General features: G+C 40.7%; 2 protein-coding genes and 1 non-coding gene across 4 annotated transcripts; 1 reads left to right on the top strand and 2 right to left on the bottom strand.

Annotated features, from left to right (window-relative positions):
- Nucleotides 1–20,572: 20,572 nt before the first annotated feature.
- Nucleotides 20,573–20,680, bottom strand: LOC148370262 (U6 spliceosomal RNA). Its single transcript, XR_015850180.1, has one exon. It is a non-coding gene; the product is annotated as a U6 spliceosomal RNA (small nuclear RNA).
- A 10,963-nt stretch (nt 20,681–31,643) lies between these two features.
- Nucleotides 31,644–43,904, bottom strand: spata2 (spermatogenesis associated 2). Of its 2 annotated transcripts, XM_088332726.1 has the most exons (4): nt 43,788–43,904; nt 41,782–42,499; nt 37,943–39,279; nt 31,644–37,832 (listed from the first exon to the last, which is right to left on the bottom strand). In XM_088332726.1, the coding sequence occupies exons 2-3, from the start codon at nt 42,115–42,117 to the stop codon at nt 37,948–37,950; spliced, it is 1,668 nt and encodes a 555-aa protein (XP_088188852.1). In that variant the 5' UTR covers nt 42,118–42,499; nt 43,788–43,904; the 3' UTR covers nt 31,644–37,832; nt 37,943–37,947. The 2 variants fall into 2 exon arrangements, with proteins under 2 accessions (XP_088188852.1, XP_088188851.1); XM_088332725.1 differs by having other exon boundaries at nt 31,644–39,279.
- Nucleotides 43,905–50,679: 6,775 nt separating this feature from the next.
- On the top strand, nt 50,680–59,274 carry rnf114 (ring finger protein 114). The gene is made up of 6 exons (XM_088332724.1): nt 50,680–50,896; nt 52,198–52,348; nt 56,670–56,776; nt 57,694–57,808; nt 57,886–57,993; nt 58,075–59,274. The coding sequence occupies exons 1-6, from the start codon at nt 50,760–50,762 to the stop codon at nt 58,138–58,140; spliced, it is 684 nt and encodes a 227-aa protein (XP_088188850.1). The 5' UTR covers nt 50,680–50,759; the 3' UTR covers nt 58,141–59,274.
- The last annotated feature ends 12,815 nt before the right edge of the window (nt 59,275–72,089 follow it).

The following is a 72,089-nucleotide window of genomic DNA, read 5'->3' as shown; positions in this document are numbered from 1 at the left end:
CCTTCAAAGCAGCAGACATTTTTCTGTATCCTTCCCCAGATTTGTGCCTCAAGACAATCCTGTCTCGCAGGTCTACAGACAGTTATTTTGACTTCATGCTCGGTGTTTGTGCTCTGACATGCACACTCAACTATGGGACCTTATATAGACAGGCGTGTGCATGTCCAATCAACTGAATTTACGGCAGGTGGACTCCAAGTAAGCTGTAGAAAGATCTCAAGGGTGGTCAGTGGAAAAAAGATGCACCTGAGCTCAATTTTGAGCTTCATGGCAAAGGCTGTGAATACTTATGTAAATCTGATTTCTTAGTTCTCTATTTTTAATATATTCAAAAAATGTTAAAAAAAAACAAACTTTTTCACATTGTCATAATGGAGTATTTTGTGTAGAATTTTGAGATAAGACATTAAATTAATACAATTTGGAATGAGTCTGGAACATAACAAAATGTGGAAAAAGTGAAGCGCTGTGAATACTTTCCGGATGCACTGTATATAAGTAGGTTTAAGGCTTGCATAAGTAACCTGTATTGTTTTGTAATAAAAATAAAAATTTCATAGAATAATATGCTCTAATAAAGTTCAGTTCAGGAGTGTGGGGAGCCTGAGACTTTAGTTTTGGAGAGAGTTCAGTGAGTTTACAATTGACGGGTGTTACTCTCCAAAGAGATCGTGAGTGTTTTTTAGTATTTTTTTCATGAGTGAGCAATCCATTACCCACACAAAACGGCACGGTACATTGGTGGCAGCGGTGAAGGAAAGATGTTAACGCACGAATTAGGAAGAGGCGGTTTTTCTCACTTCTGGGTGACCTCTCACAGCGCCACACGCCGGTAGCGGCGGAAAAAAGCACTACAGTAATGTCTCATCTCATTAGCCGTACCGCTTATCCTCATTAGGGTCGCGGGGGGGCTGGAGCCCATCCCAGCCATCACCGGGCAGTGGGCAGGGGACACCCTGAACTGGTTGCCAGCCAATCGCAGGGCACACAGGGACAGACAACTCATTTGCTCATTTACACCTAGGGACAATTTGGACCGGCCAATTCACCTGAAATGCATGTTTTGGAATGTGGGAGGAAACCGGAGTGCCCGGAGGAAACCCACGCAAGCACGGGGAGAACATACAAACTCCGCACAGGAAGTCTGGAGCTGTATTTGAACCCACGACAGGTTCCTATGACATGAACTGTGCCGCACAAGCGCTAACCACTGCGCCGCCGTGCTGCCTACAGTAATGTCCTTTATTCAAAAAAAGGTGCACACAATACAGAATCTAACAGCAATGTCCAGATATTTTTCGCTATCCCGAAAAAAATGTTCATATCTACCATTTTACGTAAGTCGATTGGGCGTAAGAAGGGGAGCGTCTTTACAGTATATTTAATAACTCCGTTTATTAAGCGTTTTTTTTCATTTGAAAAACATTGTTATTCACTTCCGCCATCCCCTGGCCTAAATCCACATTGCAGCTTCAGTCCACTATGTCCCCTCAAAAACGTGCATATCTTAAAAGAAAGAAAAAAAAAAAAGAAAAATAATAATAATAATAAAATATATACATAAGGGCAGCACGGCGGCGCAGTGGTTGGCCCGTGTGCGGCACAGTTCTGAGGTCGTGGGAACCTCCTGCGTGGGTTCAAATCCAGCTACCGGCCTTACTGAGCGGAGTTTGTATGTTCTCCCGTGCTTGCGTGGGTTTCCTCCGGGCACTCCGGTTTCCTCCCACATTCCAAAAACATGCATTTCAGGTGAAATGGCCGGTCCAAATTGTCCCTAGGTGTGACTGAGCAAACGAGTTGTCTGTCCCTGTGTGCCCTGCGATTGGCTGGTGTCCCGTGCCCAGTGCCGGTGATTGCTGGTATGGGCTCCAGCACCCCCGCGACCCTACTGAGGATAAGCGGTTCAGCTAATGAGATGAGAGATATACCTGAACCATGTCCCCCTGTGGCTAGGGTATTTTTGCTGACTCTTTCTGGGAAATCGGACACAGAGCCAACTGATGTGTTGGGAGTCATTAGGTGACCAAACCCCCTAATGCCGAGCGCCAAGCAGGGAGGAAATGAATACCAATATTGTAAGTCTTAGGTATGAGGCTTGAACCAGCGACATCCCAGTCTCAGGGCGGGCGCCCTATCCAAGGCCACCAAGCTGGAAAAAAGTTAGAACATAGGAAAAGAAAATTGCTCCACTGGCAGTTAATCTTTGCCCGTTGTAATCATCATTTTTCTAGAAAAACAAGATAAAATACGTTTTTAAGATTTAACCTTATTTTAAGAAATAACTAAATTTCAAATACAACCACAAAATTAATTACTTGCAATTAAAAACCTCGATTACCTCCAGAGCCACGTTGACCACAAAAGAAAATCCATCCATGTCATGATGACCGATGTGACTCAGCTGTGCCTGCTCCTTTGGCGCCAACCCTCACGGGTTCTGATTGGCTCCCTGTCACTATTTGAACCCGGTCCTGTCAATCCCCCGTTCTCAGTCCGTTTGCGAACCTCAGTGTATACTAGGCAAGCCTTTTTCGACCCTGACTCCCACCTGTCCCATTTTTGCTCCCGTCTGTCTTTTGATCCTGACCACGTCTGCTCTCCTGTCCCGGCTAACGACCTGTTTTTCCGTCCTAGAGACCACCGTCGCTCGCTACGGAGGATCCACTTCCGTGTCCGGATGACAATCTGTGTACGAGAGCGACTTGCTTCCCATGCCTAGCGAATACCGGATCGTGGGCGCAGCCCTTCCTCTTTCCTTTAATGAAACTTGTGAAAAATGTAATGCAATTGGGTCCTGTTTCTGCTCTGGTCCTGTCAATCCATCCATCCATAATCTGCAATGCTCATCCTCAGTAGGGTCGCGGGGTGCTGGAGCCCATCCCAGTCATCTTCGGGCAGTGGACACCCTGAACCGGTTGCCAGCCAGTCACAGGGCATACAGAGACATACAAATCACTCGCTCATTCACACTTAGGGACAATTTGAATCGGTCAATTAACCTGAACTGAATTGCATGTTTTATCAATGTGGGAGGAAATCGGAGTGCCTGGAGGAAACCCTTGCAAGCACGGGGAGAACATGCAAACTCCACACATGACCTCAGAACTGTGCCGCACACACGCTGACCACTGCTCCACCGTGCTGCCCCAAAAGAAAATCTATCCTCTCAATTAAAGTTTTAAAAACAACAACATAAAACTGGTGGCAGGATTTAATATTTAAACATTTTCAACAGAAGATGTGCCTAGACAGGTTTTTTTTTTTTCTAATGTGCGCCTCGGCTCATTAAGGATTGAGAAACATTGGTCCACTGTGCAGTCAGGGCCATAAAGCAGACTTAAATTCTTGCATCTCCGAATACACTGAAAGCCAACAAAGAGAAACATTCGGATGAAAGAAGGTTATTGATTTAATAACACATCAAGCAAGTGGTCAGAAGGTCAGAATTAAGAACGTTTTCAGAGACGCAGGTGACAAAAACCAATCATCCATTCACGACGGTTTTTGTCAAGACACTGGCTGAAGGTCGCAAAGGAGCGTGCATGGCAAGCTACGTTGACAGCTACTGTATCGTATTTCTAAAGGTACTGCAGAGTCTTTGGGGACTTGCTTGTTTTGAAATTGCTTGGGTGAGCGATTTAGCTTCGTGTAGTGGAGAATGGCAAATCTGGAGGAACGTGGGTGCCGTAGTAAGTAACGAAATACATGTAATGTACCGTTTACCAAATTGTTCAAATTAGTTTTCTGACTCTATTAACCAAACACAACCTACATTCACCCAACAATTTATGTGCACTCGTTTCTTGAGGGGAAAAATGAACAGAAAAGCTGACATTTTCACACTGGGGCAGATTTAAATTCCCTAACAAAAGAACTAAGTGAACTCCATCGAAGACGGCCGAAGAAGCGACGTTGAGGTCTGTCGGAAGTCTTCTTCTGAAGTCCTTTAGCTTTCTCCTCTTGGCCCACATCTCCCCGCAAGATGGCGTCTCGGCTCCTCCTATTGGCGTGCCAAAGAATTGTTTTCCCCCTCGTTCTCACAACACCGCGCCTTGATGTCTGGAACATTCTGTGTCAGCACACTCACGCGTCCTGTTATCAACAGAACTAGACAAAATATTATGCATTTGGAACAGCCTGCCCTGTCATTGAACCAAGGCACACTCAGTGAAAATCTTCATTGCATTATGAGTCAATCGTATGAAATCCTTCATAGTCAAATGTATAAAATCTTTCAGTATTAGGCAATTAGCATACAAAAGATGTACTGTATTTTCACGACTATAGGGCACACCGTGTTGAAAAGTGCATTCTCTTTAGTCTTTAGTTTCTATTTTTGTATTTAAAACATAACAGGATACACCGCACACTGGGGTGCGGGTGCCGCTGTTCTGCTAAGAAGAACCAGTACATGAAATGACGACACCCTCCCCCTCCTCCTCCTCCTCGCGCATACACAGTGCAAATGCTCCATGCTTTACTGTTACATTATATTCCCCCTAAAGTTGAATACGAAGACTTTTTTTTAGTAACGTAGAGGGACATTTCATGCAGGGGGGAGGGCGGAATTTTTCCGCACAACACAGACAAGCATACAAGTGTGCACTTTTACAAATGCAGCGATAGCACAACAGTTTGCTTGGGCTTTTTTCCAAGTATTGTTTACAATGTAAAGCAAACAAATAACCTGCCTGAGTTCATTTTTCCGCTTTCTCCAATGGGGTACCTTTTTATTAATCAGTCTTCAATTCTCTCGCGGCTCCTCAGTTTCCATCTTTGTCCACATAGCGTAGAAATCAACTCATCATAGCGGACAAAAACACGGATTGAATTTAATGGAGGGAAAGTGAGAATTTGGATTTAATTAATAATTGGAGGGACAACCCTGCTCAGCCTTCGATGGAAAAATAACTTTGAAATTGCTAGATTCACTACAGTGTTAGCATTGAGTACTTCCACTAACAATGCATTGTATGTAACGTACTTTTCTAGGACAAGAATGAGGAAAAATGCAAAAAATCTTATTTTAGCAAAATATTTCATCCACACACAAAAATGTAAACAAGTCAAGTCATGTTTATATCTATCACCCTTGATCAAAAAGGGTCTCAAAGGGCTGCACAGACCAGAGATTATTGCAAACCACAGTCACCTGACCTAAAACCTACATGAGGGCAAATAATGCTCTTCCCCCTGAAATTGGATCTGCAACCGAAGTGGAAATGTTTACATCAAAGCTTAAAACACATCTATTCTATAACATATGATTAACCTACATTTTATGTTGACCATATCTGTGTATTATTTGCCCTCATGTAGGTTTTAGATCAGGTGACTCTGGTTTCCAGAACTTTGTCAGTGAATTTGTTTTTCATATTGAATCGTTGATGAACACTCCCAATGTCCATGGGATTTATAAAATACTTAATAATCTCCTCATTGTAGCGATTTAAGCATGTCTTTATTTTCATTTTATTCATTGTTTTAATCTGTATTCCTACAGCACCTTATGTTCTCTTGAGAATGTTTAGTTTCCCATGACAATTTTGTTTGTATTTGCAATTTTCAGTTAAATTTGTTAAAAAACATGACGGGTGAAAAAAATGTGCATGTAATGTCACGCGTCCTCTTCCGCGCAAGCCGGATATGATTGCGTTAAGACAAGAGACGCTTAAAAGTCACAGGAGATCGCATTTAGTCATAGGTCAAATTTAGTTTTAAATGTGAAAGAACTCACAAAAATATTACCCAGAAATCAGAATTGCGCATTGAGCTTTGCAGTGTAAACAGAAGCCTACTCGTGTCCTCAGCTATGCCTGCCCCCTTGATTGACACACAGAGCGCACTGTAAAATAGGGCGCGCCACACAATTTTAAAACAAATTCCATACTTTTATGTGTGTATCGGGCATTCCGCAGCGAAGTTGCTCGCTAGTGATGCATTCAAGAACATTAAGTAAATTTGATTTATCTTCTCTTTGTAGCTTGCAGATAATTGTTGTTTCAAACCCACTACAGTAATCCCTCAGTTATCGCGGTTAATGGGGACCAAAACCACCCGCAAAAAGTGAAAATCCGCGAAGTAGCAACGTCCCTTCAAAAATGCTTAAAATATATATATATATTTTATTTTTTTTTAAAATTATATTATTTCATTATTATTCTTTTTAGACCCGCGAAGTTCTGAACCCGTGAACGTGGAACCACGAAGTAGCGAGGTCCCACAGTAGTTGTTCACTGTATTTAATATGTTGTGAGAAGTATTTACTTATACTAGTAAATCTTAATACTTTCAAGCATTCCCAGGTCAAACAAGTAAAGAACACATACAAAATCATGCATGGACTTGCTCCCTCATATCTTTTCAGATTTAATTTCCCTCTATGTTCCGGTCTGGCGCCTTCACTTTGAAAATGCTGGTCTACTAGTTATCCCAAGAGCCAAGAAGAGATCCACAGGTTCGAGAGCGTTTTCCATTCGGGCCCTGGTGCTGTGGAATGCTCTTCCCCCTGAGATTTGATCTGCAACCTCGGTGGAAATGTTTAAATCTAAGCTTAAAAGACACTACTATTCTATAGCATATGAATAACTTATCTTTTATGTTGACAATATCTTTGTATTATTTGCCTTCATGTAAGTTTTAGATCAGGTGATGGTGTCATAATAGTCCGTGGTTTGCAAAAATCGGTGGTCTGTGTAGCCCTTTGAGACTCTTTGAGATTAAGCGCTATACAAATAAACTTGACTTGACTTGACTTAACACTTGGTGTGTTTAAAACCATAATAGGTTCTTAGTGTCCTCTTAATGCAAACTAAAAAACTGCATATCTTGCCTGCCATGTATGAACGTTTTTTTTTTACATTGTTGAAATTTGAGCACTAAGTTAACGTTGCTCTTCAATTCTTTTTTTAAGGTTACATTGTTCATTAATGTCAAACAAAATGTATTTATTTTATTCATATTGTTTACTTGGTCTTTTATTAGCATATTTGGTATCTGAGTCATTCGAATGTAATCCAGTTGTATTACTTTCATATTAAAGTTTTCTGATAACGTTATTGATTACATTTTTCAACAGGTAAATAGGAACCGAATCGGGTTACATTTTTAAAGTAACCCTCCCAACCCTGGAGGGTAGAATTTCATTTTTTTCAATCAGGAAAGGGAGAATCAAGTCCCCCCTGAAAAAAATCAACCAAAAACATGGGAAATGGACTGTGACAGATAATGTTTAATGACAACAATCAGATAAATTTAAAAGAATCTGAATTTGTAATTATTCCCCGGACTTGCCACAGCTAAAAAAAATCAAGTAAATGGAAAGTAGGGACAAATAACAGCTTCAATATTAAGCATTTGAACGATACAGTAATTTGTCATCGCAGTAAATGGGGACCGTAACCCCTTTGGTGAAGTAGCTTCGCCCCTTCATAAAAAAACTCAAGCATCAAACGAGATGACGTCCTTACCGACTGAGAGTATGCATACGACTAACAAAATAACCATAGGTCTACATATAGATCTACATACAAATAAATTAAAAAAAAAAACTGAATACAGAATTCCAGTTGAATGAATAGCCTTTATTGTCATTATACACACCTATGAGTTGAAGCTCCGAGTCATCTGTTTCATGGGTAATAGATCTGGCGTGAGATACAAGCTCGGCAGGGGTACTTTTTGAGTTGTTACAGAGCCGCAGTCGGCTGGACCTGCAACACGGCTATTGACTTTTCTCCCGATGACGCCCGATAACGTCACTTACCGGACCCCTCAACAATCCACATTGCATCAGCTGGTGATCACCATTTCTTTGTGCTCTTCTGGCCTCCCTCAGAGTCTGATTCAATTGATTTAATTTTCTTTTCAACGTAAAGAGTCGCAATAATGCCAGCTGTTGCCATGCTTTGCTGTTTGTTTAGGTAGACACATCGACTCGCCCACCCATCCCAGCTGTTTGGCTGACATCATATAAGCCTATCACTGCACACAGACAGTCACGTCCATTCAACACACAAAGCCCTCCCTAACCTGCACCCGTGTTAGCATTTGATGTGTGCTGTCTGCTGCAGAACACGATGCACAATGAATTGATATCGTACACAATAAAGGCAATTCATCTCAAAATCTAAAAGGTAGTAATCTAGGGTTAACCATAGCACAAAGTAATGAGTGATTACTGTATGTTTGCCATCGGGCTTTCTCAACAATCGCTTCGTTAGCAACAGATCACCTTAAAACTATAAACCACAGAAAAAAATTTAAATACATTGTTGGTTAACTTAAATGGACATTGTGTAATACTTTGTGAGTTGTAGTGGTAAAATAATAGTAATAATTCATTAAATAAAACATATTGATTTAATAATAATGAGCAAAAATACATAAACTTTCATTTAACTATGCAACTTTTTAAATGGTCATATGTCAAGAAATTTGCATTTACTGTTTTTTACGAATCCCGAGCCTCAACCTTGTGGAAGCGTACATAATTGTCAACCATCATGCTGCTACGCGTACCTAAAAACCCCAGGAAAGGCTGGGCCAAAAAAATTACCGGTAGATAATAATGGTAGTTTTCTCACTTTGAGTTTCCGTAGTTTGTGTTCTTTATAGTTCATTTTCAGTTGCACCAAACAATAAAGCGACATCTAGTGTTGAATAAAACAAACTGCCCCTTTAAAGGGAGGTTTCGATTGAACTTACAAAACCTGTACAATTGAATTAAAAGTTATTTTTTTGTTATTATTTTTTTGTATTAACTTGTGGTACGTAGTTTGAGGTGTTCTTAAAAAGTTGGAATTTCAATATTTTCTCTATTAAGTATGTGTTAACATTGTCCAACGAAGTCTAAACAACTTTAAAACATTTTTCCCATTGCGCCTCTCTGATTTTATCTTACTTTTACCAACGCTGTTCCGGGACTCGCAACACATTGGGTAGGAAGGAGGTTTGAGAATGACTTTATACGTGCCATCAGTTTTTTTTGTTAGTGTAGCCTGAAAATGGTAGAGGTAAGTAAAGACCTGTTTCAAATACAGTCCAAATGTCAACCCGAAACCTCAAAAAGCTGAAAAAATAAGAGTTTATTCAAGTGCGACAAAGATATTCACATACTCATGAATGATCCTAGTGAGATCATGACTTTAAGCCAGGATTCGGGACAGCACCTTTAAGGTTTTTAAACTACTTTTTAAGACAGGGTCTCAAACTCAATTGATTTCAAGGCCGCTAGAGCTAGGGTTTTGTTGAACTTGGGTAAAATTGCTTTATCTATTCTCAAATATCTTTTCGAACATTTGCTACAGAGAATACGATCTAAAAATTAAAAAAAAATGAAAATAATTAATATCAAAATAAATCAATCAGTAATAAGTGAATCCATATTTAGCGTGGGCTCCACACTCAAAAAATAGACAGTGTGTATGATTTGACCACTAGATGTTGCTGTTGAGTGTATTTCAAAAGTGGAGAAACGTTTGATGAACGAAAATACGTAAAAATAAAAATATATTTTTTAACAGATATTTGACAAAAATCGACAAAAAGACAGCCACCAGCCTCCTTTAAAGGGACAGTGTGTAATATTTGATCACTAAAGGTTGCTGTGTCGTGTGGTGCAACCGAATAGAAAAATACAGAGACTCTAAAGTTAAAGTACCATTGCTCTTCTCAATCTTTCGTGGAGAAAGGAAAACAGGGGGAACAGAAAAAGGGAAAAAAGAAAAGTAAAGAAAAAGATATAAAGTAAAAAGAAAGAAGAAAAAAGAAAAAGAGCGATGGAAAAGAACAAAAAATAAGAGAAAAAGAGAGCAAAAATAATAAGTGAACAATAACTCAATGAAAACAGAAAAAGAAAAGAAAAAAATGACAATAAAAAAATCATAAAATGAAAGAAAAACAAATGAATATTAAATGAAAAAGGGGAAAAAGCAAGAAAAAAAGTAAGAAAAGAAAATAAATCCGGGTAATTGGAGGTAGCTTAAGCAGCAACATGGACGACACTAATGTCAGCTCCCTCTCAGTGAGCCTCATGTCCATCCATCCATCCATCCATCCATGCATTATCTGCATCGCTTATCCTCAGCAGGGGTGCTGGAGCCCATCCTAGCAATCTCCGGGCAGTGGGCACGGGACACCCTGAACGGGTTGCCAGTCAGTCGCAGTCACATCTAGGGACAATTTGGACCGGCCAATTAACCTGGCATGCATGTTTATGGAATGTGGGATGAAACCAGAGTGCCCAGGGGAAACCCAAGCAAACACAGGGAGAACATGCAAATTTCATACAGGAAGGCTGGTAGCTGGATTTGATCCCATTACCTCAGAACTATGCCACAGTCGCCGTCCTGCCGGAGTCCGAATCTTCTGGCCTAAGTTAAATTCTGTCTTTGACTACATTTCATGCAAGGAATAGTCAAATGCATTGTTTTCATGACCAGAGACAAACAAATAACTTTGCACAGTAGATATTGTGTTCATGACTATTCCAAATAGCAGTTTCAGCATTTAACTTTTCACATTTAGTAAAATGTAAAAAAAAAAAAGGAAAAAGATCTTTCATGTCACTCCAAAAAATTAACATTGGATCGTGCTTGATTCTCCTGTGCCTAAAAAGTGAGCTCCATCTGTTAACAAGGGGTGCTCGTACGTGGCTTGTAAAAGCAAAGACTTACATTAAATATGGACAGATACAACTGTGGCATCCACAATATATGAGGGAAGAAAATAAAACTGAAATGTCACAAAGAAATCAAGTCATAAACTTAAGGCTTTTTTTAGCGTGTAGGCCGGAATATGCATGAATTATTCGTCTCTGTACACGAAGCCCCATAGTGCTTCGGGGCATAAAAATATTTCAGATGGAGGAACTTTACGTTCACACGAGATTGGAATACAGTACACCAAAAAATTTACACAAACCAACCCAAACAATGCAATAGGATAACTCACAATCGGTTTATCCCTTTCATCTGTTTATTACGGGCTTTACATGGCTTCACAAAAATCTTCCCTTTCCAATCCGATTATTGCCTACATGTTAACCTACCCACTGTTAATTAATTCTGGATTTTGTAATTAGAAAACTGAGAAATTGGGACCAATTTTAAATCCATTGAAATAAAAGGGATCATGATAAAAAAAATACATTTGTTGGAGTTCGCTTGTGTCTGCGTCAGAAAAATGCTTGTAGTATAAATGATTGCTGAAGTTTTAACCACTTGCAAATAAATGCAGATATGCCATTAGAAAGATTTAATCAAACTTAGAGTGGCTTTTACAGGTTTTAGGTAGGGATAAAAAATAGGCTCTTCCTTAAATCCATCCATACTTGGAATATGCATGGTATTTAGCTTAATTGGCTCATTAATAACACAACAGATTGTAGAACTTTCAAATTTCACTGAGCTCTCCCAAGGAATGTTTTTTTTTGTTTTCCTAAAAATAATTCTGAAAAAAAAAATTCTCCGTGATCTGCTACCTTATCATGGTGGAGGAGTTTGTGTGTCCCAGAGATCCTAGGAGCTATGTTGTCGGGGGCTTTAAGCCCCTGGTAGGGTCACACATGGCAAGCAAGTTCTATGTGAGTGGCCAGACAAAACACTGTTTAGAAGACTTCTGTGAAGAGTAAAAACTTTGGTCCACAATTTCCTTCGCCCGGACGTGGGTTACCGGGGCCCCCTTCTGGAGGTGGGGTCGGCTGGAGAGCGCCTGGTGTCCGGGCCTTTGCTCACGGGGTCCGGCCGGGCACAGCCCGAAGGGACAATGTTGGTCCCTCTTCCCATGGGCTCACGACCTGTAAGAGTGGCCAAAGGGGTCGGGTGCGTAGAGAGCTAGGTAGCGGCCAAGGGAGGGGTCCTTGGTGTGACGATCCCCGGCTACAGAAACTGGCTTTTGGTTCATGGAATGCTACCTCACAGGCAGGGAAGGAGCCAGAGTTGGTGTGTGAGGTTAGGAAGTTCCGACTAGATCAAGTCGGACTCACCTCCACGCAAGGCTTGGGGTCTGGTACCAGTCCTCTCAAGAGGGGTTGGACTCTCTTCCACGACTCTCTTCCACTCTGGAGTTGCCCTTGGTGAGAGGCGCAGAGCCGGTGTGGGCATATTAGTTGCTCCACGGCTCAGCGCCTGTACGTTGGGGTTCACCCCGGTAGACGAGAGGGTAGCCTCCCTCCGCCTTTGGGTGGGAGGGACGGGTCCTGAATGTTGTTTGTGCTTATGCACCAAATAGCAGTTCAGAGTACACACACTTCTTAGAGTCCTTGGAGGGTGTGCTTGAGAGCGCCTCCCCTCGGGACTCCCTCGTACTGCTGGGAGACTTCAACACTCATGTGGGCAATGACAGTAAGGCCCAATCCCATTTCTCTCACTCGGCCCTGAGAACCCTCCAGTGAGGTCCCTCGATAGAGGAGTGCCCTCCGCGAGTTGAGTGCAAAGTGGAGATGGTTTGGACAAGACTTGCAAGGTTCCACCCCTGTCCAGGAGATGGCGGTAATATTAATTGGCTGTAGACCTCAGTGACGTATTGGTCTACGTCACATGTAAACAACTCGAGTCTCAACCTGTAGTGTGTCAGTTGGAGAGTTCGTGCAACGTTAAAAATGCCCGCTACTGCTGTGTTATTACCGATTGCCTGAAAGCTCATCATCTTTTCCGTGTCTCCAATCAACGGAGGAGAAATGTGCTATACTGAAGACAGCTTCGGCGCTATTTAGTGCTGATTCATCTTTACAAGGTACGTACACTCATTAAAAAAAATGACCCGTTCGGTCAAATACAGTAAAAGTTAACATACAATGCACGTTCACATAATACCCTATGTTTGTGTAGACATAAATGGCAATCTACTTATTAGTATCTTAATGCCATTTTATGACATATAGTAGGGGTCTTGAATCTGTGACATGACGAAACGTAAAGAAAAACAAGAACAGTCCACCTGACCCTTTAGCTGACATAATATCGTCACCAAACTTCCCTGTACGACCCAAAAACCTTAGTTCATAAGGAATTTAATTCAAAAGAGTTGTCATTGAATATAAAAAGGTCATTTCAACATTTTTTCATGATGCTTACATCACAGTTAAAGCGGTCTTTTTCTTTTCTATGCCCACATTTATGTCTAAATTGTTTGTTATCTATTGTGTTCCAGAGTGGCTGTCCCATAAGCGTGGACAGGTTGGACAGGAATGTTCCCATCCTGTGCTTATGGTTGGATGTGGAGTCAGAACTCATTCAGGACTTAAGGTTGAGCAAGAAGGTTATGTGGGCCCTGCAGGAGCTGCTAAAGAGGGAACAGGGCCATGGCTGGAGGTCCTGATCTACGTGTACTGGCTGGTCCACGCTCTGTCCTACCGTGTGGTGTCACGGGTCTTCAGGGTTCCCAGGTCCACCGTACAAAGAATTGTCCACAGTTAATATGGAATAAATTGCCCAAAAGCCATATTTTAGGCTCTGGAAGTCAGACACACATTTGCATTATGTGCTTTTCTGCATTACTATTCAATAAACATCTTCATTTTGAGTAACACCTTGGTGGTTTATTTCATAATGATGTGAGATACTGTGTGTGAACTATGTGACTGTTGGACAGAAAACAACTACAAATCACTCCAGCTTAAATAATAGTTTACTTTCAGAAAAACAAACTCACATTGGGCCAAAATACATAATAGTAAATAAATAATGTGTCACAAATTTTAACAAAAATATACCAATTCTTCCATAAAGCTGGAAACACAAACTGGAACTTCATTGAGTTCTTAATAAAAAAAAAAAAAAATTTCCTTTTATAAAACAAAGGGAAACATTGCAGAGATGTCACTGTTCTGGAAATTTGTCCACGAGCTTCCCAAAAAGGACGGGAACCGCTCAGTTTTGGCCACAGTTTCTTCGAGCCTTTTCTTCGCTCCGGCAGACTCCGCTTTCAAAAAGTCAAGGAGTGTATCGTGCTTCCTTTTTTTTCTGGGTGATTTGGGGTTTGGCGCCGGATTAGAAGGTGCCAACGACGTGCCCGGTGGTGTGGATGGCGTGGTAGCCGTGATGGTGACCAGCTCTTCCACGGGACGTTCTACAGTGGCCTTTAGGTTGGGTGGAAAAAACAAGAATTACTTAATGCTGATGTATTGTACAAAACAACTGTGTATAGGATGCTCAACAAGTTGATATGAGACAGGAAATTATAGGATGTGTTCTGGATAATTATTTGATAGTGAATAGATACAAAAAAATGACATGTTATTCTTATGGCTGTAAGAACCATTCTATTGGCCAGCATCACATATGCTTTAGAATTGTCTCCACATTTGGACAACATTTTGAGAAGGTAATTAGTTTACTTAATATGTGTTTACAGAGAAGGCAGTGGACTATGTGATAGTAATTTGTTTCAACTGTATTTCCACGTGAAATTCGGAGACATTACTCATAATGCATGATGAAAACTAATGCATTCTGATCTCACATGAAATAATCATATTGTAAATAAAACACGACACCCGAAATTGTGTGCAGTAAACAAGCGCGTATGTCCAGAACGTTATTCTGACTATGCTCCTTTAGCGACTGGCCATGTAGATGTAAAAGCACGACTCGTTTAAGATACAAACAGGCAGACATGGGACCAAGTCACACATGTGCAAGTCTCAAGTAAGTCTCAAGTCTTCACCTTCAAGTCCCAAGTAAGTCCCAAGTATTTTTTTCTTGGGCAAGTCAAGTCACAAGTCAAGTCCCGAGTCTTAGATTGCCAAGTCCAAGTCAAGTCGCAAGTCATAAAAACAGCGACTCGAGTCGACTCGAGTCCAAGTCACTAAGTCTCAAGTCCCCATGTCTGCAAACAGGGATGGGCTGAACCGTGATTTTCTGCACAGTTATCCTACTTTAGAGTTTGTAGCGTGAAGATTATTTTTTGGCAGCTCCCTTGGTAGATTTGTGCACTTCGTAAAGTAGCGATTTTGCAATGTTCATGTTTTAACGCGAAAATACGATTTTCTATTGCATTTACGTCTAACTAAGATATCTCAATACATTTTGTTGCAAATACATGCGTGGTTGTGGAAAACTACTTACATTTGTGCGGTTCCTTTCCGGGCATGTTTGTTGATATTGAGAATTCGCAAAGCCTTCTGGGTAGTCACTTCGCCGCCAAGTGAGGTAGGGAGCCCCCTCGGTCTTGAAGTGGTTACGACATGGTTTGAGGTCACTTCTGCCTCGGACTTGAGAGTTTCGGGACACACCCCATTTTCACGTGAACGCGCAAACCGAGTGACTAGGGCAAATAGCGAGTGAAAGTGCGAAGAATGGGACTCAGCCTAAGACCTGGAGGGGCGTGATTGGGAAGAATGGCCCCCCTGACCTAAACCCGAGTGGTGTATTGTTATTGAACTTCTGTGCCCGTCATGGTTTGTCCATAACGAACACCATGTCCAGACATAAGGGTGCCCATATGTGCACTTGGCACCGCGACACGCTAGGCCATAGTTCGATGATCGACTTTGTCGTCGTTTCGTCGGACCTGCGGCCGAATGTTCTGGACACTTGGGTGAAGAGAGGGGTGGAGCTGTCAACTGATCACCACCTGGTGGTGAGTTGGCTCCGATGGTGGAGGAAGATGCCGGTCCGACCTGGCAGACCCGAGCGTGTTGTGAGGGTCTGTTGGGAACGGCTAGCTGAATCCCCTGTCAGAAGTTTCAATTCATACCTCCGGCAGAACTTTGCCCATGTCCCGAGGGAGGCGGGGACATTGAGTCCGAGTGGACCACGTTCCGTGCCTCCATTGTCGAGGCGGCTGATCAGAGCTGTGGCCGTAGGGTAGTCGGTGACTGCCGCAGCGGTAACCCTCAGGCTCTTTGGTGGGGTGAGGAATGCCTTCCAGCTGAAGAAAGAGTCTTATCAGGCCTTCCTTGCCTTTGGGACTCTGGAAGCAGCTGGCAGGTATCGTCTGGCCAAGTGGAATGCGGCTTCGGCCCTTGCCAAGGCAAGATCTCGGGCATTGGAGGAGTTTGGCGAGGCCATGGAAGCCGACTTCTGAACGGCTTCAGGAAAATTCTGGTCCACCATTCGGCGTCTTGGGGGTGGGGGGTGCGGCGGGAAACGGTGTGCCATCGACACTTTGTATAGTGGTGATGGGGCGCTGCTGACCTCGACCTGGGACATTGTGAATCAGTGGGCAGAGTACTTCAAAGACCTCCTCACACCCACCGACACAAAAGCAGAGCCGGAGGACTCTGAGTTGAGCTCTCGTATCTCTGGGGTTAAAGTCACTGAGGTGGTCAAAAAGCTCCTCGGTGGAAGGGCCCCAGGGGTCAGTGAGATCCGCACGGAGTTCATTAAGGCTGTGGATGTTGTGTCAACCATGACACGCCTCTGCAACATGGTGTGGACATCAGGGACAGTGCCTCTGGACTGGCAGACTGGGGTGGTGGTTCCCTTCTTTAAGAAGGGGGACCGGAGAGTGTGTTCCAACAACAGGGGAATCACACTTCTCAGCCTCCCTGGTAAGGCCTATTCAGGGGTACTGGCGAGGAGGGTCCGCTAGGAGGTCGAATCTTGGATTCAGGAGGTACAGTGTGGTTTTTGACCCGGCCGTGCGACACACGGCCAGCTCTATACCCTCTGCAGGGTCCTTGAGGGTGCATGGGAGTTTGCCTACATGTGTTTTGTGGACTTGGAGAAGGCATTCGACCGTGTTCCTCGGGAGGCCCTGTGGGGGGTGCTTCGGGAGTATGGGGAGTATGCCCGGTGCCAGAGTCTGGTCCGCATTGCCGGCAGTAAATCTGATTCGTTCACGGTGAGGGTTGGACTCCGCCAGGGCTGCCCTTTGTCACCGATTCTTTTCATAACTTTTATGGACAGAATTTTAGGCGCAGCATTGGTGGGGATGGAGTCCGGTTTGGGGGCCTCAGCATTACGTCACTGCTTTTTGCAGGTGACGTGCTGCTGTTGGTTTCCTCAGGCCGTGATCTTCAGCTGTCGCTGGAGCGATTCTCAGCCGAGTGTGGAGCGGCCGGGATGAGGATTAGCACCTCTAAGTCTGAGACCATGCTACTCAGCCAGAAAAGGGTGGCATGCTCCCTCCAGGTTGGGGATGAGATCTTGCCCCAAGTGGAGGAGTTCAAGTATCTCGGGGTCTTGTTCACGAGTGAGGGTAGGATGGAACGGGAGATCGACAGACGGGTCAGTGCAACGTTTGGCGTCATTCGGACCCCGTACCGGTCCGTCGTGGTGAAGAAGGAGCTGAGCCGAAAGGCAAAGCTCTCGATCTACCGGTCGATCTACCCTCACCTATGGCCATTAACTTTGGGTTATGACCGTAGGAACACGATCCCGGATACAAGTGGCCAAAATGAGTATCCTCCGCACTTATTTTGACGCAGAACTCCGCCAACTACATGTTTAACCAATCAAACATAGGACCGTCGTCACGTGACCATATTCAACTTCAGAGGGGGATATTTTGTTCACGGATGAAACAGATTGAAAATGTCGCTTAGCGATTCCGACTATAAAGACACAGAAAAGGAGGAGCACCCTGGCCTCACATCAAAAGCATGTTCCCCTTAAAAAGGGTGCCAAACACCAGCTGCAATATGAACTGTTCTTTGTTTAAGTTCATGGGCTAGCTTGTTGTTCCGCTAGCAGAGCCTATTAAGATAAGTATTAGGGCTTTAAATGTGCTGCTTGGTGCTACGTGTGCTTAGTTTTTTAATTGATTTATAGCATTTGTATTTTATTGTTTATTAAAGCACTTAAATTTACATTATTTTATTCTACTTTTAAATTAAATGTGTTTTGTTGAATGGATGGGCTTTGATCATTTGATAATGTCACGATTACTCATCGCACTCACCTGTGCCCGCTCGTTTGGCGCCAGTTGCTGCTATTTGCCTGATTGACTCCCTTCCTATTTATACCCAGTACTCCAGTCACTCCTTGTCAGTCCATCAGCGAACCTCTGCATAAGCAAGGCAAGCACTTTGACTCTGGCTCCCGTCGGTCCCGTCTTCATCCATTTCCTACTCGTCTGTTCCTGATTTCCCGTTTGACTCCGGCTATTGACCTGTTTTTTTTACTTTGACCACTCTCGGATCTCCCGCTCCGGCTATCGACCTGTTTTGTCCATTTCACCAAGCTCCGATCTCCCGCTCCGGCAAATCCACTCCGCATTCCGATCACGTTCCGATCCCGCGAGCCGCTTGCTCCCCCCCGATCTGGTGCTCGCTGGCGTTTGTTTCCTCGATATCCCAATAAACTTTTGTGTGAAACATTACGCTTTTGGGTCTACCATATGTCCTGGGCCTGGCAGATAATTTGATTGTTTTTTTTTTTTAAATCAATAAATAAGACGTGGCTACAGTTACTCAGTACTTAAATAATTTAATCACTAAATACATTTTTACTTTTACTCAAGTAAGAATTTGGATGACTACTTTTACTTCTACTTCAGTAATATTTTTCTAAAGCAACAGTACTTTTACTTAGGTAAAATTTGTGGCTAGTCTATTCACCTCTGCTTATATTTACTACAACAGCAATTGTGTTTTTTTTCAAGCTAACAAATTTCACATATTATTATAGTAAACTCCACAATCTACAGTAATCCCTTGGTTATCCGAATTAATGGGGAGCAGATACCCTTGCAAAACGTAAACATCCGCAACTCGCCCTTTCATACCGAGAGTATACGACTGTAACGATATAACCAATATAAATCTTTAAAAAAAACTGACAAAAAAATTGCAGTTAATTGAATGGTGTTTAATGTAATTGGACTCATAACGAAGAATAAGATGCTTCTTGCTCTCTACAGGGAGTGCAGAATTATTAGGCAAATGAGTATTTTGACCACATCATCCTCTTTATGCATGTTGTCTTACTCCAAGCTGTATAGGCTCGAAAGCCTACTACCAATTAAGCATATCAGGTGATGTGCATCTCTGTAATGAGAAGGGGTGTGGTCTAATGACATCAACACCCTATATCAGGTGTGCATAATTATTAGGCAACTTCCTTTCCTTTGGCAAAAAGGGTCAGAAGAGGGACTTGACAGGCTCTGAAAAGTCAAAAATAGTGAGATATCTTGCAGAGGGATGCAGCACTCTTAAAATTGCCAAGCTTCTGAAGCGTGATCATTGAACAATCAAGCGTTACATTCAAAATAGTCAACAGGGTCGCAAGAAGCGTGTAGAAAAACCAAGGCGCAAAACAACTGCCCGTGAACTGAGAAAAGTCAAGCGTACAGCTGCCAAGATGCCACTTGCCACCAGTTTTGCTATATTTCAGAGCTGCAACATCACTGGAGTGCCCAAAAGCACAAGGTGTGCAATACTCAGAGACATGGCCAAGGTAAGAAAGGCTGAAAAACGACCACCACTGAACAAGACACACAAGCTGAAACGTCAAGACTGGGCCAAGAAAAATCTCAAGACGGATTTTTCTAAGGTTTTATGGACTGATGAAATGAGAGTGAGTCTTGATGGGCCAGATGGATGGGCCCGTGGCTGGATCGGTAAAGGGCAGAGAGCTCCAGTCCGCCTCAGACGCCAGCAAGGTGGAAGTGGGGTACTGGTATGGGCTGGTATCATCAAAGATGAGCTTGTGGGGCCTTTTCGGGTTGAGGATGGACTCAAGCTCAACTCCCAGTCCTACTGCCAGTTTCTGGAAGACACCTTCTTCAAGCAGTGGTACAGGAAGAAGTCCGCATCCTTCAAGAAAAACATGATTTTCATGCAGGACAACGCTCCATCACACGCATCCAAGTACACGCATCCAAGTAGTCAGCATGGCTGACAAGAAAGGGTCTAAAAGAAGAAAAACTAATGACATGGCCTCCTTGTTCACCTGATCTGAACCCCATAGAGAACCTGTGGTCCCTCATCAAATGTGAGATTTACAAGGAGGGAAAACAGTACACCTCTCTGAACGGTGTCTGGGAGGCTGTGGTTGCTGCTGCACGCAATGTTGATCATGAACAGATCAAAGCACTGACAGAATCCATGGATGGCAGGCTTTTGAGTGTCCTTGCAAAGAAAGGTGGCTATATTGGTCACTGATTTGTTTTTGTTTGGTTTTTGAATGTCAGAAGTGTATATTTGTGAATGTTGAGCTGTTATATTGGTTTCCCTGATGAAAATAAATAATTGAAATGGGTATACATTTGTTTTTTGTTAAGTTGCCTGATAATTATGCACAGTAATAGTCACCTGCACACACAGATATCCTCCTAAAATAGCTAAAACTAAAAAAGCCCCACTCCAACTTCCAAAATATTCAGCTTTGATATTAATGAGACTTTTGGGTTCATTAAGAACATGGTTGTTGTTCAATAATAAAATTAATCCTCAAAAATACAACTTGCCTAATAATTCTGCACTCCCTGTACAAAGCCCAGTTCTGTCTGGTTCTACCAAGGCCAAAAAAGCAAGAATTTCTTAAAGCAGAATCCTGTGGTATGTATATAACCGAGACTTCACGGAAACTAAAACACTTAAGACTTTCTTTCCCAATTTTTCTCAGGAAATTCAAAGTATGTACATTTTTTAAAATGCGTGTCACCAAAGTGTCACGCATACTAAGAAAAATGGTACTGCTTAACGATTTTGTGTGTGATCCTAGCGCCAGGGAAACCACTGTAATCTTCTCTATAGTTCCAATTTTAGTATATGTAACACTCGAGCAAGTACTTTGCTTGTGAACATTGCATAACCAAAGCAAACTGGAGAACCATCACCATTATAACATACACCCGGAGGCACTTGGATGTCAGTCGACCACATGTGTAAAAACAGACGCCGCTGGAGAACCGAGAAAAAAATGTGTTTTTGACGCTTAATTCATATTCCACAAACACATGATTAATCAAGACACTGTGGAGATGCATACATATTGTTTTTAATGAAGTGTCCTTCACTATAAATTCTTCAACCTCTGCCAAAACATTTGAGCACCTTGTTGAGCAGTCGTGACAATCATGTAAATATATTCTTCTATATATGAAATGTATATCTGTTATAGTGCTCTCTGGTTGTATCAACCAGTGTTTGGAAATCTAATGGGAGCAATCGACATACCTGTCAACTCTGAAAGGATAAAAATTGTCAAGCTAAAAAAATCGTATCCCCCCACCACCAAAACAATTATTTTCATCTTTGTGAATGTTATCAAACAAGCATAAAAAAGGTCCAAATCCGTAAGACATACAGTGTCTTGCAAAAGTATTGCATTACATTTTAGATTTTGTTTTATGATAAGGGTTGTTGTCTTGTTGAAAGGTTTACCTGAGCCTTATTTTCAGGTCTCCAATATATTTTCCGCCGTAATCGCCCGGTATTTGGCTCCATCCATCTTCCCATCAACTCTAACGAACTGTCCCTGATGAAGAAAAGCAACCCCAGAGAATGATGCTGCCACCAACATGTTTGACAGTGGCTTCAAGTGACTTTTTCTGGTGGTCTTTCAGAAAGGGCTTTTATCTTGCCACAGTTCCACAGGGGGCAGATATTTTCAGAGTACGAATAATAGCTGTCTTATGCACGAACTGTCCCACCTCTGTCATGGTTGCCATGGCGCCCACTTGGCCGCGCCTGTGTGTTACATAGTTTCCGTGGTGCCCAATTGGCCCTGCCCATGTGTGTCACGGTTGTCATGTTGCCCAATTGGCCTCGCCCGTGTAGTGCCAGCTGCGGCTCGTTTAAAGATTTAATTTCTGTGTATATGAAGCTCAGCGCTCTTTTGCTTCAGTGGCAGCCCGCCAACGAACTTCTGCCCCACAAGACGTGGGTTCTGTCCTGTTTTCCTGTGATATCTGCAGTCCAGTATTGTTCCCATTTATTTTTGTACTGTTTAATTTCGGGTTCCGGTTTTGTTTTCCGTATATTCTTGTCCTGTTGGTTAGTTTCCCCAGTTTTGGTTCCTGTCTAGTTTTTCCTGTTTATATTCGTTACCTTGATTCATTATCGATCTCGTTGGTCTCTGGCGTCCTGTCCTTCCACGCCAGACCGGCTTCCTAACGTGCATGACTCCCTATTCCCCATAAAATAAAAAGTTTGTGTGAGAACGTCACGCGATTGGGTCCTGTATCTGTTCTGGTTCTGACAACCTCAGCTATTTATCCTTGCAGGTCATCCAATGGTTTCATGGGCTTCTTGGTTGCTTCTCTGATTAGTGTCCTCCTGGTTTATGACAAATATTTAGAGGGACGGCCATGTCTTGGTTGGTTTGCAGGCGTTTTGTGCTCTTTAAATTTGTATACTATTGCTCGCATAGTGTTCCAGGAGATGTGTGAATGTTGCAAAATCTTCTTGTATCCCATTCCCGTTTTAAACTTTTCCACAGCTTTATCCGGAACTTGCCAGGTGTGTTAATTGGTCTTCATACTGTGTCATAATGTTGTCAAATCAGGTGCATTTAAACGGAGACTCAATAACTCTGTTTGGTATTATTAGTCATTTAGTTTTGACATTGGAACTGTTGACTGAGCTGAGAGCACAGGGGGGGCAAGATATATTTGCAACACCTGCTTTTCAGTTTTTTTCATTGTATGTTGTAATAGATGTTCGTTCACTTCATGATTGTGTCTCCCACATTGTTGATTCTTAGAAAATATTTTCGATTTCAAAGCTTTTAGGGCCCCAATGAACAACATTTGACCACCAGATGACAGTGTTGTTGGGTGCGAACGAGAGCCGGTGAGACAGTGCACAGTGTGACGGCAGATGCCGGACAAACATGGCACTGAAATAAGTGGGAATTCCACGGTGCAAAAGAAATACAAATTTCTTAACCTATAATTATTTTCTTTATAAAAAAGTACATTCGTATGATGGTTCGTTCATTTTTGCCTGGTTTTTAATGTAATGATATTTGGGCATGGCTTGTACAAGAATAACAAATTAACGGGAAATCAATGGGGCGCAGTTAAACACCTGCTGAATTTTGTTTTTTATGTGTAAAATTAGGGCAGCACAGTTCTGAGGTCATGGGTTCAAATCCAGCTACCAACCTTCCTGTGTGGAGTTTGCATGTTCTCCCCGTGCTTGCGTGGGTTTCCTCCGGGCGCTATGGTTTATTCCTACATTCCAAAAACATGCATGTCAGGTTAATTGGCCGGTCCAGATTGTCCCTAGGTGTGAATGGGCAAGCGAATTGTCTGTCCCTGTGTGCCCTGTGACTGGCTGGCAACCAGTTCAGGGTGTCCCCTGCCCACTGCCCGAAGATAGCTGGGATGGGCTCCAGCACCCCCGCGACCCTACTGAGGATAAGCGGTGCAGATAATGGATGGATCTGTAAAATTACATTTGCAATACACCATGCCGGGAGAAACAAATGAACCATTTTGGAGAGTACCAAGAAATTGAGAAGATTTTTGAATGGCTTAAAGCCCGATACTGAATAGATATGGAGTTTCTCGGCTAAATGTTTGCAAGTTCTCAATTTTCCACAAGCCGAGAAATATGGCGGTAACCTGAGTGTGGATTCAAGTGTGTAAAAAATACAAGTTTCTCTGTTCGATCAAAATATAACATTGGTTCGATAATTAATGTATTATTGCCTAATATATATATATATATATATATATATATATATATATATATATATATATATATTATAAAGAGGCAGTCAATGCATTCAGTACATGGACCATTCAATCTACAAGCATTGTGCCACCAGTTATTATTCTCCTCTTCGTGCTCACCAGTATTTGTGTCCCCTTTCCGACAGATGCCTCATCAACTTCCCCTCTTTCCCCCGACCTATTTGTCAGCACAGTTGCGACTCGACCCTGAGGACAAGATGATGTGGGCCGATGGGACTGACACTCACGCAGTATTTCCATCATTGCAGCAGTCCTTCTGATGTCCATAGCTTTGATTCTCACCTTGCAGATAACAGCAGCTGAATCAAGCCCCAGTTAACATTGGGGGAGGGGGGCATCGATCTTCACCAAGGCCAGTCTTCAGCCAAATGTTTCTGCTCTGATAAACCGTGTTTGGTCCATGATGTAACCACAACATTACCTTATGGGAAGAACTCCTGTTACAAAAATACTGTATGAAAATAAAGCTTATTGGGCATGAATAATATGGTGTTTGCACCAAGTGAGGGGTTAGTTCCGTGACCTAATTTTTGGTATGTATAATGAATGTTAACATTCAAGCGTGGTTACTTCAGGCATTAAATTTGCTTTGACACAGTGAGCTTAAATCAAGCATGCACATGTTCACCAGATTTGCTGCCAATTTCGAAAGTATTTTGATTGAGCTATTTCAGTGTTGTTAAACCCCACTAGACCTTGTCTCAAGTGCCACAACCCACAAGCTGTCGCTAAATGTTATATTTGCAAAATAATATGCCATTGCTTTTTTCCTGTATCTAAGATTCAACCATATAGATGGGTGGCAGCATTTTAACCTTCTTTATACTAATTATCTCCTGATAAGCCTCACTCAGGTTCCTTTCCTCACATGGTTAGTGTGTGTTTTACTATAAACGATATTGGGTTTTTGGGTGGGGAAAAAGGGAAGGGATTTTATTCCCCATTGTTTTATATGTTTGACACATTGGTTAGCCTTAAAGGTGTGTAGAGTATTCCACGTTTGGTCAGAATTCTGTTTCGCATTATCAGAAAATGATCAAACAATATCAAGACATGTGAAGTGAATACTGTGTTTTAAGTCAATCATATAGATATGTTATCTGACTGATACTGGTAGAATGTGAGATTGGGGCTGTTAGTTTGCATTTTCGCATCAAAGGTTGCTGTGACAAAGCCACAAATGTGGGTCCGCCCCTCTGAGGAGACCGGAACCGAGAGCTGGTACACGTCTCACCTTGCAAGGGCAGTCTGAATTTGGCCAGCAACATGGCATCTCCCGACAAGAACAGGACAAAAATCCTGGCCGGTCCTGACCAAGTCTCAGCTCAACAAGCAGCCAGAGAACATTGCCAAGTCAGCAGCCGAGCTTGATCAAGCTGCCGGCCAAACCAGTGGGACAAAGCCAGCGACCTCAGAGGAACCTCAAGCCACCAGCAGTCAACCTCTGCTTCAAAACCCTGCATCCTGTGGTCCTCGTCCCAACCGACTCTCAAGCCTACCAGGAGTCCTCATCGCTCTACAGCCGAGAACATAAAGACTTGGCCGTCATCTTCATTGAAGCGGAACATATGGTAGTAATGGTATTTGTATGACGTTAAAGGTGGACCTCTATCAAAATACAATAACGTAATCCTCTAGCCAATGTTATTGTCTATCCAAATGGTGCCAGTTTAAGTTCTCAACTTCTAGTTGTCTTTATTATCTTTTCGTATTATTGTTTTGTGTTCTATTTAAGCTTCTTCAGTAGATGATTAGTAAAAGTCCATATATCAAAGAGTGTGTGTGTGTCTTGATCAAAGTATATTGAAATATCAAAACAATTAAACTAATTCACCTGAAGTGTGTGTAACCACCCTTTTGAATAACTAAACAAGGTTTTTCATCCGTTTTCCTGACATAATGATCTAAACGTGTATGTGGTGCTCCAAAAAGGCAAGACAAGTTTCGAAGAATAAACTTGTCTCTTTAATTCAATCGGTCAATAAATAATTTGTTAGAATTTTTTTATTTACCACCCATATTCGGTACAGGTGCTTTACAAATACATTTTAATTTAATTTGATGAGGTAGTGCATGGGATTTTAGTTAATACTTTATTTTGCTTGAAGAAGCCATATAAGATTGCACTGCGAGAATGAAATAGAAAATCTTAAAATATTGCACATGATATTAAACATTGTTTTGTTTTTACAAAATATTTTTTCCACTGGATCATGATGGTTCGCTCATTTTAAGTCTCATTTTTGTTCTGTCTCTATAAAAAGAAAGGGTATATAATAAAACATGGAATACCGTTTAAAAAGTACAGTCAAACCCCAAATTACAACACAGTGACCACAAATAATAACATAAACGTTTTACAAAACATGGTAACAATAAAAAAATATGGAACTCGTGCCGGCAACTATTTTCTTTCAACATTTTTAACAGATTGTTTGCCCAGACATTGTGTAATGCCCTTGCTCAAAAAAGTTGAAACACACTGGTGCAAAAAATCCCGCTTAAAACACATTTGTGTTAAAGCCTCCATTTTCAGATTTCATAATTATTTAAAAGGATTGCTTCCTAAATAAGTTCTAAGACAGCTGTTGTAACCTCCCATGCATCTGTGAGCTATTCAGTCGCACGTTAAGTGTAATAAATAACCAAGCAGCAAGTAGGCTAACTGCATTTTCCGCGTGTTATTTGGCGCCATCTGGCGTTTTCCCATCAAATGCACATTTACTTCCGGTTTGATAATTCATTCAAGGACGACTATTCTTGGTTCTTTAACCACGTTAGAATCAAATTAACCTGATTTGTTGTGCAAAAAAAAAACATTTCTGCTGAAACGGGGAGACATATTCTTCACGTAGATAATTCAAGAGCATCAAGAACTGATAAATATCTTTTTATCGTATCTGATAAAAATCTTGATACATAAATTCTCGCCAAAGACGATGATCACCCGCAAAGCTGCAAAATAACAGTGTTTACCCACGCTTATGCAGGCATTGTGTCATTCTGACAAGGGATGATTCGGTTATTTTAAAAACAACATAACGTACGTATTTTAATTTACCCTGAACTCGGGGCTCAGCAACAAGCATCCAGAGCTGCTTGCAGCTCTTTGGCACGAGGTCAAAAATATTTGATGAATGAAAATTACATGGTTTCTCATACCTGTCAACCTGTACGTTTTTTGCCGTACAAAGTATGTTTATTATGTATTTTAAGACGTGTACGACGTACAAGAAAATCTCTGCAGAAAAACAAAAATTTGTCAATTATGTATAACCCGGCTATCACGAAACGGCAAATAAATCAAATCAAATGCGTTCGCCATGGTAGCCTCTATCTTGGTATCGTTTTTTTTTTCGTTGCAAACGAAGCGAGCGGTTTGATGCTACTGTGCGCATGCGTCTGTCGCCTGGGGATTTCCCATCATGCATCATTCCGAAAAAAAAAATGTAGGATTGTTTTGTATTTTGTACGGGAAAATACCACAGTTTGTACGAGCATGGAGTCGTGAATGTTGACAGTTATGAAATCGGGAGACTTAATAAGTGAATTTGTCCCTAGGTGTGAATGAGCGAATGAGTTGTCTGTCCCCGTGTGCCCTGCGATTGGCTGGCAACCAGTTCAGGGTGTCCCCTGCCCACTGCCCGAAGATGGCTGGGATGGGCTCCAGCCCCCCCGCGACCCTAATGATGATAAGCGGTACGGCTAATGAGATGAGATGAGATATATATATATATATATATATATATATATATATATATATATTAACATTATCTGGACCACTTATCTTCAGTAGGGTTGTGGGGGTGCTGGATCCCATCCCAGCTAAGTTCAGGCAGTGGAAACTGGTTGCCAGCCAGTCGCAGGCACAAAGACGGATAACTCACTCGCTTATCCACACCTGGGGACAATTTGGACCGGCCAATTAACCTGACATCCTTGTTTTTGGAATGTGGGAGGAAACCGGAGTGCCTGGTGAGAACCCACGCAAGCACGGTGAGAACATGTAAACTCCGCACAAGGCTGGTAGCTGGATTTGATCCCACACACTAACCACTCATTTGTCGTGCTGCCCTTTATGTATATATATTGTATTTTCCGCACTATAAGGCGCACCGGGTTATAGGGCGCACCCCGAAAAAATTGTTTTTGGTCCTATTTTTGACATACATAAGACGCACCGGATTATAAGGCGCTACAATGGGAACGTCGACAGAACAGTCAGATAGTTCAGTCAAACATATTACCCGCTTAACATTCCGAAAGCTTGCAAAGACGAGAACACGTGCGGATGCGGTGTCCGTAAGATGTCACTCAAATGCATCGTTCCATCATTCGGAAGGTTAAAGTCTTGGGATTCAAGAAATGCCAACCATTCCTTAGTTTCTATTTTCTTTTTCGCTCGCAACTTTACTGTGCATATGACAATAAACAATTGAGTTTAATTTAAAAATAGACACTCCATTCCATCCATTATCTGCACCGCTTATCACAGAAACATCGAGTTCAGTCTGAAACAAGATACAGGGATAATATATAGCCGGAGTAGCTCACCAAAGTCGTTGTGTTCAATAATAATGTGCAGCCAAGGTCCTCTTATATCCGTGAGTGTAGTAAATCCAGGAGAATAAAATATTTACAAATACAGAATAGTAAAAAAATGCTTTCTGTATGCCATCAACCACGTGCTATACATTCATCTTTTTCGGCCAATTGCAGGCTTTGTTTTGCCGTTTAAGCCTATGCCAGCCTGTGAATGATAAAAAGGATCCGCCCCTTGACCTCCGAATACCTTTAGCCAATAGTGATCGATTCAACTGATGATTGACACATCTTTTTTGGCCAATTGCAGGCTTTCTTTTGCCGTTTAAGTCTATGCCAGCCTGTAAATGATAAAAAGGATCCGCCCCGTGACCGCCGAATAACTTTAGCCAATAGTGATCGATTCAAATGATGATTGACACATTGGTTAGCCAATGAAACGCCGGTAAATAAATCCTAGCATACACCGCGGACTACTTGGCGTTCAGGGGAAAATCTAGTTGGCGGCTGCAAGTTAGTTGGAAGACTTTGCGACTTAATATTGATCTATAAATAAGGCGCACTGTATTATAGGGCGCATGGTCAGCTTTTGAAAAAAATAAAGGCTTTTAGGTGCGCCTTATAGTGCGGAAAATACGGTAATCTATTCAGTGGCTTGCAAAACTATTTGGCCCCCTTGAACTTTGTGACCTTTTGCCACATTTCAGACTTCAAACATCAAGATATAAGACTGTAATTTCTTGTGAAGCATCAACAATAAGTGGGGCACAATCATGAAGTGGAAAATCTTTTTGGGATATTTTAAACTTTTTTAACGAATAAAAAACTAAAAAGTGGGTGTGCTAAATTATTTAGCCCATTTACTTTCAGTGCAGCAAACTCGGTCCAGATGTTCAGTGAAGATCTCTGAATGATTCCATGTTTATCTAAATGATTAAAAATGATTAATAGAACCCACCTGTGTGTAATCATTCTCTGTATAAATGCACCTGCACCTTGATAGCCTCAAAGGTCTGCTTAAAGCACAGAGAGCATCATGAAGAACGAGGCACACACCAGGCAGGTCCGAGATACTGTTGTGGAGAAGTTTCAAGCCGGATTTGGATACAAAAATATTTACCAAGCTTTAAACATCCCAAGGAGGACTGTGCAAGCAATAATATTGAAATTGAAGGAGTATCGGGAACTGCAAATCTACCAAGATCGGAAAGTTCCCCTAAACTTTCGGCTCATACAAGAGGCCCATGATCACACTGGATGAACTGCAGAGGTCTACAGCTGAGGTCGGAGAAATTGTCGATAGGACAGCAATCAGTCGTGTACTGCACAAATCTGGCCTTTATGGAAGAGTGAAAAGAAAGAAGCCATTTCCCCAAAATATCCATTAAAAGTGTCTTTTAAAGTTTGCCACAAGCAACTTTGGAGACACACCAAACATGTGGAAGAATGTGCTCTGGTCAGATGAGACCAATATCCAACTTTTTGGCAACAATGCAAGACGCTATGTTTGGCGTAAAAGCAGCACAGCTCATCACCCTCAACACACCATCCCCACAGTCAAACATGGTGGTGGCAGAATCATGGTTTGGGCCTGCTTTTCTTCAGCGGGGACAGGAAAGATGGTTCAAATTGATGGGAAGATGGATGCAGCCAAATACAGGACCATTGTGGAAGAAAACTTGGAGTCCGCAAAAGACCTGAGACTGGGACGAAGATTTGTCTTTGAACAAGACAACGATCCAAAACATAAAGGAAAAGCTACAAAGGAATGGTTCACCAAAAACATATCATGGTGTTAGAATGGCCAAGTCAAAGTCCAGACGTCAATCCAATTGAGAATCAGAGGCATGTTCAGGAGAGTGATCAGACATGTAGTCTCTTGTTAATCGCTTGCCGCGCACTGCTGAACGGTTGTAATCGCTCACTGTGATTGCCTTACTGATCCAAAATGGCCGACGACATTTAATGAAGACACAAATTTTGTGTGCGAGATGTCAGTGTGTATCAGTGTTGAGTGTATCATTATGAATCAGTGTTTATTATGAGTGAAAATACACTAAAAGGGGTCATACCTGTCTTGCATTGTTCACAAACATTACCAGGCAATGTAAGACGATATATTACATCGCCAACAGCACTCGTCAGGGTGAGATCCTCCATCTTCTGCACTGTTGACGCCATGTTGGAAATCAAAGTAAGCGGTCTTTCTCCCGTGATTACTCGGGCACGCGAGCGCTCAATAATCACTGGCCGTTCAGAAGCTAGCGATAGCTCGCGATAGCAATCACTCACTCTCCTGAACACGCCTCTGGAAAGAACTGAAAACTGCTGTTCACAAACCTCACTGAGCTTGAGCTGTTTTACAAGGAGGAATGGGCAAACACATCAGTTTCTTGATGTGCAAAACTGATAAACATACCCCGAGTGACTTGCAGCTGTAATTGCAGCAAAACGTGGCGCTACAAAGTATTAACTCAATGGGGCTGAATAATTTTGCACACCCACTTTTTTGTTTTTTGTTAAAAGTTTAAAATATCCAATAAAGTGTGTCCCACTTATTGTTGATGCTTCACAAGAAATTACAGTTTTATACCTTTGTTTGAAGTCTGAAATGTGGCAAAAGATCACAAGGTTCAAGGGGGCCAAATAGTTCGCAAGCCACTGTATGTGTGTGTGTGTATGTATACATACATGTATATATATATATACATGTATGTATACACAAATACAAACACACTCAATTTGTTGCCTTCCTTATGAGCTTATATAAAGCTTTTGTTTCTGTTGCAGCATAAGCCATGTTCTTTTTGTCCAATATGGCTCTTTCAACATTCTGGGTTACCAACCCATGCCTCAACCTATATTTAACTGAAGAATTGTATCTTTTAAATATTCGTATAGTATCAGGATGGCACTTTAATTTTTTTGTTCATTTGACATGTTACACCTACATCGATCAGCCAGCAGATAGGAAGCTATCTGTTTGCTGTTACGGACTTTTTGAACATAGTCACAGGCTTGAGGCGTCGTTGCTGTCATGCACTTTCTGGACAAATGTCAACATGTTATCTACCTAGTGTTCTCTTTTATTGATGTTTACCAAGTTTGTGTACTGTTATCCAATGCTAAACCTGTTGCACGCTGGTCATCCTGGAAGGGGGATTACCACTTGTGAGGCCCCTTCCCAAGGTTTCATTTTTCCTCACGCTGAGGTTGAGTTTTTCCTCGCCTGCATGTTGGTTTGAGATCAGGCGATGGTGTCATTGTAAATCTGTGCAGTCCTTTGAGACATCATGTGATTAAGGGCTATACAAATGAATGTGACTTGACTTGTGTTACAATAACAAACGATCTACAAAGTACACACTTAACAGCATTTTCCTGCATCTATGTAAAAGTAGCAAAAATCTGAAACACAAAAATTAAAAATGTATTTTTTGTACTCATGTAATTTCAAGTTCAGGATTTCAGGATAACACACCAAAAAAAATCACACTTTGATTCCAGGGCTTTATTCCTTAAATTATCTTGTAAAATATCATTTACATGTTTTAGTCATGTACATATATTTTCATAGAATTAACAATTTTGGCTGTTTCCCCTTTCCACCCCCAAACGTGGCCAGTGAACGTCGAAGGTCGGTTGCCTTCATCCAAAGATTGTGCAGTGACCTAGTGTCGAAAGTAATTGGTCTGAAGAGGAAATGTGTTCAATTGTACGGTAAAGAGAGAATTGATACGGGCAAAAAGAGCATGCCACGAAAAAAGAAAATGGGGAATGGTAAGACGACAATCATGTATATAAAAAAATAAATAAAATCGCACATTTCGATGAAGTCAACCCAACAGAGATAGTTAACCCCAATCTACATTATTCAAAAACACAAAACAATGATCTCAACTCTCCATTAAAAGTAATCTGATCCCCGTGACTACTGTCTACTGTTAAAAGTTATTTTAATGTGCATTCAAGTTCTATTTTAACATTTTCATACACATTTCACTATCAGCAGCCCTGAAAACGGTTTAGCCCTTTAATGACCAGTATTGCCGTTCGGAGCCGGAGGAGTTTCGGGACCTGGATTGGGTCTCTATAAATAATATTTAAGGTCTTCAAACAGACACGTCTACACTTGAGAACATTTACTGAATGGTGCTATGACAAGACATCCAGACTGCAGAATTTCATCCTATGAACGCTTGTTCTTCATTTGGCAATGACACATTTGCAATACTTGAAAAATTTACCTCTGCTGCTGGTATGACCTAGAACAAGGGTGGGCAAACTTTGAGTCACAACCCGCATTAGAGTTTAATAGATTTGGCAAAAATAATTTCTTTTATTTTTTTGTTTCTACCGATACAATCTTGAAATCTGATACCTCAGCAAAACACGAGGGAAGAAGATAATGCAGTCCATTTTGAGGCACGTGAAAATAAAAAAATATATAAAAGATACTGTAAATCTTAAAATAGCAGTGACACTATAATAGTTAAATAATCCACTTAATAAAATGTGTTTTGAGCCTTCAGAATAAAAGCCAAGTAGTACATCTAAACTCAAAATATAAAACGGCTAGCTCAGTTTTACTTTCATTTAATTAGAATGAATATCTTGAAAAATAATTTTAAAAAGCCATATAGCAAGTAAACAAAGCTATAGCCAGCTATTTTAATTTTGGGGACACTGGGGACAAGCGTGGCATCAAATCATCACGATTTAATGAGTAGTACTTTTTTTTCATTCTAAACATACAGAGTAAATATCAGTGTTAATATCAAACTATGTATATAAGGACCATATTTTCACTCAGGTGGTGTTGACATTTACTCTTTGGGTGTTAAAAACTATTTACTCTTAATTTAACACTAAGAGTACATTCGAGCAATACCTCAGTGAACATATTGTCTTTATTTACCGAATGTTAAACTAATAAGAAGTTATTTTAATGTGCATTATAGTTACATTTTAACATTTTTGTTTGGCGGGCCTAAAGAACTGGCCACATGTACTGGGGGCGGCAGTAGCTCAGGAGGTAGAGCGCTCGTCTTGGGATCAAGGGATCCCAGTAGGAATCCCGGCTTGTCAGTGTTACATGTCGAAGTGTCCTTGGGTAAGACACTGAACCCCTAATACCCCCAATAAGCAGGTTAGCGTCTTACATGGCTGCAATACAAGGCCGCTATTGGGAAATGTGGAGCACATTGTAAAGCGCTTTGGGAAGTCATTGACTTGAAAAGCGCTATATAAATGCAGATGATTTCATTTCATTTCATGTAGTCAGCGAGCCATAGTTTGCCCACCCATGACTTAGGAGGACAACAATTACTCAACATTTGCTACTATTTATACACATATGAAAGGTTAATGATTAAAAAGGCGATGCTGGAAAAAAAAAAAAAAAAAAAAAAAAATATATATATATATATATATATATATATATATATATATATATATATATATAATGATTGCACATCAGTTCAGGTCAGTGGAAACATCAGTGACTTATACTGAAAGTCCGTAACTGCAGATTAGTTCAAGTAAATCTCACAAGACCGCAGCAGAGGCGGTTCCTGTAGGATGACACAACAAAATGTTGGGAAAAAAAAAACATGTTTAGAAAGATGTATTATATTCAAACCATAGTGTTTCTGTGAAGAAAAAAAAATCAACATGAAGAAATCTCAAACAACTCGCTTTAAACCCACAATCATGGGGCATTTCTGTTCAACAAAATAACAACAAAACTGGCCTCATTTGTTTGTAGAAATGGCTGATAGCAAAAAAGGCAATGACAGATAACTGAACATACGCAGGCAACAAGAAACATTCAACATGTAAACAGCATTAACCAACAACACTGCATTGAAAAAGGAATTGAACTAAACGGCTTTCGGAAGGAACTCACTTAAATGCACTATGCAGATCCTTGCTTAGGTATCTCAGCTCAAAGCGTGCCATTACACTTAAAGAGAAAATGTATTATTTGACCACTAGATGCGCAACCCAAAAATGAGTGCTTCAAAGCACAAAAAAATACAAACAAAAGGCGAGTTGAACTGATCCAGAAGTCGCAGTTTTCTCATTTTTGCCCATGTTTTCACAAGGTTTTTGGGTGCACTTGGAAGATGGAAGACAATTACGCCAGCTCCTTCTAAATAAAGCCCATGTTAGGTCTTGAATATTAAAAAAAAATGCAAGTTAATTGAATTAATGTATTTTTGCTTCTTATTCACATCACTACTGTTTAATAAATTAACCCTCATGTGCCTCACTAACCGTTGTAAGCAGGCCAGTACCGGTCAATATTGTAAATACAACATCCTAACAAAATTTGTATGCATCCATAACTATATACTCCAATTGTTATTTGAATTTATGGCCACTGATACTCATCAGTTATCAGTCATCATTTTATAACCTTGAAACATTACTGTAGACCTTAACACCATGTACCGTATTTTCCGCACTATAAGGCGCACCTAAAAGCCTTTATTTTTTTCAAAAGCTGACCATGCGCCTTATAATACAGTGCGCCTTATTTATGGATCAATATTAAGTCGCAAAGTCTTCCAACTAACTTGCAGCCGCCGACTAGATTTTCCCCCGAACGCCAAGTAGTCCGCGGTGTATGCTGGGATTTATTTACCGGCGTTTCATTGGCTAACCAATGTGTCAATCATCAGTTGAATCGATCACTATTGGCCAAAGTTATTCGGAGGTCAAGGGGCGGATCCTTTTTATCATTTACAGGCTGGCATAGGCTTAAGCGGCAAAACAAAGCCTGCAATTGGCGAAAAAGATGAATGTGAATAGCAAGTGGTTGACGGCATAGAGAAAGCATTTTTTACTATTCTGTATTTGTAAATATTTTATTCTCCTAGATTTACTACACTCACGGATATAAGAGGACCATGGCTGCACATTATTATTGAACACAACGACTTTGGTGAGCTACTCCGGCTATATATTTTCCCTGTATCTTGTTTCAGACTGAACTCATTGTTTCTGTGATAAGCGGTGCAGATAATGGATGGAATGGAGTGTCTATTTTTAAACTAAACTCAATTGTTTATTGTCATATGCACAGTAAAGTTGCGAGCGAAAAAGAAAATAGAAACTAAGGAATGGTTGGCATTTCTTGAATCCCAAGACTTTAACCTTCCGAATGATGGAACGATGCATTTGAGTGACATCTTACGGACACCGCATCCGCACGTGTTCTCGACACGTATTTGCGTCTTTGCAAGATTTCGGAATGTTAAGCGGGTAATATGTTTGACTGAACTATCTGACTGTTTTGTCGACGTTCCCATTGTAGCGCCTTATAATCCGGTGCGTCTTATGCATGTCAAATATAGGACCAAAAACTATTTTTTCGGGGTGCACCCTATAACCCGGTGCGCCTTATAGTGCGGAAAATACGGTACGTTTTTTTTGCCACTACAAGGCGCTAAATAATACATATCAATTTATGAAGGCAAACAGTACTCTCGCAGGTGAATGTACCACTTACAGTTACATTGAAATCACAAAACACAATCTCCCTTTATACAGAGTATTATTTAGCGCCTTCCAGTGGTTATTAAAAAAAATGTTAAAAAGAGGGAACTGGCATCATTTTCTATCATCTTACTGCTATGAGTACTCAAAAACCATTAGAGAGAAATCACCAAAAGCAGGCAAAAAAATTTGAAAAATGTAGCTTTTTGGTCACTTCGAGTTTAGCTGGTACTCGTCTTTGTGCCTTTGGCACTTGTTTTTGGTTCAACTAAACTAGTGTCCCCCAAACTTTTTGAGATGAAAGTACTTTTTGTAAACGGTTAGCGCAAAGGGCTAGCCGTTTGGTATTAATCACTAAAATAACAACTTATGTTATTTAGTATGTTATTACAAGGTTGCTTATTTGATGTAGGGTTAAATAGCCTCAGTAAACCACTAAAACTATGTTTTTACTCATAAATTATAATGACCCAGCACTGGTGAGCTATTTTCAGAACAGGTCATTGGGCTGTCCTTAGGAGGATGTACATTTCCCTTATTTCACTGTGCAGGCAGACCCAGCATTACACAATACAGCGAAAGGCAATGGGCGACACAGAGGGTCAGTGTGTTAAACTTTCAGGAATGGGTGTAGGCATTCCAACGCTGAAAAACATCAGTGATGTAGCCATGTCATCATTATACTCCTGCACAGATTTGAACCTCAATGTGCTGTCGAAGACGCCGTTTTCAGCGCCATTTGCCAACGCTCCTTCAACCTTTATGGTTTAGAAATAGCACTGAAGTGACAGTTTATTACTAACCGTTAATAGTGACATTTTGACAGCATCCTACTGACAAACACTTAAAAAAAAATCCTTCTTGTGATAACTGGATTGAGTTTGATAAATAAAAGCCTAAATGCCCTCAAAATCTTCATCATCACACACAAAAACATGGAATTAACAGAAAATGTCAATGACTTCTCAAGTGCAAAACATTTTAAGCTTGGATGCCAACACCATCACAATCTGCCTTGAACACGATCATCCTTTGACGTTTAACTGCGTTGAAAATCATCATCCTTCGACGTTAGACCATGTCACAAAACCTTTGTGACTTGACCTTACATTTATATGCACTGTGCAAAACAACGCTGAATTGGAATGAATTCATTTACTGATCTCCAATTGAACAATTTTCTTGGGATATGTGTGGGGGAAAAACAACAAATCGAAGGTTTCGGGAGGTTCAGAGCCTTGTATAGTCACACTGGCTGGAGCGCTTTGAGGTAGACAAAAAGCTTGACGGAACACTTTCACATTATAAACTCTAGTCTATACACTCAAAAGAAAATCTTCATGCATTTAATTTTGGGCCCAGATGCTTGCTGTGATTCCACCTGAGACCTGGCAAGGTCCACCTCTGGTTTAGCAAAGGGGAGCGAACTGCAGCATCGTGTACCACAAAGCTACTGAGGTTTCAAATACGGCCTTTACAGGCTCAACGCACACTCATAGACAAGCCACTTCAACAGCAAAGTGTCAACGTCTTATGTCGTCAACGTCAGCATTACAACATACACCAGATAAGGTGTGACGTGGCAAGGGTCATTTACAAGGCATGACTTTAAGAATAAAAGATGACATTGTCTAAATAAGTCACGTTAAGATACAGTACGTCTTACCACTCTTCCTAAGCGTCATTTTTATTTTATATATTTTTTAAAAGTCTCTTAATTCCAAGAGATTTTCGATTAAAAAAAAAAATCCCATATATATTATATATATATATATATATATTACTCTTATGGTACTAATATCCAGTGTATATTTTCTCATTAGTTTTTCAAGTTTTTTTTTCTTAAAGTCCCTGTTCATGCTGCAAGATTGGATGATCTTCTCAGCACACGGAAACACACATATACACATATATCATCTCTCTCTCACACACACATACATACATATATATACATACATACATATATAAATATATATATATATATATATTTTTTTTTTTTTACCTAGCTTACAAGTATATATCCTGGACTGTATCAAATAAAAAAATAATTCAACTTTAAGTCCAGCTTTTTCTTTTAGGGGAAGAGTAAGACTGGATTTACACTACATTACCACACGGTGAAGAGTCAAGAGCAGGTAGCAAGGCAAAACGTCAAAGTAGAAGGAAGGCTGACACTTAAAGAAGACGATGAGGCCCTATAAACGGTGCAGAGGTTTGTCAGATTGCCAGTGAATTCCAGAAAGGGCAGAGAGCGCTTGAGTAACTGTGTGCGACGTTGATGATCAGAATCAGGACCTCTACCCACCTGGATCATCGGTACACCATGTGTGATATGGTGCCTGATTTGAAGTTGAGCTGATGGTTGGGCACAAACATGTGCTGGGGATTTTTCCGCGTGCATACGTCCTTGCCGTACAAGCCCATGCACGAGTCGCACGACACCTTAGAGCAGGTGACGCAGGTGTGGGCCGCGCCAGGCTTGTTGCAAAATCCGCAACGCGACCCTCCCAGGCTGATGCGCTCGCCACTGCTTTTAGGTGTGGTCAGGGCGATAGACTTGCTTGGGAACAGCTTTGTGGTCAACAAAGGTTTGTCCCCGATGAGGGATTGAGGATGGGAATGAGTGTGTGAGTGAGTGAGAGTGAGAGGGTGCGGATGGAGATGCGAGTAGGAGTGCGTGTTGGAGTAGACTGAAAGCTTCTCCTTGACGGGAACGTAGCCGTCGATGGTCCGCGTAGGTTTTGGGTGATAGTCCTGCAAACTGCAGCACGGAGCAGGCTCCGCATCGTGACAGGCCGGGCACAAGATCATCTCGCACCTCTGGCAGGAAGCCATGGTGGAGCAGCCCAGACCGCAACCCTGACACTTCACCCAGCTGTCTCGCGAGTCTCTCGGCTCTCTGGAAGGGGGCCACGATGGTGTTTGCCGCGCACCCGTGCTTCCTCCGCCCCTTTCTGTGTACAAGTCGATCTCATCCAGTGAAGAAAGGTGGTAGGGTGTGTACGCGTCCACCGGGGGAGGCGACTGCGTGGGAAAGAAGTCTGTAATAGGGTTATAGGAAGTCGGTGCCGTAAGAGAGAAAAGAGAAGCCGAGGTGCTGGGCCTAAGAATCTCATCCTTTATGTCCTCCTCAGCGTCCACAAAGAGAGGCTCCTTCCTCAGACTCAACGATGCTTTCAGTATGGGTTTGCTTACTGCAGCGTGCCAGTGACCGGCTCCATCAGTCACATCAACAGACTTGGACGGTCTGCTCCCTCGCCGGAGGTGGTGAGCGTGGGGCCTCTCAATATCAAGAGGCTGCACAGACAGACGGGCCATGTCCGCCCCAAGACTGTCGCGTCTACGTAGCGCCTCTGCGCAGCCGGCCGCATCATCCCTGCAACCACGGCGGAGTTCCAGGGCTTCTAACTCTGAAGCAGAGCCCCGGGCCAGGGCCACTACTTCTCCTAGGAGACGACACTCGGCCTGGGCCAGGAAGAGCTCAAAGGCCAACTGGCGGAGGTGGGCCGAACCTCCCGGTTGCTCTTGGAAGTAAAAGTGTGAATCGTGGTCGCAACTGTATCCAATTGTGCGCATTAGAGATCGGAGCTCAGAATCAGAAATTGCAGACTTTAGATGGTACACATAAGGACCAGTGAAAGCCTAAGAAAGGGAGAAAAAAATAAATTAGTAGGGATTCATCAAAGGGAAAATTTGGGACCAAAACTGCAAATTGAAGATGCAACACGTAAGGACGAAACTTCGAGAAAAAATAAAAATATTTTGCACCGAATCGCTAAATAATATGGGCAGTATGAGATGATAAATGTTTATTTCATGCATTTAATATTCTCATAAAAAAGTCATCCTGGGGCTTAAAAAAACAAAAGACAACACATAAATACAAAAGGAATAAAACTGTGAAGACATCTCTAATAACAACATCAAGTTCATTGTAGTTGGGGTAAAGTGGCTAGTTATAATGAAATATAGCTTGTAGCTGCTACACAATCTCGCTTTCCCCTTTTTCAGGTATATATTTTTGAGGCATTTGTGCTTTCAATGGACAGAAGAGTGAATAGTAATGAAAAAATGTAAATAGGAAAGACTTGATGATGATGATGTGGTAGTCGGTGCATTATAATCCTACAAATGAATCACGATTGCATTTTTGCCATAGAAATATAATAAGGAATATAAATATTGCTTTCAAACTTTAGCGCCAGCTAATCGACTTCCTGGACAAACAGACTGAATGTCACACACAGAGTATGTGTTTAAAAATTAAAGTTAGGTCTTATTCTAATCATTCAAACATTAGCCAAAGTCCAGCTAGAGGCCTATTACTTTGGCTAACTTTGGAAGCAGAGGGACACAAACCTTTGAGTAAGTGACTTGCTGGTAAAAACCCGAGAGAGCATTTTGTTTTGAAAGTGTCCTCAGTCTTTTGAATGTGCAAAATGAAATGCAAGCTTTCCATGATGTGATGTCATCACACCACGCCTTATATCGTTTCTACTTTTGGTTTCGGCTTCTTTTGCAGATTTTCAGGGCCAATGTTTTGGTTCAAACCTTAAAAAAATGATATGCATTAATATTGCTCAAAAATTGTAAAACATTTTGGACTAATTTGTCATGCACAGAAATATTGATAATTGGTATTTATTTTAATACGCCAAATTGTTTACGAATTAAAAAAAAAAAAAGTCCTTAAACGTAATCATTTTTATAAAGCAAATTACCCGTTTATGTTTCAAAGACAACAGAACTGCTTATAATGAAGCCATCAGTTAGAATATTTACTTATTGAGACTTAAACAAGAAAATATGAAACACTAAGATAAACCATGATTCTAAATAATTAAATCAGTCAACCAAATTAACCTAATTTCTAATCTTACTAGAACAGTTGAAAAAGTGGATTGGTCTCTCAGGAACCGTCCTCTTAAGGGTCAGATTCTTCCTCTCAGATAGGACGCGCTGTGTTAAATATGGTGAAATGACATTTGAGCCCTTTAGGGTTACCTGTGGGTTTCCGCAGGGTTCAGTACTTGCCCCCCCTCTTTTCAGTATTTACATTATTACATTAGGTGATGTTATTCGCAAGTATAAAATCAGTTTCCATTGCTACGCAGATGACACTCAACTATATCTTCCGATGGAGGAATCTGCCACACTAAACTGTGGAAATTTGGAGGCCTGCCTCACTGAGCTAAAATAAAGGATGTCACTCAACTTCATACGCCTTAACTTTGAAAAGACCGAAAGATTAGTTATTGGTCCATCTAAATGCCGTGACTTGTTCTCAAAAACTGCTTTGAACATTGAAAAATGTAATATCACCCAGAGTGACTCATTCACAAATGTAGGTGTCATGTTTGACCCCGATCTGTCCTTTCAAACAAATGTTAATATTACTAGAACAGCTTTTTTCTATCTTCGCAACATTGCTAAAATTCACCCGATGCTGTCTTAATCAGATGCGGAGAATATATTTTATGCGTTTGTTACCTCCTGTCTTGATTACTGTAATGCAAAACTCTCCGGTCTCCCCAAGTCCAAATTCATGAGCCTTCAGCTAGTACAAAATGCTGCAGCGAGGTTTTTAACCAAGACAAGAAAGTTTGATAACATTAACACGATTTTAGCTAACCTGCATTGGCTCCCTGTTAGCTTAAGATATGATTGTCAGGTTCTGTTGGCAGTATACAAAATCATGCATGGACTTGCTCCCTCATATCTTTCAGATTTAATTTCCCCCTATGTTCCGGTCCGGCGCGTTCGCTTTGAAAATGCCGGTCTACTAGTGATGCCAGGAGCCAAGAAGAGATGCGCAGGTTCGAGAGCGTTTTACATTCGGGCCCCGGTGCTGTGGAACGCTCTTCCCGCTGAGATTCGATCTGCAACCTCAGTGGAAATGTTTAAATCTAAGCTTAAAACAACTTCTATTCTATGGCATATGAATAACCTATATTTTATGTCGACAATATCCGTCTGTGTATTATTTGCCCTCATGGAGGTTATAGATCAGGGAATGGTGTCATAATAGTCTGTGGTTTGCAATAGTCTGTGGTCTATGCAGTTCTTTGAGACTTTTTGTGATTAAGGGCTATACAAATAAATATGACTTGACAATTATATTAAAATACAAAATTACAGACTGACCTTAATACATCTGAACTCTTTCTTCCAAGGGAAAAGTAAGAGATTGGTGCATATGGTCTCCAGAGTGTGGAAGGCTCTCTCCAGGCTCTTGATGTTTCCCCCTCTTTGGCAGCGAAGCGAGCTCTCTACAACTTCATAAAAGCGCACCATGCGAAATCGCTGTCCCGGATCTGGCTGGTAAGCCCCGAGCAGCGCCGTGGCTGTTGAAAGTAGGGCCTCGCTGTCTTTGCGTCTACCGTTGTCTCCATCATGCGAGTTTGGAACTTCATTTTGAAGTCGCTTCTCCAAGGCCCCCACATATCTTCGGAATAGGTCTTCTTTTAATTTTGCATCCATTATATGCAGCAAACTAGCAGTCAGCTGGTTTGCTTTTTGTAGGGTGCATCACTCACTTTAAAATCTTCACAAGGATGTCAAGTTGAAGGATTTTTTGGCACTTTGAAATTCATTGTGTGTAGCAGTGTTGATATGGAGGGAGTTGAGGAGTAATCGGACTCAGAAACACATTCTCTATGAAAGAAACTGCAATTTTAATCATTTGCAGGCAGTGCAGATGTGTTTTCTGATCTTGGCTCATTGGCGTTGCACGACTTGACTTGCGTAAAGGCCTGTGTTATATTAGATAAGGTCAGAAGATGCTTTGCTGTTGGTAAAAGTACACTTGCATCTCTAGAAGTCATCCAGTCAAATAGTTTGATTGTCTTGAGCAGGTGATAAGCTGTAATGTGACAGAGATCAATTTTAATTACACGAGAAGAAGAATGGGACAACTTGAAATTTGCAATAATCTCGACGGCAAATTCCAAATAGACACAACATAACTACTCTCAGGGTGGCACGGTAGCAAGTCTGCCTCACAGTTCTGTTGTCACTGGTTCAATTACAGCTTCCCGCCTCCCTGTGTGGTGTTTGCATAGTTTTTGCATAGGTTTTCCTCCCAAATCCCAAGAAGATGCATGTCAAGTGGATTGATGACTACAAAGTGTCACTTGGTAGTGTGAATGATTTGCATGTCTGTGTGTGCCCTGTTGCCCTTCTGGCAATCAGTCCAGGATGTCTCTTGTCCAAAGGCTGATATTAGCTGGGATGGGCTCCAGCACAAGTGAGTATTATAAGCGTTTCAGAAACTGGATGAATTCCTACTACTTAAACATGCAACATTTCAAACAACACTTTAATTAGCTATTGTAACTGAACAATAGATAGATAGATAGATAGATAGATACTTTATTCATCCCCGAAGGGAAATTCACTTTTCATAGCTGATTACATTTCTATGCGGGGAATAACTCGTGCAAAATTATTAGGTCGGCGAAGTAGCCGTGTATGCATGCTTTCCCGATTCGCAGAAGACGGGAAGTGTGATAGTAGCTAGAGATATGCGTGGGCCACAATCTGAACGAGAACGTCATCACGCAATGTAAACGCATAAAATATTCTTAATTAATTAATGTAGCCATATGTAATGTTTCAACATATCCAAGATCAACAGCAACATCCAGGCATCGTCGTTTGCTACAACCGTAAAGGATGTTTTACAGTCGCATTGGGTTCTAGTAATGCAATCTTATGGTTTGATATTCTGGTTTTTCCAGTCCACGATACACCAGACCGACCGAACGTGAGCGGATGTGAAAAGCATATACAGGGAATAAATAAAATATAGCGAACTAAGCTTTCGCACATTATGACCCATTCTGTCACCATCAATTATTTTTGACGCAGTTCACGTCAAAAATGTCTTTACAAAACCAATACAACGACGCGCAGTGCAGCAACCCCCACGAACGACCACAATCCGTAAACGCCCATTTCACTGTAGCAGCTAACTTAGCGTTAGCGTCCGGAATTATATTCTCATTCAGACCAAACAAATCATTTTGAAACAATAAGACAATTTATATTAAACAAATGTATTTAATTATACGGTTACAGTAAATCCGGTTTCATTTGATGTTCGGAATATTTGTATTGGAGAGAAAAGCAGCATCAAGAACACATCTTACCTTTGACAAATGCTAGCCAGAGCTAGGTAGCTAGTTCGCTGCTCAGCTGTTGGAAATTCCCATCAGCTCAGTGCGCATGCCTGCTGCTTGAAGACGTCACCGAACACGTGGTACCGTGAGAACAGGAGTTGGGATGAAGAACGCGCTTGGTCCGGGAATCACGTGTTATTTCTATGTTTTTTCTTTAGCTCCCCCTCATATTTTTCCCATTGGCATCTGCACAACAGAAATAAAGAGGAAAATAATAGTCAATCGTGTAACGCCTTCATCTACGATCTAGGACAGGGGCCAGCAACCTTTTGGACCCAAAGAGCCATAAAAGTAAAAAATGTGTTAAAAAGAAATCGAGAGAGCCACATCATATATTGTCAGATAACATCGTAAAAGCTGACAAACACGCTCTCTAGACAAAAGCTAATTCTTCAGCACATTTTATTTCACTGTGTGTCATTTGATGATTTAATCAAATGTATGAAATGATAATAATACCAAATCAATGTAAATATGCCATTTACAATTCGTCTACCACCTTCTGTTAAGAGTGTTGAGGAATTTTTTTTCATGAAATTTGTCCTTAATAACGGGTTCAATACAATGTGCATGCAAAGTTCTTTTGTAAAAACGTCACAAATTGCTGTAAACGATAAGCATATCGTCATATTCACTTTCGGTGTAGACTGCACTGAGCGAGAGAGAAGGAAGTGCCCTGCGCTGTGTGCAGGGATCCGCCCACCCGTCCTGCTCACCCAATCAGCCGTTTGCCAACGTTTTTATTTATCAGTTTAAATGGTTTCTTATCAAACTTCTGCATTAAGTTGCTTCGGCTTTATATGGACCAAAATCGGGATGAAATCACTTGGCTTTGGAACGCCACAGAGAGATGTGCAATACTTACATTTTATTTCTGAGCCATACGTACTCATGAAGAGAGCCATATATGGCTCCCGAGCCATAGGTTCCCTACCCTGATCTAGGATGACACATGTTAGAATAGAATATGATATATTGTCATGGAAACAGGTATAATGCAGGGCCACATTATACAAAAACATTCTCACAGGGGCTAATCTAGTAAATTAATAGTATAAAGTTTCTTAGTTGGCAGGTTATGGGTCATTTTGTTTGTGCCCAACCATTAAATGATGATTTGGGCATTTGATTATAAAACGATTAATAAGGGTTTACCATAACATTTTTTTCCTTCATTAAGATGTATCTCAAATAATGCTTATCAACGGCAAATGCGTTTGAAAAAAGCAAAACAGCAATTGAATTAGCAATTTGCAGTTTGTTTTACTCAGGAAACTCTTGCGGACTGGAAAGTGACAATAATGGCTTAGAACCACTAATTTAAATGGTTACTTTAATTATAAATAAGTCTTCCTGCTTTTCATTTTTATTTATTTTATAAAAATGTATACCCGAATATGGGAACTTTGTCGTTAGATTTCATATTTAACATAGAATGGAGCTAAAGTTTCTTTAACCCTTTAACAAACCTGTAAAATTAACCTAAAATCCAGATCCAAGACGTACCCAGAATATGTTGAATGCCGTTGTTAAACTGTTTGAAGAATTTGGATGGTTTTGGTCTCTTTTGAAAGATATCACTCTGAGGTTTTTCCCAGACTGAAATAATCACTGCAAGTGCTACTAACATTGAGTAATATAGCTGGGACACACACAGAAATAGAACGTTTTTATACTCGCCTGATTTTCTTATTTTTTTAATCACATGTCTGCAAATGAGTGTAGCATGGGTATCGTAGTCAGTAAACATCTAGGACAATAGGATGAAGCCTTACCTGGTCGCAGGTCGACGTTGATCACAATCTGAAAAACTAAACATTAGTATATTACACATTTTTCCAAGGGTATTTGTAGGCATTCCAAAAGTGGCAGTTTGGAGACTGTAAAAGGACAGGATACAGACACACCTTTGCCTCTCATCAGTATGACGGCTCGTCGGCAGGCCAGCGGAACGTTAACAGGTTAAACTTCTGCAAAGACACCCACCTGCTATTTTTGGGGGGTTTTCATGTCTACCATACAGCTTATATGCGACTTTGTTTCAAGTAAAATAACAACAGGAAATTTTTCCTCAATGTTATCTGGTTGACTAATGATAGCCAGCAAATACAGCTACAGTGGGTGCTTTGCGTGTGACACCTAACGTTGGCAACATCCAGCGGACATATTTGAAGGAGCAAGTTATTGTTTGACACTCATTTTTATCTTGTGCTTCTTATAGCATTGTTTCATGGGTCACATAAAAAACATGTGGCGGCTCATGATTTTGTCACATGTCATTTACTTAAAAATAAAATGAAATACCACGGAGCTCAATTGCTGATGGACTTTAGTCTTTGTATCCACACATTTGAGCATGTGTTTATTATTTCAACAGGATTGGATTTGTGCCTTCCTTTTGTACATTGACAATGCTTTCCTGTTTTATTTTTGATTGTCTGTTGATATCATGACAACCAATTTCTTGGCCAACAATTCACAAGGAAATACTTTTTCTTCACCAGTGTTTTTTAATCAACATCCGGGTCACGAGACAAGAAAAAGCCAGCGCTGGAGTGAACACTTTGAGTACATAAATAAAACTGAATTTTCAGGGCTTGTCAAGTCAAGTCAAGTCATCTTTATTTGTATAGCCCTAAATCACGAAGAGTCTTAAAGGGCTTCACAGATTATTACACTATATTACACAGACTATTTTTCAGCCGACGAGAAGAGTAGGTTATTCATATGCTATGGAGTAGAAGTGAGTTTTAAGTTTAGATTTAAACGTTTCCACTGAGGATGCAGATCGGATCTCAGGGGGAAGAGCATTCCACAGCACCGGTGTGAGTACAGAACAATGCAATGATGATTTCACAAGTGTTTCAAATGGCTGAAAAACATTTTTTCAGACCAAAGGGACAGAACGTAGTTGGTGGAAAATTCCCAGGGCACCAGCTTCACACCAGTCCTTCGTCCTGACTGAATCTTGCAGTTGGTTTGATAAGACACAAGGCCTCCCTCCCGATAGTAAATCAGAACATCCCATAGAACACATATGTCAAAGTCAAGGCCTCAGACCACATTCGGAGAGCATTTTCGGACATGCTGTAAAAAAAAAAAAATCAGTGTACAATAAAACAATAAAATGAAAAAAAAAAAACTCCTTTATCCCCAACAAACAACCCGAAACATCGAATACACAGTCACACAGAATGGTTAAAATACATCCATCCAAGCATTCATTATTGGCACCTCTTATCGTCAGTATGGTCGCAGGGGTGCTGCAGCCCATCCCAGCAGTCCTCAGGCAGTGGACAGGGGACAAACTCAGAATTGTGCCGCAGACACGCTAACCACTCAGCCGCCGTGCTGCTCGGTTTATACAATTAAAACCAAATAAGTAATAATAGAAACAAAATCTTACTATGGCAATGCACAGACTAACCAAGTGGGGCTTATTCACACTGATAAGGATGGCAGAAACTGGTTAAATAATGTTAAATAAAAGTTAAGTTGGTTATAGTTAAAAGGTTATAAGTTAAACAGCCATCCATCAATTTTCTGCGCTGCTTATCCTCACTAGGGTCGCAGGGGGGCTGGAGCCCATCCCAGCTATATTCGGGCAGTGGGCAGGGACACCCTGAAATGATTGCCAGCCTGTTGTAGGGCACGCAGAGACCGACAACTCACTTGCTCATTCACACCTAGGGATGATTTGAACCGACGATTTAACCTGACATGCATGTTTTTGGAATATGGGAGTAACCTGGAATTCCCAGAGGAAACTTACGCAGGCACGGGGAGAATATGCACACTCCACACGGGAGGCTATGATAGCTGGACTAACCACCCAGCCTCAAAGTTAAACAAAACAAACTAAATAAAAATGTTTGAGTATCAACCGTCTTAAATAAGTGGGTCTCAAGCCTCCTCTTAATAAATCAAGATTCCATGATATTGTCCGGCATATTGTTCCATAGGTGAGGACCAAAGTGGCTGAATGCTGATTCACCATAGAGTCTAGTCCTGACCCTATAGGAACAGTAACAAACTGCTGCCAGAGGACCTCGGGGACCATGAGGGCTGTGTAAGTAAAACAAATCAGACCAATATGATGGCCCAAGACCGTTTAAGACCGCATTTAAAAACGTGTAAAAGCACCTTAAAACCTATCCTGAAACGCAGAGGGAGACAATACAGTGATTTTTAAAGTGTAATGTATCCCTCCACCTCCCTTTTCACGTCTCGCATCAGCACAAATATAGACAAAGTATCACAAAACAATTCATGTTGAAACACTCTTCACATCTTAGTATTCAGAGAATAATTTACACCCCGCTATTTTATTGCAGGAACCAAGCTTGTTATCAGTGTCTGAAACTCATGCCAAAAAGTTACCGGACACCAGGGCAGACTACTCTGAAAAGTTGCCTGCCCAGCCAAAGTTGTCTGCTCCATTTTTCCCAACTTGAAACACAATAAGACGACTCATCGCAAAAAAACATTGTTGCGAAGTATTAAGGATTGATGATCAGAATATATAACAGAAAAACCCTTTAAAATTAAGTTTATTATAAATCTACTTATAACATTCATTGCATGGATATGACATTGCTGTTTTCCATCTGCCATCAGTATGTACCTGTATTTACCAGCTCAGTAGCCTAGATGGTAGTGTGCCGGCTTTGAGACCAGGAGTTCGCTGGTTCGCGCCTCGACCGAGACATACCTAATTGGTATAATGGCGGCGCCCTCTGGCTGCGGCTGCACCGACTCGCTACAACGGGTCAGGTGTATCGACATTTCGTTCTGTGTACATTGTTACAAAGAATGACAATACAAAGGAAATTATTATTATTATTATTATTTACTCATCTTCATTCATGCGATGTTTGCGTTGGGTCATCTGCTACAAGCCACTGAACTCCTCTTTCCACGAGGCTTTTAATGTCCTTTTATGTTTTGTAGCGTCATTAATTTTGTTAGCTTCTTTTAAATCTTTCTTCTGGGGCTAAGGTTTTTGTAACGGGTGTAATAATAACTTTTGTTTTATTGAAATTCCTGCTGAAATATGTGTATAGTGTTTGGTAAATGTCCTGCAATGGTAAGACATCTTTTGGTGCTCCACAAAATAAGTTAATTTTAAACATTATAACCCCAGCTGACAAATCTCTCAACATGCACAGTAATGTGATTGATATTGTCAAGCTGTTTACGTTTATTTTCGTTTTGTTTCTGTTTTACTAAAATATTAATTCCCCTTGTAGAGATCAAAGAGATCAAAGCCAGCAGAAAAGCTAATGTTGTGACTCATCCATTTGCAGGTAAATTGTACCCGTTTTTACATACATACATACAGTACATTAAAAAAGGATGATGTTGGTTGAAATTCAGACTAAAGAAAAATATGTTGAATTCATTGTAAACGTTAAAAATCCACTATACGATCTCTTGTTAAAAGTATCTTGTTAAAATGTAAAGATGTAAAAATGTATTGTGATATTTTAAAATGTATTTTATGTAAAGTGAAAAGAAAGCTCTTTGATATGCTTTGTTGGCAGTCTTACCAGAGAGAACTGCAATGAGATCAAAGAGATCAAAGCCAGCAGAAAAGATAATGTTGTGACTCATCCATTTGCAGAAACTGTAATAATAAAAACCTCATCATCCAGTCCAGCGTGAATGTGGATCTTTGGTGGGACACGAAAACCGCGGTTACATTGGGTTTTGACTTGATTCCTAACCACTTATCCATCTTTTTGTGTTCTCTAATTTGGGAAATGTATGCAAATGCATGACCTTAGAATGAGTCTGGAAGCACAAAGTTATTCGATACAGGCTTCTGAATGGCTGCAGAGTATGCAAATTACCAAACGAATCGAAATTTCCAAACCGAACGAAGATTTCGAAATACAAATAGAACGTTTGTTTGAAAAAAAAACAAACAAACAAACAAAAAATAAACAAAGAAAGATTCTTTTTTTCCTTGAAGAAGTTGTCGTTTTATAAGTGGAGACGTTTTGTAAGTTGTACGCCCGACGTAAAAGATGCACGCCCCGGGCGTCCGGGCAGACGTTATTTCAGACACTGATGTGACGTTATACATTATTCTGTACACCTGATAGCGTAATCGAGGACATGATTCATTTTCAATTCTCTTACGTGTGTTTGATACATGTCCTTGCAGGGATTTAATCTTTTATGGGGATTCATTTGGCCATCACTAATTACTACTTGATTAAAATGTTGATATGATGATTCATTACAATGAAAATCTCATTGTGTTTGCATTCGCAGCAAGGCTTTAGGGCTGGGACCTTAGCTTAGCCTTTTGGCTGAGAGTAAGTGTCCCGGCTCCTAGGCTTTGTAGCGTATTATGAACTGACCGATAACGGATAATGAATAATGAATAACGAAGATAGAACAATAACCCTTAAAAACCCCAAAACCCCCTTGCAATGATCGCAGCAAGGCTTTAGGGCTAGGACCTTAGCTTGGCCTTTTGGCTGAGAGTAAGTGCCCCGGCTCCTAGGCTTTGTAGCATATTATGAACTGACCGATAACGGAAATTGGATAATGAATAACGAAGATAGAACAATACCCCTTTAAAACCCCAAACCCCAACTGAAAACTCAAACATTTGTGAGTATATATATATATACACAGTGACTCATTTCCATTTTACAAAAGCACATTTACATATATATACATATATACGTATATATATATATATATATATATATATATATATATATATATATATATATATATATATATATATATATATATATATATATATATATATATATACGGTTCTTGCTGTCCTTGTTGTCACGTGCTTGTCAATATATCTGCATAAAAGCAAATTGTTGACGCGGGCCGGAAGCCCCGCCCACACGCCGAAGCGCGTATGACAGGATCACGTGGTCGGCGGCACCCGAACACAAGGAAGAGAAAAGAATGGCGATGCTCGGAGGCTTCAGCTCCACACAGCATAAGAAACAAGTCCCGGAATCCAGCAGCGATGTCTCCGAGTTTCTCTGTCCTGTTTGTCTCGAGATCTTTGACAGCCCCGTCACGACACAATGCGGCCACACGTGAGTGCAGTCCGGCACTTTTTGTCCTCGTTTTGACAGGGTTTTTTTTCCATTGGACATATTGTCTGGTGCGAATAAAGCGTCGTCTCAGAAGACTAATTTCAAAATTAAGTGTTTTTTTAACCGTTGGCGTTGTGCTTCTAGCACACTTCTGTTGATATGATTTTTCCGAGGCCTTTGTAGCATAATGCTGACGTGCCTGACTGTTGAACGCTTTTCTTTGACAGATCACTACCCTGCCCCCTCTTTCTTTAAACCCACGCCTATACGCTACGACGGATAACCAATTCATTGTATTCCTTTAGGCCGTTAGATTCGATCAAATACATTATTCATTCACGTTATTTGTGATAAGTCTCTTTTATTTAGCCCAACCGCTGTTTGTTCGCTCGGTTTCAGTTTTGTTTACATCAAACAAACCTACCATGGGAGTTGTAGTCTTTTTATGCTTCTGCGTAGACCACTTCAGTAAGGCATAAAACTACAAACACGTGCCATTTCAATAAGATTATTACTCTACTGGTACTCGATAGCTTTAAGATGGGTTTTCTTATTGCTTTCAATCAATAATATATTAAAACAATCACTTTTATTCAACAACGCGGATGACACCGGTGCTGAATGTATTGCCTTTTTGTCATTGATCACATCATAGTGTGCATTGATTACATAGAGATTTAACGTCAAACATCAAAGTGTTTTTGTCTTTACAATCCTTCCCAACAGCAGTTTTCATTTAGATCGGGGATCGGCAACCTAAAATGTCAAAAGACTCATAATGGATCAAAGAAAATATAGCCAACAAATTTGTCTGTAGAAGCAAAAAATGTAAAGCATTTAATTAACATATTTTATATGTAAAAGGAGAATGCGACTCCTACTTATAATTGTCATTCAATATCTATTCTAAATGTTTTATAACGCTTTGGAAAATATGAAGAACATTTCTGTTGTATTTGTCTTAGAGAAAAAGAAAAACACAATTTCAAAAAAAGTATATGGCTTGAGGGATCCACTAGGGCAGCGTGAAAGAGCCACATGTGGCTCTAGAGATGGAGGTTGCTGACCACCGGTTAAGATCAAAGTAGATGCCCCATTTTTTCAGATTGCATTATTTTAATACATTAACTAAACAAATGACAGTGTATATAACACTGTATAAAAAAACACCTGAAGTCATTTCAAACTGATGTCACTGTAGAATTCAGCCATTTTTGAAAGCGTGGGATGTTCATCATGGCTGCTGCACTTCTCTTTTTTGACTCCTTTCACTTAATTACCTGTGTTTTTCTTCACCTCAGTTTCTGCCAGAGCTGTTTGCAAAAGTGTTTGCGGCCACAGAAACCAGCATGCGCAGTGTGCCGCGCTGCCCTTGGCCACTGCACTAAAGCTGTGGCGCTCGAGGCCTTGATCCAATCGTCTGTGGCAGCGTGCAAAGGGTGTGGAGCGCAGGTATGCTTTGTTTGAATCTTGAATAGATAGATAGATAGATAGATAGATAGATACTTTGTTCATCCCCGAAGGGAAATTCACATTTCCAGCAGCATCCCTGAGCTGAGAACAAACAATCGAGAACAATCGAAAATAACACGGGAGCTGCTGGAGTGGCTGCCATTCGTGACGGCGCCGGAAGAAACGATTCAATTTGAATCATGTACAAACAAACAAACAAAATATTTATGTTTCAATAAGTGGAAAATGGGGGGAAAATAATTTCTCATACTGAAATAACCAGGTAAAACTAATTTTAAGTTACCTGAATGTTGTGCCATCTCACCTTTCCCACTCTCTCTCCTGCAGTTGACTTGCTGCTGCTCGCTCCTGAAACTAATACTATCACCTGTATATCATTTCACATGTTATTTTCACACTGAAAGAGGGCGCTCTAGGCCTGTGTTGATAATTTCAATCTTATCCTACGATGCAACGGTAATCCATCCATCTTCTGACCGTTTATCTTCACTAGGTGACCCCAGTGATAAACCACCCATGACTAGTGTCGACCACATTACTGTAAAAAAGTAAGAAGTCCACCACCATCTCCCTGGTCTTGGTGGTGTTCAGGTGCAGGTGGTTAGCGTTGCTCCATTGGACAAAGTCCTGAATCAATTTCCTGTACTCCTTCTCCTGCCCACTTCTGATACATCCCACGATAGCAGTGTCATCAGCAAACTTCTGCACGTGGCAGGACTCAGAGTTGTACTGAAAGTCTGACGTGTACAGGGTGAATAGGAACGGAGAGCGCATGGTCCCGTGCGGCGATCCTGTGCTGCTGACCACAGTGTCCAATGTACAGCCCCCCTGTTTCACATACTGGGGTCTGCCTGTCAGGTAGTCCGTAATTCATGCTACAAGGTGTGAGCTTACTCCCATCTCTGTCGGTTTGCCACTAAGTAGCAGAGGTTATATGATGTTGAAGGCACTGGAGAAGTCCAAAAATGTAATCCTCACAGCACCCTTGCCCCTGTCCAGGTGAGAGAGGGATCGGTGTAGCATGTAGACTATAGCATCCTCCACTCCCACCTTCTCCTGGTAGGCAAATTGCAGAGGGTCGATTGCATGGCGGACCTGTGGCCTCAGGTGGTGCAGCAGCAACTGCTTCATGGTTTTCATCACGTGATGTCAGGGCTACCGACCTGAAGTTGTTGAGTTCCTCAGGTCTTGATTTCTTTGGGACTGGGATGATGCAGGATGTTTTCCACAGCTGGGGGACCCTCCCCTGTTCCAGGCTCAGGTTGAAGATGCGCTCTAGAGGCTCTCCGCGCAGGCCTTCAGCAGTCGGGGGGATACTCAATCTGGACCAGCTGCCTTGCTGGTTCGCAGTCTCCTCAGCTCTCCACACACCTGGGTTGCAGTTATCATGAGTGGGGGATGTCCTCCTCCATGCTGGTGTCTTTAGGGGGAGGGACAGCTGCAGTACTCTGGGGTGAGAACGAGTTGGGGTGGTCAAACCTGTTTAAAAAGTTGTTTAACTGGTTAACCCTCCCAACATCTACGTCCACAGCCACACCCCGCTTGGTGCTGCAGCCGGTGATGGTCTTCATCCCTTCCCACACCTCCTTTATGCTGTTATTCTGCAGCTTTTTCTCCAACTTCCCCCTGTACTACTCCTTTACTTCCCGGAGCTGGACTCTGAGCTCCCTCCGTACTCGTTTTAGCTCCTGCTGATCGCCATCTTTAAATGCTCTCTTCTTTTGGTTCAGAAGGCACTTGATTTCGCTCGTGATCCAGGGCTTGTTGTTTGCATAGCAGCGTACAGTTCTTACTCGAACAACATTGTCCATACAGAAGTTGACGTAGTCAGTAGTGCAGTTTGACACCTCCTCAATGTCCCCACTGCTGAACCCTTGAAGGACATCCCAGTCAGTACATTCATAGCAGTCTCTCAGGGCCTGCTCTGCCTCAATAGACCATTTCCTGAATGAGCGTGTGGTTTTTGGTAGCCTCCTTACTTTTGGTTTGTAATGAGGTTCAAGCAGAATGAGGTTGTGGTCTCCTTTCCCAAGGGCAGGCAGTGGCGTAGCACTGTATGCATCCTTTATGTTTGCATACAGCAGGTCAACAGTCCTATTACCCCTTGTTTTGCTGTCCACATACTGGAGGAAAGAGGGCAGTGTTGTATCCAGAGTCATGTGATTGAAGTCCCCAGAGATTAACATGACTGCCTCGGGGTGCTGTGTTTGTAGTTTGGCAACAGCGGAGTGGATGACGCCACACGCCTCTTCCGCATCAGCGCACGGTGGGATGTAAACAATAACAGCAATGGTGTGTCCAAACTCTCTGGGCAAGTAATAGGGACGCAAACTTGCAGCCAAAAGTTCGACATCACAGCAGCAGATAGAAATCTTTGTGTTTACATGCAGCACGTAGATAGCGAGTCCGCCTCCTCTCCGCTTCCTGCAGGCTTTTGTGTGTTTGTCTGCCCTAACAGCGCAGAAACCGGGTAGCTCGACGTTATTGTCCGGGATGATAGACTTGAGCCACGTTTCCGTAAAGCAAAGCAAACTGCACTTCCTGTATGCTTTGATGTTTTTCACGAGCACAGCCAGTTCGTTGATCTTTTTTGGTAGCGCGTTACTCTCAAAGTAAATGAAATGAAATTAAATGAATGAAATGATCTGCATTTATATAGCGCTTTTCAAGTCAATTACTTCCCAAAGCGCTTTACATTGTGCTTCACATTTCCCAATAGCGGCCGTGATCTGTGCAGCCATGTAAGGCGCTAACCTGCTTATTGGGGGTAATTGGGGGTTCAATGTCTTACCCAAGGACACTTCGACATGTAACACGGACAAGCCGGGATTCGAACTGGGATCCCTTAATCCTAAAACGATCGCTCTACCTCCTGAGCTACTGCAGTTACAAAGTATTGTATACATCTGTATTGAAGCAAAACCCCTAATAGTGCTCTAAAATAGCCAAATAATACAATAAATAGAAAAAAAACTTACACCAACCTGTGGAGGCAGTGAAACCTTCATATTTTTTGGCTGTGCAGTCTTGAGTGCTTGCAAAAGAATACTTGGTTGAGACACTACATATCCATTTTGTCTCCTGGCTTCTTCCGAGGAAGCGTGACAGGAAATGATTGAGAAGCACTGCGTTACATAAATCTTTTCTTCGAACAGCAACAGCGTTCCGGAAACAAGTTTCTATCCTATGCGTTACCAAAAACGCTGCCCACAACAGTCCCGATCACTCTCTTTCTTACTTTTTTCCCCCCATATATTTTTTTGTCTAACTGGGAGCAACTTGTGCGGTTCAGAATTATTCTTTGAAAACTAGTATAGATTTTTAGACACACATGCACAATAAGAAACAAGAGAATATAAGCAAGCACATACTTCAAAAAAATTGGATAAATACACTGATAGCACAGGGTTGTTAGATAAGATTTTTGTTTGATACAAAATAAGTGGATTAGATCTAAAATAAGGGATCAGCTTCGACTGTAGCCTCTTTTCCACAGTACCATTGCCGCACCGTTAGGCCGGCAACACTGCTGACCGGCTGATTTGTTTTTCCAGTACAGGTTCCCAACAGGATGTGGGGAGGATAATTTTGAGTTAGGTTTTGGTTCTACAGCTCATGCATCAAATGGCTGTAATTTGGCGGCCAAATTGTACATTCGCTTTTAACATGAAACTTTATTTCCATGTGATCAAGAAAGACTGAAAGCGATAGTTGTACTTAAGCGAGCACACCTGCGAGAAAGAAAGGAGCTTTGTCGATTAAAATTCGATGCTTTGTGATTCTTTTTAGCTGCTGCTGGATTTTGTCCTCCACTAGTATGTGAAACACCAAAACCTCCACGTTTGACATTTGAGTTTGCCATTGGACCTCGATTGCTAAATAGAAAACTCTAATCTCCCGGTTTGGCTTTGGCACCCAAAGTAAATGAATGAATAGCCTTGATTGTCATTATACAGTAGTACAATGAGATCGGAGGGCTTCTCCTTTCAGTGCAAAGTAAGACAAACATCTAATCAAAAGACAGGAACGCTGTTGAAATGGGAGCAATACCTACCTATGTCTGCAAATAACAAGATTGCGCCTCACAGCAGCCAGAATAGAACATTGTTGGAGATTGGTCCATGAGGACGCTCTGTTAGACCCATATGGTGCAAAAAATGGAATGATTAATACTGTATCTGGGTTATAGAATTGGCGCTAGAGTACAGAACCCGATCCGTGGAAAAGCGGCATATACGGAAGAAGTTGTGTTTGTCTTATTCTAAAGTTGGGTTCTTAATGTGTTGTTTTAATCATTTAGGTTGGCCTTTCCCAGATGAGGTTCCACACAGGCGCTTGCCCAAAGTACCAGGAGTACATTGAGGAAGGCGTTAGGACTACTGCCCAGAGCCAGCCTGCTATCATCAGGTCAGGAAATAAAGACAATCTCAAATCATTGAGTAACTATTCAACATTGTTTTTATTTTAAAAGTTGCGTTTTTCCAAACTATTGTCTTTCAGTCTTGATTTTATTTTTTTAAATAAATAAAAGGTATCCCGCAATCAATTGATACAGTTCTGAAAGTGGTGTGTCTCTAAAGTAGTTGTACCTTGTTTAAACACATAATAGGTAAGACTATACATTTGTTTTAGTGGAAAGTTATACAATATAAGAAATATACTCGCTTAAATATTTATATCAGCCTTAAGTATTTGACACAGAAACATGAAATTTGATTTTTTTTTTTTTTTTAATGCTACAAAATGAGCGAGTTGTGTTATTGCCGTTGATAACAACGTAGTGAACATTGTTTCCAATGGGATTAGACATGGCTCTCAAGAATAAACATGTAATAAAGACTTAGAAGATCAACATAAGATAAAGATAATATATTTACCTGGTAGTGAATGGAGTCTGGTCTACTGGTAAGCTGTAAGCGCATTGTAACAATAGTGCACAGAAAAATAGCGCAGTAGCAATGATTGTCAGACAGTGACAATGATCCAAACGCTTGATAATAATCAAAATAAATTAACCCCAGATTTATAAGCAATCTTCTTTTCAAGTGTTTGATAGTCAAAATGGAGAATAATAGTGCACACGTACTCCATAATATTAAGAATATACCAACCCTGGCATTTTAATAATCTTCCTTGCAAGTGCTCAATAGTCAAAGTTCAACTACGTATTCTTCAATGCAAAGAATAATAAATGAAAACAGAAGTAACACTAATTACAAATAAACATTAAAATGATTTTCTTGCTGTGCATTTTAAAATGACAAAACAATGAAATCCCACTGTAAAATACATTGTGACCGAGATCAATGTTTTTGTCATCACAGTCCAGTGCCAAATCGTTACACTTTTACCTGCCCGTACTGCAACTGTCAGAACTTCGATCAAGACGGCCTGGTTGAGCACTGCACAACCCAGCATGCCCGAGACTCGCGGCAAGTGGTGAGAAATTGTTTTCTTGCTTTCCTGTCATGTAAATCACGCACAGCGTTCATATAATCCGTAACTGTCTTGTGCAGGTATGCCCTATCTGTGCCTCCATGCCGTGGGGTGACCCTAACTACCGGAGCACTGACTTCTTCCAACATCTGAAGATTAGACACACTTTTTCATACGACACCTTCGTTGTAAGTTGATGCCTTCAACATTCCAAACACTTTGTGTACTGCAGTCAAAAGTAACGCATCGTTTCTTCACGTTGTGCGCAGGATTACTCTACGGACGAGCACACCATGATCCAGGAGGCTTTACAGCGCTCCCTTCTGGACAACTGAAGTGTAACAAAAACACTCTGGATAAAGGGAGGATGGAAATGTGACGTCTTAAAATGAAGACTGTGGTCATAAGAATGATGGCTAGCTACTTGAGTTTCACAAAAGATTGTATACATGACTTTTAAGGTATATTATGACCGTATCGTAAAAAACCCTTGCAACACACTTTTAAAGGGTGTATAATCTGATGCGTGTGTTGCTGGTGTCATCGTGTCATCTTCCTAACCAGTGCAGCCGATTTGAATATCTACTAACCCATAAAGCAGTTCATTAGGTAATGGCAACATGTCATCAAACTAACTATTTGCAAATCACATTCCTTGTCAATACAAGGGTAGAGTACTACCAGTAAATGGCAAAACTGACTTCATTGAAGAGTAAAAGATATTAATTTATGGAAATGCCACGGTGTGGGTGCTTTTCCTTTTGTTTATATACATTTTTTACATCTTTGTATACAGTATGTGGGTGTTCTGGAGAGAAAATAAGGGTCGCACCTGCATTAGTTTTATTTGAACATCACCCTTGTCTTTGTACTTGTCAGTAGGTGTAAGTCACTTCCTTCCAAAATCAGGGCTAGCTGTTCATTCATCCAAAGTCATGCAAGTCTGCTGTGGTTATTACGTGCAGGCACCATTTTGGTAATTAGAATTCAATTTGGTAAACCAATGTGTATGTGTTTTTGCCACTGGAGGGCAGTAGAGTCCTATTTATGGAGGTCAGTGAATAGATTATAAGAACTGACGTACATAAATGTGCCCTACCAATACTCACGAGATCTTGAAGTAGTCTGACTACAGCATAATTGCGTGTATTTGTCCCGCAGAATAACAATTGCTTTACACCTGTTTATTTTGCAGGAAATCAGACGTACTATTTTTTGTTTGGTCACTCGACACCATAGTTGGCATACGCTTTGTTACTTAAGACCGTTCTGTAAAAATCTAAATAAAAGTACAGTCTTATGCTTCCATGTGAATGCCAGCAGATTGTTACGACACTATTTTAGTTTAATGTCTTTATGTCAATGTTAGTGTTCACTGATTTGTTTTTCTTTTTTTTTCAAGTATTTACTTGGATTATGAAAAAATCAAGCGGTTATAGTCACTCTGCACAATAAACCCAGATGAAGTAGCTGTAGCGATATGTGTGTTTTGTCACTTGCATTTGACATGTTAAACCACTAGTTTATCATGGATTACAGCACAAAAGCTGTAATGCAGGAAGAAAATTCAGGGTTAACACTATTGGGCCAACTCTTCAGTCTCTGGTAGCACAATAACTTTCAAATACGCTACGATGTTTGCATGCATGACCAACTCCGCTAACAATGCATTGTGTGTGACGTCACATGTCCTCTACCGCGCAAGCGGGAGATGATGGTAAACAAACAAGAGACAGTTAAAAGTCACAGGAGATGCATATAAGTCACATTTTTTTGGGGGGGTAAATGTGAAAGATCTCACAAAAACGTCCAATTTCACCCAAAAATGTTGTAAGGCTTGACTCTGACAATGCTCAAGCTTATGAATTCCCATTCTTGGGAGTGGGAGCCAAATCTTAAGGCCGCCGAACTGGTCTCTGTTCGCCACTCTGCATGAGAGACAGGGCGCACTGCCCAATAGAGCGCGCCCTACATTTTTAATTAAATCTGAGACTTTTATGTGCGCCTTATGGGCGTGAAAATACGGTATACTGATATTAAAAAGTGCTATCAATCATGTTTAGACACAGATGCACCATTTCTGACTACATGCGTGTTAAGTCACATGTGTCAAACCCGTGGTCTGAGGGCCAAATGCAGCCTGCCACATCAATTGATGTGGCCCACTGTAGCTTACATTTTCTGAGCTTCTAAAAATAAACAGTTTTGAGTTTTTGACCAAAAACTAAATTTGCCCACAATACCTGTTGACTACAATATAATTGCCACTCTACCCCAGTATTTCATATAGAGCTCAATGAGTGCAACTGAGAACTAAATAATCTTAAAAATGTCCAAACTATTATTTATATTGTTACATAGTGATACCTCTACATACAAGACTAATTTGTTCCCAGGTTGTGTTCGTATCTATAATCACCCTTATCTCTCAATATGAAATGACTGAAAAACGATCAATTTGTTCAAAACCATACAGGTTAAAATAAAAAATTAAATGCATTGTCCTGATAGCTAAAACACATTCAATTATTAATTGGACATAATAAAACGAGATAGAGAAGATGATAATAAAATGAATTTAAAGCCCGGTCTCTTGTGATGTCTGGAAATTCTTGTAACTTGGATTTTCTTTGTCGGGCAAAATCTGCTTGAAAGTAGCTTGTATTCAAAATCTTTTGTGACAAGAGTAGCTCATATGTAACGGTATCACTAATGAATATCATATATGTGGAGTGACATTTTTGCAATGCAACTGTCATGTTTATGACTTTAATGAATAATACATTCTTAGTTACTTTACATGACAGAGTAGTTAAATTTGTTTTACATAGTGATTACATTTAGTTACAATTATTAGTTACACGTTCCCCCTTGAGGACAGCCTTTACGCTACCTTAGTAAAAATTAATTTGACGCCTCTTGTGTAAGTGAAGGCACATTGTGATATTCAATAGCTCATGTGACAATCAAAGTTAAACTAATGGTTTTCCAAAAAATAATGTATTAATGGCCCTTTAGTCCGAACATAGCATTTAAATTAAAATGATGTTTCAAAATATGAATTAAGGCAAAATCCATCTGTTTTCATCTCTGGGGGTTGTCATTTTGAGAATGCTGTAGAGTGAAAATGATATCACTGTCTCTTTATGTGAACAAAAACTGACCTATTTTTCTTTTTCAACTCACAATCAAAGTATAGTAGATGCCATTATAATCCCTTACTGGTTTAAAAAAGACAAAAATGTAAATTAATTTTTATGGCACTTATCTTACATGGTAGCCCCCTAAGATCACCTGAGTAGCCAGCGGACTGGTTCTAAAATAGCTCACCAGTGATGGACCATAGAATTTTTCCGGGGAAACTGATTTCTAACTGGCATGAGAAATAATTGAAATGATCAGTGTCTTTGAAGACAGTTTGTTATATCTAGTTCCTCCTAGTGGTACGAAAAAAATTATTAAGTAAATACAAAAACATTGATTTTAAAAATACATGAACTATCATACTAATGTAGATTTTTACTTAAACTCATAGGTGAAGAAATATGTATTTATTTTACATAGTGAAATCCCTACCTAAAGGTCGCAGCGATTATTTGGCATTGGTTTTCCTTCACATTGGACATCGGTACCCTCTAGTGGTTAAAATTAAGAAGCCAGGCCTTGGAAAGACTGTTTTAGTGGTTCATTGGGCTTATATTAACCCGACTTCCAATACCTACAACCTGAGAGATGGGTCCCACAAGGATGTACTTGCCCAAGACACACCACAGGAAATGGTGCCTAGTGGTTAAAGGATCCACCCACTCCACGCAATAACATGACAATAACATTGTTACAACATAGTAATGAAATGAGTTGCTGTTTTAGAAGCTCTCTGTTCAAAAAGGTTGGCGATTGCTGCTGCAAACGATAACACACAAATTGAGAAAGAGGCACAGACTAAACGTGATGAAATGTATCAATGATTGTTTCCATTTTTCAAGGTTATTAGTATTGTGTTTATATATTATATTAATATCTCTTAAATCACACTTTAGAATGTATTTCAGATCCACTTCAACACTGCAAAAAGTCAAAATCATAAAAGAGAAGAAATCATCTCTTAGGGTCTTACTATTTAAACATCAAAAAGAAAACGAAAAGACAAAAATCCAGGAAGTGCTGTCACACCAACATATGTGTTGCATGCTATTTATTGCACGCAGTTGTGCTAAACCAATGATGCAACTTTGCGCTTTGGTCTGTTGTCTACGGGGAGATGAAACCCTCTCATCTCCATTCCATTCTATGCAAATATAACAGCAAATTGATATTACACTTTCTCACCTAGCACTGTAGAGGATCGCACCCGACAAACTTCTTGATGTCGCCCCCCTTTCTAGTTTTGCTCTCGGCAGATAGAGGGGAAGATGTAAGCTGCGAGAGGACTAACGAGACGCTTGAGCGCTTCTGGGCAGGAAGGAAGTGGAGCCGAAAAACAAGGCAGCCAGAGATCTTTCTTGTCTGTTTGGTGGAGGTGCTATAAATGGAGGAGGGGGAGGGGCAAGGTAGGGAATAGGAAGAAAATCAGGGGAAAAAAAAGAAAGGAAGTGAACACACTGAATAAAAAATTTCATAAAGTTCAGTGAGCGCCGTCTTTGATGCAAGACTTTGCTACTGAGTCTGCGGGCTCTGTGGAGGCAGCAATTAATGCTACATGTAGCCGGAGGCCAGCTGCAAGAGGTGTCGTCTTTCGGTTTTTGGTTTTTCTCGGTTTGCATTGCTATTCTACATCCAAGCAACCTTCCTGCACTCACCATTTGTTGTTGTGTTGCCCACCTTGAACTTGCGCATGAACTCAATTGTTTGCTCAGCATTTTAAGACACATGTTAAAATGTCGTTTTGAACGGTGCCCTTGGGCAACTATGTTTCAGGTGAAAATCCTTTGTTTTTGCGTTTTCTTTTAGGCTCAATATGTATCCTTTGAGCATTTCCCAGGCCCGGGAGTGAAAAAAAGCAATCAACATTGCCATTTAATTTCAAACCGCAATATGTTAATTATAGGGCAGCACGGCGGCGCAGTGGTTAGCGCATGTGCGGCACAGTTCATGTCATGGGAACCTCCTGCGTGGGTTCAAATCCAGCTCCAGACTTCCTGTGCGGAGTTTTTATGTTCTCCCCGTGCTTGCGTGGGTTTCCTCCGGGCACTCCGGTTTCCTCCCACGTTCCAAAGACATGCATTTCAGGTGAATTGGCGGGTCCAAATTGTCCCTAGGATTGAATGAGCGAGTGAGTTGTCTGTCCCCGTGTGCCCTGCGATTGGCTGGCAACCAGTTCAGGGTGTCCCCTGCCCACTGCCCGATGATTGCTGGGATGGGCTCCAGCACCCCCGCGACCCTACTGAGGATAAGCGGTGCAGCTGATGAGATGATGAGATGAATATGTTAATTATCTCTTACATTCCATTTTGTCGTGGATGATTCACACCAAACCTCCTCGCTGATATGATATAATCCTTTATCATCTAAGAGTGTATAAATCAGTAATTTTAAAAGGACCAAATCCTGGCATTTTTACAACTGGAACGTTTTATCAGGAAAATGGCACACTAAAGGGATGTTTAAATATTTGGGGGTTTCAAGACCTACCTCTTTGTTAGAGCTTAGAGGGCTTGTGATTTTCCATCCAGTTCAGTGCAGTTTACTTCAGGCAGGCCACAATGGCACACTTCAACGGCATGAACCAAAAAAATGCGCTCTTCCAGCCTTTGCTTACAGTAATAGTTAACTGGGTGGATCGTGGCCACAACCCTGCATTTCATTTCAGGTCAACCAAAAAGTGCCTGATGCAGATCTCACCTCGCAGCAATATGGTATTGGGGTTAATAGATTGGGCAAGTGCAGTTCATTCTAGGCGTAAATACAGTATCGACAAAGAGAAAAGAGCCACCCGGCCCAAAAAAAGTGTGTTTTTTCGGTCTCTGCTGGCAGCAATATGCAATTGGGTATAATAGATTGTGGAATTCTAAGGACCCCGCAATGAGCTGAGACCGTGAAGTACGAATTGCGAAGTAGCGAGGGATGTCATAGTTCACTGATCCCTTAACCGCTAGGCTCAAAGGGGCATCACTTCCTGTTGTGTGTCTTGGGCAAGTATAGCCTGAAAAATAACCCAATTTTCTGCCATTAGGATAAGATTAATGTATTATTTTATTAAATTTTAACACAGTGTATAGGCCAGATTAAATAACATGTATGGCATATGTGGCCCACAGGCCATAATTTAACTCCTGTTCCATCACATGAGAAAAACTGCACCAAGATGAAGAATCATTTGAAAAGTTCTGGGCGCACGTTCCTCCCGTTGTAAATTTGCTGAGCAGGTATCTTCCGTGCGGGCGCGGGCCTTGCGAGCGGAGCGCTGGGAGTTTGTTCACCGCCAAATTCCTCAAAGTCAGGGAAACGGGAATGAGCGAGAATCTCGCTACTTGTTCCTCTCAAATGTTTGAACGTAAAGCGCCAGTGGCTTGCCCGACTTCAATCCTGGATCTTCGCCGACTCCTCTTCCGCTTTTAAACTCTTAACGGCCTACACACTGCCTCACACACATTTATGCATCCGCTTAGTGTATAACCCAGCATCAACCAGTCCAAAGTTTGATTAAAAAAGGCCTGCAGACAATTTGGCTCTGTATTTGCTTAAACACGACATGTTACCTTATTTTTCCGTCAAATGTGATGTCCTTACAAAACAAAAATGATTGTTCTTAGGCATTAATGTTCGATAAGGTTTGTGTCTGGTGAGGCACAGGCAGATTTACAGATACATCTACCTACATCTTATTCATCTCTAGATTGTCAAAGCTACAAAGCCATAAATAAACCATAGTAGATGATTGTATTTTGTTACATCAACTTAAACGCTAAAAACATAAATTAAAACATCAATAGGTAAGCAATCTTCCATTATTTAAAAGTCCAGGCAATGTAAAATAATTATTGGATGGCTTGTCTTGCTCTCAGCTTTCTAATACTATCACTAGTTCTATTGTTTGGGGCTTAGGTGTGTGCTGAATCACAATACTTGGTCTCACTATCGCCCTCTGCCTTGAGGCCAGAAAAATACGTGCCTCAATCTGCATCTTCAGACTTTCAGCACAGTAATACATTACAAACTAGATGTAATAAAAATATTCTTAGGATAATGTGAAAATGTAGTGATTTTCAAAAAGAAAATCCAAAAATGTTAAAGGTAAATGTGAATGAACTTTAACACAGAATAAATATAAACTATTAATATACTTTTTGTTTAATATTTTCATGATGAAAGATCAGCCACAGCCTCCCCAGACTCCACTGACTGCTCGTCACTGTTCTGAAGTATCCTCGACTCTCCAGAATTTCAAAATCTAGTGTGACTCTTACAGGTACAGACCTGGGTTTGGAGGGGACTCATAAAGTTTGAGATGGGTGGAAAGTTTCCAAAAATCCTAGCTCCTGCAAAAATGTTATCCTGGAAGTGAAAATTAACATCAATGTTTCATGCACCTGTCAAGGGAATTGCTAATCATTATATCCCTAGTTATTTATTTATTTGAGATGTGCACTGCCGCTGTACTAATATTTGAAAGTTCTTTCCTCTAGGGTGTAAACACAAGTGGAGGCAAGTTGAGGGGGCAAGGTCCCTGTTGGGCACCCCAGTGGGCCAAGCCATGCCAATAGACAGAAGTTTCTGTGCCCCTCCCTCTATTTCTTTACCCAAGCAGAAACGCTAAGATGTGCCTGCATGCTCAAGGAGAGGAGGGAGCCCCGCAGCTATTATTCTCCCATTAATTTTTCTATTTGAAATCAAACCTCGGCGGGCCTTTATCGGAGGAGGGGACCACAGTGCTGACAACCTCATCGCAGGCAGTTGAACAAATGTAGCAGCTAGGATGTCCAACAGGGAGGCCCTTTACCTTTACAAATGAAGAGCTCTCCACTTGCTCCAAAGATGTTTTAGCATATATCCATAAACCTTCTTAAAAAAAAAAAAAGGGAAATTGGGATGAGGGATTTTACTTTTGCTGTATACAGTATGTGTCTATGGAATGGACAACTGTATTTGTGGAATCATTTAACGCTGTGGTTCCCCAAGTGGGCACATATGGGGTAGGGGGTTGGGGGTTCGTTGTGAGGAAGAAGGGGGCTGTAAGGGTGCTTTAGGGGGGCGGCAGTCCGAAGTCAAAGTCAGAAGTTTTAACGTTTGTTTGGCGATTTGTACACAACACGTTAGGGCTGCACGATTAACCGAAATCGAATCAACTGTTGTGAAACCGCAAAGCACTGCATTTTTTTCAAGGTTTTGTAGTGAGCGATGGAATTTTGGCCAACAAAAATTGTTACTGTTTGAGTTTGAAAAGCGCTGACCAATCAGATACAGGTTTTGATAACAGCACAAGCCAATAAACCCGATTCAAAGTGTGCAAGCACCTCACTATGCCACACCCACTGTGTGAGCTCATTGAGTGTCATGGCGGACTCCGTAAACATAGACCCGGAGTCAACAAACGAGAAGGAAACGAAGTAGTGTTAATACGTTAGCAGGAATGGTGGGTTCGAATAAATACTTGAATACATGTCTTGCACTGATGAACATGCTGCAGTAGCACATGGTAAATTTTATATTACACTAATTGCAGACATGTCATGTTTTCAGCCTTGAAAGTATATAGAATTTTTTAGTGTGCAATGTTTACCTTTTTATCGTGTGCACGATTTATTTTTGTTGTTGTTTACTTTATTTGGTGTGGGCTATTTTAAGTGCGTACATTTGATCTTTTATACTGTGCACATGTTCTTAATTTTGGCGAGAGTTCATTATTTCCTTTTTTCAAATGGTGTTTATGTTCGATGTTGACTTTGTTTGGTTATGAAGACATGTCAAAATAAATAATTAGAATGTTCTTTTGTCATGTTTTCCTTTGAAAATTCTCCACACCACTATTTTAATTAGCTTGAAGTGCTATTTAGTGCATTTCATAGGGGGTACGTACTTCTATCGATTGAAGAATTGAAAAGTAAAAAAAACAGAAAGCAACCCTAACAAAGCTCGCCAGAAGATGGTGCTGTTTTCTCTAGGTTTAGCATTTCAATATGGTTGAGCGTTAACAAAAACAATATTAACACAGAAAATGTACTTCAGAAAAAAAAATCGCATCGAAATTGCAATACTGGTCGTAGATTAGGATTGGTAGTGCCAGCCTAAAAATTTTTGGGAACTACTGATTTAATGAGAGCGGTCTTTTTTCTTCCGTGCCATGAGACCTTGGCTAGTGTGCCGTAGAAAGTTGCCCAATTTTAACTTGGCAAGAAAGTCTACCAGCTGAGTAACTGTAACGTTCATCCAAATGATTAGGTGTCAGCAGATTACAATTTTGTTTCGTATTTATAAATTTAGTATCTGCTCATGACGTAGTAGAGGGGAAACTGAAAACGTTATAACATAGAAAAAAAATCCTGTAGCAGATGATTTTTGCTTGTTTTAAGTATTTTTTTTTGTATTTCTTTCGAGGAAAGCTTAAGAAAACATCCAACACTTGAAAAAGAGATTAAATATAAAGTAAAATCTCAAATTACAGCACAATTATTAACCAAAATAGATAACCAGTATAATATTCTCAGTCACGGTGGCAATTGGTAATAAAAACCACAAGAACTTCATATTGTTAAATTAGGCAACATCAAATAATATATAAAAAAACATCATTAACTGGTTTCAGGAATACATTTTTCTACATTTTCTCGTGTGCCCTGATATTCATGTTCCATTACAACAAAAGTGCAATACAATTGAAATATCAAAATAAAGTATTTAAGATTTTTTTTTCTCAAAATCTATACTTTTATATTTGGACTGTTATCAAACGCAATATTCTTATTTTTTTACATTTCAGTTGTTTTAAATTTTCAGTACAGCACAATGCATTAACATTTTGTACGTGTGAAATCATTTCAAGGGATATTTGATAAGTGTGATACACTACATTGTATATGCAATTCATTAAATTGAAAATTACTTTAGTGCAGTTACACCCGCTTGTTAACTCTTGAGAGTCCATTCTAAGACTACTTTAAGTTGTATTAAAAATTTGATCAATGATGGAATGCATGGTTGTTTATAGGTATAATTTTTGAGGTGTTACTTGTAAATGACATTTGACAGTGACCATATTTGTCAATTGTACTTTCAGTAACGATACCCACATTGGGAATTGAAAAGAACTGTTTTTGCGGTCTGGGTTTAATTATTGTATAACAATCCAGAGCACATGCAGAAGATCTGGCCTAAGGTGCTGTTAGCAAGCAATGTGTACTGCAGGGTAACCATTTTAGTGAATATGTTTATCGTATTTTCTGCAATAGAAGGCCACTCCCAAAAAGTAGTCTTTTGTGATTTATTTTTTATAAACAAGGGGCATGGAATTAAAACTACAGTAAGCCCTTAGGTTGTGTATAAAAATAAATAAACACATTTAAATCAATATGGATTCTTTCATTGAACGTAAATTATTATAGAAAAATTAAAAGTAATTAATTAATACATGAATTATGACTTTGCTGTCCTCACTCCGAAGTATCCCCCTTTTCACAAGCTTGACAGCCTAGTAAACAACGGCTTCAACCATCATCCTCATATGGATGCTGCAAAAATAAAAACAAAATACAAAAAGGCCCAATAAACTACTAACTATACAACAATTACCAACCAACAACAATTGAAAAAAGAGTACACCATTTTGTGCAAAATGTTACCATAAACAAAATTCTTCATTTAAGTAATCAAAATATGTTTCATACCCGAAAACATTTGTGGTTCAAAGCAACAAGTGAAGGAGATTAGCGATGAACGTTCGAAAGTTGGCGTCTGAGCTGTCGAGGTTATTCGCCTGTCTTTCGTTTCCTTTTTAGCAACAAACAACATGCTTACCGCAAGGGGGCCCTCGAATACCACTTTATATGTTTCTCAAAAGCAGAAAAGTTATTGCATGCAGTATCATTTAATTGTGAAAATACATTTCCAATTTTATTTCAGGTCAAATTTCTGGCCAATTTAGTTTTTAGGCGGCCCTTTCAGTTTGTAAAATACAGTAATCTTTCGACCCTTTACCAAAACGGAATTTATTTGAAATTAATTAAATTAAGCCATCTATCCAGCACAGTTATCTGGTTAGATGAAAATCATACACCTTCTTTCAATCCCGGGCATTCAGTTTTCTGCTAATAACTAAACGCCTTACCTGTTATTACTGGCTTGGAAAAGACCTGTTGACCCCCATTCCTCCACATCTCTTCCATGCACATGCCTGCCTGCACACCACCTCAATGAGTCTCCTTCAATTCCAATCAGGGCTCCTCAACACACTTTCCCCATTTTTCTTGGCAAAAATCGCCGGCGCTTGCTAATCTGTCAATCACGGCTTGTCCCGTTGTGGCGCTGATGGGGGTAGGGGTGGCTGGACCCCCACTCCACCATTTGCTCGTAGCGCAGCAGAGCTCGATGATTAACCAGGCAGGTAGCGAGTCAAAGTGCTGACAGCAAAAACGCATTGACAGCTGATTTGGAAGACAATAGTCACTCTCCCTTTATTTAACTTGTCACGGCAGTCAAAGCATCTTTTTCATGAACAGTTGTGTCAACATTGGGAAAGAAGCAAGACCGAGAAATTTGTTTATGAAAATTTAATGGCTAAATGCTCAAAATTAGTATTAGCACTATTGTCTTGTCAAGTCGAGTCACATTTATTTGTGTCGCTCTTAATCAAAAAAAAAATCTCTAAGGGCTGCACAGACCACCAATACATCCATCCATCCATACATTATCCGCACCGCTTATCCTCAGTAGGGTCGCGGGGTGCTGGAGCCCATCCCAGCTATCTTCGGGCAGTGGGCAGGAGACACCCTGAACTGGTTGCCAGCCAGTCACAGGGCACACAGGTACAGACAATTCGCTCGCTCATTCACACCTAGGGACAATTTGGACCGGCCAATTACCCAAACAACCGGAGTCCCCGGAGGAAACCCACGCAAACATGCAAACTCTACACAGGAGGTTCGATCTCATAAACTCAAGACTGTGCTGCACACGCGCTAACCACCGCGCCGCCGTGCTGCCCTACCACCAATACAACATCCCCCCAAAAAATTCCGCAAGAGGAAAGTTAGACAACCTTGAGGAGGATAGCACATTAGGTAATCCCACTTCCATGATGACCAGAATTAGGTGTTGTAATTGCATCAACAGACAATACATAATCAACATCAACTTTAAATATTAGTTATAACAAGAGTCATGCAAAATGTCTGCTTGACTGCAACAAAAACCTTGACTGATGCAGCAGGTTCAAGATCAGGGTTTCCAATATGTGCCCCTAAGGACAACCTAGGTATTCGCGGACCTGTTCTGAAGATATCTCACCTGTGCCGGGTTATTGTGCTTTTCTAGTAAAATATATTTTTTAGTGGTTAACTGAGTCTTTTCAACCCTACTTCCAATAATTTACCTGGTAACAACACAAAATATTAATATGCTATGTTGCTTTTTTAGAAATGCATATCAAGCAGGGTGCCGCTTGCGCAAATTAGTAACAACATTCTTTAAAACGTTATTGACCCCTGTTATGGATAATGGCGTGCATCAAGCACAGGTGTTGGTCTGATGGCTTAGAACCTATGCACTGTGCAACATCCAGGCTCATCTTTCTTCTTTAAGAAAATAAAAACAAAACTATGAGGTCAACATTACTCATTACCTAAAGCAGTGTTTTTCAACCTTTGAGCCAGGGCACGTTTTTTACATTGGAAAGATTTTGCGGCACACCACTAACCAAAAATGATATAAAATGACACTGAACGGTATGTTTAATTACAATATAACTTATGATACCTTCAGTTTTTACAGCAAAGACTCTCGACAATGACATAACATTTGCAGAAAATGAATCATAAATGTTTTATAACATTTTAGATTTTAAAAACTGACATTGGATGATTTCTCAGGGCACACCTGACGATCTCTCACGGCACACTAGTGTGTTGTAGCACAGTGGTTGAAAATCGCCGACCTATAGAATATAAGTGAGTAGTCAGTGTAGCTTTAAACAATTTCACTGAGGTTGCATATCCTATATCAGAGGGCAGAGCATTTCACAGCACTAGGGCCTGAAAGGAGAACACTATCAAACCTGCAGATTATTTCTTGGCCCTTGGAATCACTAGTAGACAAGTGTGTTTCCGATCATAGACTCAGAGCAGGTTTTTCAAATGGGAAGATTAAAGGGGGGAGTGCATGCAAACTCTTGTATGTTAGAAACAGAACATTAAAATCTTAAATCTCAAAGGACTCGTATATATATTTGGTGTGAAAAATGTGAATGTGTCGCTGGTTAGGTGTATATGTATGCAGATTTTGGGGTGACACTGTAGGCTGGGGCTTCAGCACATATACTAGGAATACTTCGATCAATCTGGGACAGTTTCCCCTGAGTCTTTGGCCATGGCGTGTCATTTCTCAGTTTGGATGAGATTACATATTTGTGTTTTTATCATAAAGTTTTATGTACTTGAAAAATTGTTGGGTTAAAAACTTCCTAACTTTGGGTCAAAAATTGACGAATCTTATACTTTGTGCCAACGTCCTGTGTTTTTCGTTGTAGAAAAAGTCCCCCAAAATTGTGTAAAATTGTATTTTACTTGTAGGAGACAATTATACAAAATAACTTTTTGTTTAAAAAAACACCAAAAATTGATTCAGTTACACATACATTTTCATTTTACACTGAAAATTGTACGTCATCTTATGTAGATCAAACCAAATGATTGGGTCAATTTTGTTGTTGTTTGCTTTAAAAGTACACAAGCTTTATTTATATATATTAAAAGTTATATTTAGATTGAAAATATATATTTCATATTCTTCTATATGGGTGGCAGGTGATTTCACAGCTTAATTGGTTATTCTGCTATGTATTAAAAATGCAGTTGATTCACAAGGTCCTTTGAGATTGGGATACCTTTATGCTTCAAAACAAAATGGATGAAAACAAAGATATGCTTTTATAGCAGCCATTTACTTTTATTTCTGGTGTGGGTGTCTAATTCTTTAATATGCATTGAAACACTTTGGCACACTCATACATACATAATTACTTTTCGGAGGGACCACAATGGTTTACTTGTTTGTTAATCTTTTTGCCAATAGTTGTACCATTTTTTACATGCTTTGCTTGCCAATAAATATTGCAATCAATTAAGCAGGTGAAAGG

The sequence above is a fragment of the Urocampus carinirostris genome, chromosome 3 (genome assembly GCF_059441175.1).
Source record: "Urocampus carinirostris isolate Australia breed hairy pipefish chromosome 3, RoL_Ucar_1.0, whole genome shotgun sequence".
Taxonomy (NCBI): Eukaryota; Metazoa; Chordata; class Actinopteri; order Syngnathiformes; family Syngnathidae; genus Urocampus; species Urocampus carinirostris.
Note: the sequence above shows the minus strand (reverse complement) of the source record. Positions and strands in the feature narration are given on the sequence as shown.

Bases quoted from the DNA above. Each gene is read 5' to 3' on its own strand.
- spata2 (XM_088332725.1), bottom strand. From the start codon at position 42,117: ATGGATGCAAAATTAAAAGAAGACCTATTCCGAAGATATGTGGGGGCC. The intron at 39,280-41,781 runs GTCAGTCTGTAA...TCCCTTTCTTAG, and splicing joins AAGAGTTCAGATGTATTAAG to GCTTTCACTGGTCCTTATGT.
- rnf114 (XM_088332724.1), top strand. From the start codon at position 50,760: ATGGCGATGCTCGGAGGCTTCAGCTCCACACAGCATAAGAAACAAGTC. The intron at 56,777-57,693 runs GTCAGGAAATAA...TTGTCATCACAG, and splicing joins AGCCAGCCTGCTATCATCAG to TCCAGTGCCAAATCGTTACA. The intron at 57,994-58,074 runs GTAAGTTGATGC...CGTTGTGCGCAG, and splicing joins TTTCATACGACACCTTCGTT to GATTACTCTACGGACGAGCA.